This window comes from Callospermophilus lateralis, chromosome 6, assembly GCF_048772815.1.
Source record: "Callospermophilus lateralis isolate mCalLat2 chromosome 6, mCalLat2.hap1, whole genome shotgun sequence".
Lineage (NCBI taxonomy): Eukaryota > Metazoa > Chordata > Mammalia > Rodentia > Sciuridae > Callospermophilus > Callospermophilus lateralis.
The window spans coordinates 130,770,540-130,842,628 of NC_135310.1; the positions used below are offsets into that span (position 1 = coordinate 130,770,540).

Here is a 72,089-nt window from a genome sequence, read left to right on the forward strand (position 1 = left end):
AGCTATTATGTAGACAAACAACAATAAGTGTTGGCAAGGATGTGGAGAAAATGGCACACTCATACATTGCTGGTAGAACTTCAAATTTGCACAGCCAATATGGAAAACAGTATGAAGATTCCTTGGAAAACTGAGAATGGAACCACCATTTGACCCAGCTATCCCTGTCCTTGGTGTGTACCCAAAGGACTTAAAAACAGCATACTACAGGGACACAGCCACATTCCATGTTTATAACAGCACAATTCAAAAAAGCTAAATTGTGCAACCAAAGTAGATGTCCTTCAATAGATGAATGGATTAAAAACAGTGACATATATGTGCAATGGAATATTCCTCAGCAATAAAAGAGAATAACATCATGGCATTTGCTGGTAATGCCAAATAAAGTTAGCCAATCCCAAGAAAACAAATGGCGAATGTTTTCTCTAATATAAGGAGGCTGACTCATAGTAGGGTAGGGAGGGGTAACATGGGAGGAATAGACAAACTCTAGATAGGGCAGAGGGGTGAGAGGGGAAGAGAGAGGGCAGGGGGTTAGCAATGATAGTGGAACGTGATGGACACCATTATCCAAAGTACATGTATGAAGATACGATTTTGTGTGAACATAATTTTATACAAACAAAAATATGAAAAATTGTGGTCTTTATGTGCAAGAAGAATTGTAATGCATTCTGTTTATCATTTAATTTTTAATCAATAAAAGTAAATAAATAAAAATGTATAAAAAAGTGGCAGTGATTAAGCATTCTTATGTTTAATTCCTAGTACTCCCCCCAAAAAACTAAATCATAAAATGGCAACAGTAACAAAAATAATATAAAATTTGTATGAATAGAAATAATCATTGGGTATATCTCTGGAAATATACAATAAAAAATTAATGAACTTTGTAAAAAGGTACAAATATCTGAAGTAGCAACATGCCATACAAATAGTATTTCAAATTAGTGAAGAAATATATTGTTTAGTGGATCAAGTAATGATCCACCAAAATAAAGACAATATTAGATATCTGATTTTCCAGAATAACAAATATATATGAAATAATGAAATATATAGAGAACTTACTTTAAACTTAGAATATCAATAAATAGGGATAAAATTAAGACAAATAATACTTGCATAAATATTCACATAGAGTTGGGATTTGAAAAGTTTCTTGAGGCAGATAACACATAAGTTCTCTTATTACATATACAATAAAATGCATATACTTAATTATAAGAAATATTTATTTAAATAATTTATAAGGTACAGTAACATTTTATGCAAATCTAATGACTATAAATGTGGAATTTATACAAATAATTTGGTAAACCCTTATAATGGAATGTTAATGAGGCAATGGTCTATGGTTAATATTTTCTAACACTGAAAAAATATTTATACTTGTTAGTTAAAGTAACTGGCCTACAAGGGAGACATGGCTCATTTACTCAATTATATAGTTAACTTCTAATAGCAATGATACAAACTTCATTCAAAGCACCCATAGCAATGAACTAAAGAACATATGTACATAAGAGGTCTGAATATAAGTAAGAGATTTTTCCTTTAATACTGTCAGGAAAAACAAACAAACAAAAAAAAAACAGTCTTTTGAGAAATGCCTTCCTTTACGTGTCTCTCTTAAGAGAGAAAAGTTCTGGACACTAATCAACTCCATGATAATTAGAAATTTAGAAATATAGATCCAGATGGTCTTGAGAGAATCCGTATTCTGTGTATTTTTCATTTATTCTAATCTGAGTTTCTCCAGGGAAAATTACTCAAGCCATATTTACTTTCACCTGGGTATAGGGCAGTTATATTCACTCCAAGAGAGAAACCTTATTATGCTAAGGTCATATCACCAGCAATATTCTGTACATGCCAATAAGTGTGAAAGGGAAAGAGAGAGATGACCTAGAGGATGTAAGTAATCCTCTAAATGTCTTGCATCACCATGTGTTCCCACTCTGAGCTGCCTCCAATCACACTAGTGAGCACCAACTTAGCTACTTCCCTGATTGAGTCATTGTGTCTCTCCCTCTGCATGTTCATTAAAAATAACTGTATTCATACAATAAGAACTATCATAAAAAAGCTTGGGGAGAATAAATTTCTTGATCTTTTTGCCAAAAGAAAAAGGGATTTTTCTCTGGACAATTATTTTCCAAATACTACTTCAGTCCTTTGTTCATATATAAGATGTGAAAAGAGGTTTTTAAAATTCTATTTTGGTTTCAACACACACACACACACACACACACACACACACACACACACACACACACACACATTTCTGACCACTCTCCTTTCTAGGTCTTCTTCAGTGACTCCATTGAAGCCTCAAGTCAGACGTGAACTGTGGAGAAAGCAAATTCCTACACATCCCATTTTAGAGTTAGTAGCTAGTTCTCAGGAGATTGGATAGAATAGTTATTCTTCAACCTAATCACCTAATCAGAATAAAAAAAATAGAATAATTCATGGGTAGAAGTGGAAAGCTCTTTTTGTAAAATTACTTATAATCCCAATGTTTTAACAATATTTTGAGTATTGTAATAGTAAAATGTGAGAGGAATAATTAGATTATTCCTACATATTTAAGATTCTTGCAGACTTATAAGTACATACACAAATGTTATTTACCTATATAAAATTAAAATTAAATTGCTATTTTGTGGTAATCATATTACAAAGACTACATGTATCAAACATCATGTATATTATGAATATATTCAATTTATATTTATCAATAGTACTTCAGTATAGCTGTAAAAAATCACTGTAAATAATGTGGGATATGAATTGCACAAACAAAAATGATCTTAATATTATATAATCAAGTTATAAATTCAATTGGTTTTAGCAGCACTTTTGAATTCTATTAATTTAAACAGATATGTTACATACTTGATTCTGCATTTAAGATCTTAAAAAAGAAAACAAACTAAAATTTTATCTATAAAGTTGCTTCTAAACCTAATATCTTATCAAATTATTTAATTTTCAAATATAGAAAATTGGAAATTTCTGGATTTATGCTTATGAATAAACTCATATTTAAGAAAACATTACATTCTGAAAGAGTTCAAATTTAAGATGATTCTAAAGTTTTTAAAAGTATATACTTTGTGTTATTTTCTTAAGAAAATGAGAAAAACTTACACTTCTATTAGATCTGAGCATTTGTTTAAACTACTGAATTAGTTACTTTAGTAACTCAAACTAAAAATATACCGTCTGAGACAAATTAACATTTTATGTTAAGCAGAATTAGGAATATGCAGAATGTGTAACTCTATATAGTATATTATTCAGGCTTTCTGAGTAAATTCTTATTAGCTATGCATGTCTATAATTTAGGTCCAAAATTTAAAGCATTAAGACATTATTCCCTCTACATTCCAGACACAATTTTACTGATTGAATACAAACACATCTGAATAAAACAAAAAAAATGATCCTTTATTATTCATAAAAGTAAATGATTCAAGAAGATGCTATCATGAGACAGAAAATTTGGTAGCACAAATGGTAACATTATAAAAAACAGTAACTGAAGAGGCAGGGAGGATTGTACTATGATCCAATCTCCTTTTATTTATTAAGCAAAGCAATGCAAAGTGAGTTGAACAAGATATGATTTGTCTTCTAATGATTTTAAAAAAGCTGCAAGCACCTTGTCTTTAAAGGAATCGGTTATAGATTTCCCCCTTATTTTTATCAAAAATATCTCATGCTTATCTGTCTCAAGATATGTGTGCACATCTGAGATTTTCTGCTTGTGTGTTTTCATATGTATATATGACCTATTTTTTTTCGTTACTTTTAAAAGGTAGAAGATTTTATGTAAGCACTCCTAAGTATGTTATTAAAGAAAATGTAGCTTTATTTAGTTTCCTTCAATATTGACACCTGAATCTAACCCCATATCTCTCACATCAGTTAATTAAATGTAAGAAACTTCATCATAATTCACCTTGTCTGTGAGACAAAAAAAAAGACACAAAATATATTCTAGTTATTTCCCCTACCAAATTCTTCACTGTTATCCACTATTTTTTTTCAGATTGCAATTTCTATAACTATGAGCAACAATCACCAACAATCCATTCAATGATAGCTTAAAATTAGTCTCAACATTCACCTGTAACTCCCCTCCCACTTAAATAGCCACTTTTATGATTGGGATAATTGGAGTTTTCCAAAAGCTCCTGTGGTAATGCAGGAACATTTAGAGGTGAAATGATTAGATTATTAGAAATGTAGCCTAATCTATTTTTTGAATGAATCACTGAAAAGTTCCACTGTACTGGGTGGTAACTGTAGGTATGTGGGGTATGGCTGGAGGTGGGTCACTGTTGATGTGCCCTTGAGGATTATATCTTGTCCCCCTGGCTCCTCTCTCTCTCTCTGCATCCCAGACCCCATGAAGTAGCAAGTTTCCTCCACCATGCCCTTCTTCCATGATGTTCCACCTCAACTCAAGCCTAGAACCATGGAGTTGGCTGACTGTAGACTGAATTTCTGAAACCGTAAGCTCAAAATAAAGTTTTCCTCCTCTAAGTTGATATTATCAGGTTTGAGTGGTATGTTAGATAGATTTTTGTCATTGCAAACCAAGTGGAAGCTTTTCTTAAATAGATTGTATTTAATACTAAGTTTTGACAATAAGGGGGAAGAGAGAGCTCATGAAAAAAAGAGGAGGTATCAAATGGTTAATGATAACAAAAAATGACACAAAATGCCTTTGCATTCATGAATATCTTTTAATAATTACATCTAGTCTTCTTTGTGTAATTTCATGGTTAAAACCCTTACCTAAATTTTATCTCAAATGTTGTAGGTAAATAGTAACAATGATACTTCTCTAAATTGAATTCTATTTTTCTCTTTTACCTTTGAAGACTGATGGAAGAAAACAATGAAACATCTGAGGGAGGTTTTATTTTGCTTGGATTCTCAGACCAGATCCAGTTGGAAATTATCCTTTTCATGGTAGTTTTGATATCCTATCTTCTGACCCTTGTGGGCAACACAGCCATCATTGTGGTCTCCCACCTGGATTCCAAACTCCACACATCTGTATAGTTTTTCCTCACTAATCTCTCCTTTCTTGAACTTGCCTTCACTACCAGCATCATGCGCCAGCTGTTGTGGAACCTGAGGGGACTAGCCAAGACCATCATATTCACCGGCTGTATCCTACAACTCTATATGTCCCTCTCCTTATGTTCCACTGGGTGCGTTCTCCTTACTATCATGGCATTTGACCGCTATGTGCTGTCTGCAGACCTCTCAACTACACAACTGTCATGCACCCACCATTCTGCAAGGCCTTGGCAGGAACAGCCTGGCTAAGTGGAGTGGGAAATACTCTGATACAAAGCACCATCACCCTGCAGCTTCATTGATGTGGGCACCGTCATCTCCACCACTTCTTGTGTGAAGTGCCTGCCATGATCAAGTTGTCATGTGTTGACATCCATGCAAACCAAGTCCAGCTTTTTGTGGCTACATTAGTTCTCCTCCTCCTTCCAATGGCATTGATATCTGTCTCCTATGGATTTATCGTGCATGCTGTGATAAAAATTAAGTCATCCCAAGCTTGGCACAAGGCTTTAGGGACCTGTGGCTCTCATCTACTAGTTGTGTCCCTTTATTTTGGGACCAGCTCAGTCATATACATCCAACCACAGAGATCCTTTGGCCACAGCCAGGGCATGTTCCTCACACTCTTTTATACTGTTGTGACTCCCACCCTCAACCCCCTCATACACACCTTGAGGAACAAGGATGTGAAAGGAGCCCTGAGGAGACTACTGAGGAGAGAGCAAAATTTCCAATGGAAAAAATAATGGGCAGTGACTTTCTTTTCTGGAAACTTATTAAAGAGACATAATATTGAATGACTGCTCTCTAAAGTTACTGACTGCCTCTCTAGCAGCATTTACATACAGTGTGGCCCACATTGTCTCAAAAAAAAAAAAAAAAACATTGAGATTCAATTTCTGTAGCTCATGGAACCTATGTGTTAAAAATATTTTCACAAACTTCCTTATTAAATGTATTTGAAAGGCTACACATATAGTAAGAATGGAAGATTTTGGAGATTTTCACCGCACATATATACATATATACGTGCATACATAATTAGGGAATTACAATGATATTTATTGTTTGAAAAATTGAAAAATATATATTAGCCTGAAGAAATTATTGTAGTATTTCCTTTGTAGAACAATTCTCTTGTTATATTGTTGCAAGCATTATGTATGTATTATCTCAGTTCTTTCAAGAAAAAAATACATCACCAAACTTCAAAAAGTGGATTTTTTTGGCATACAGCACAAAATCTGTGAATCTACTTAAACTACTACTGAGAAAAAATATTGACTTTTACCAAATAATAATTCAAATAATTTTAAATAATTATAAATAATTACTAAATAATTTAATGACTACTAAACATTCACATAATGGAGTCTCAGCTTGATCTAGGCTCTTGGAAAAATCTTGCGTTCAATTCTATGTAACAGTCTCCTGAATTCCCAGTGTCTTTGTGGGAACCTGTTGTCTCTGGAGCCACACTTCCTTGGTTTGAAGGTTTGTTTTACTCACTTGCCGTTCATGATCCTCTGTTCTTTACCTTACCTGTACATTTCTCAATCACTTCTGACATGGTCAGTGACTATTAAATAAACTTAACTCATGCAAAGTGTCAAAAAGTCATAGGAGTGGTAAATACTGAGTAAATTTAATAATTATTTAAAATATTTTCAAAAATAGATTGATGTGGCCTGGGGTTGTGGCTCAGAGGTAGAGTGCTCTCCTAGCACATGCGAGACCCTGGGTTCAATCCTCAGCACCACGTAAAAATAAATAAATAAAATAAATGTGTTGTGTCTAAGTACAACTAAAAATGAAAATAAATTTAAAAAATATGGTGCTCAGAATCCTCCATAGTCTTTCCACACAACCTCTGTCATTCTCAACATGTGCTTCATTTTGTGTTTGTTTTATATTTTATATTGAATGATACTTAGATTTTTTATTTGTTTGTTTATTTATTTATTTATTTATTTATTCATTTGATTTTTCCTGGAAACTCTAAAGCCAATCAAAATCTCTCTTCACACCTCTTTGTATCAACACCAAATTGCAATCAAGTACCAATTTTGACTTTGGAATCTTTGCTCTAAAGAATATTGTTGAAACTTTGAGTCAGAATGCTTGGGTTCAAAGCCCAGTCCTATGAAACTAATCAACTAGAATAACATTTAAATACATATTATATTACACCAATTCACAGTATCCTCAACAATACAAGAATGGGAACAATAGTTCCTAACTTACTTGACTACTGTGATAAGTAAATCTGATTGGGATACAGTTAAATTCAGAGCTATCTATTATATATTAATAACAACCATCCAATAATTGTTAGTTACTTCTACATCGCTTATACTATTCCAAACTTCATAACTTGATTGACCTTACTGATTTAATGATTTCTCTATGTCTTCAATCACTTCCTTGTATTATTCAGCAGCATTTAACTATGCCCAACTATTCCCTATATTTTTTGTAGCTCCTCTAACTTAGTGTAAAGTTGGAATGTAGATTCTGCATTATATTTAGACTTCCCTTATCATCACAGCCATAGAAAAATTTTCTCCAAACTATTCCTAGTGGTGTCTTAACCCATTTCATCCATAACATTTACATTGCCACTGCCCCAGTTCAAATCTTCTATCCTGCTCCTTAAAAAGATTGAAAATATATAGCTCTGAGAAGAAACAGGTTTACGGTCATGTTTGGTTTGGAGGGCAGATTTGGTTTAATGACTGAAGCCCAGAAAAGTGTGCAAACTGAGAGAGAGAGAGAAAGAAAGAACAAGGGAGGGAGGGAGGGAGGGAGAGAGAGAGAGAGAGAGAGAGAGAGAGAGAGAGAGAGAGGGAGAGAGAGAGAGAGAGAAATAGATAGATTAGGGGAAAAAGCTAGAGGGAAGGGAAAGGATATACAAACCAGTATGGCACCACATACAGCAGGAAGTCTTTCTAAGAAGTACACTGTGCCAGGAAACATCAGGGTCTTTTCTAAGAATTCAGTCCAAGGGCAATGACAAAGCTTTTCAGTAATTTCAACACAGTCAAATCAATCAAGCTTTTCCCCTCATGGTTTGATATTTCAATGATTTATTGATTATGTAAGAAAGCATTCCCATGATGATGTCATGAATGTATAGTGTTTTTCTTTCATTACTGGTTCTATAATCATCTGACAAGAATATTTATTGATGGTGTGATAGTGGTCACATGTCTCCTTTTCCATATGAATGATTAGTTATTACAGTAGCATCTAATTAAAAAATTTATTTATTCTAGTGGCCTGAAAAGCCACATTTGTTTAAAAGTTTAGCCTGTCTTATTCTATTCATAGTTTACAAAAAAAATTATTTTTGTGGACCTTGAATTTTATGAATAGTTGATTCAGGATCTAATGGTATAATTATGTAATTTTTCCTTCTTTAATTCTGTTATTTTGGTGAATTTTCATTATTCTTGTTTTGGATCTGGAATAAATTCAATTTTGGGAAATGAGCATGATTTATTTCATAATGGACTTGATAATATTTCAAACCCATGTTAGGTTATCAGACTATCCTTTAGTTTTGACTGAAACAAGTATTTGGATTTTCCCTTTTATTTTTCAAACTTCTGATATATGTAAAAATTTTTTAGAAGTCAACTTGGAAAAAAACCTAGAGACTTGAACAAGTATGATACATAAGAACTCTCAATGAATTTTAAACAATAAATCGGGTCAATTTTATTAGTCATCAGGGGAGTACAAAATTTAAGTAGCAATGAAATATCCATTACTTACTACCAGATGGATAAAATTAAAAGAACACAAATGCTGAGTGCAGGCATAGATGTGGAGAAATTGGGATTCCCAAACCCTGAGAAGTATAAATGTTTACATCAATTTTCAGGGTTAATGAATGGTATCTACTAAATCTGAATATAATCTATGTCTAAGTAATTCATCAGAAGATAATTAACATTTTTGTTTACCCAGAGATATGTGCAAAAATATTCATAGTGGCATTGCTCATAAAAGATGAACCTGAAAATGCTTAAATACCGATCAATACTACAATGGCTAAATATGAAGTGGCATATTCACCCAATGTAATACAATGCAGGAATAAAAATTATAATTTGCTGTTATCATTACCATAATGATTAAATTTCACAAAGACAATGTTGAATGAATGAAGGCAAAGACAAAAGTAATAATGATGCATTATTTTGTTTATATATCATTCAAAAAGCATAATCAATGTTACATGTGATAAGTAAAAGTATTATATGGAAATGAATTGAGGGTTGTTCTGGAGTGTTGCTTGTTTTATTTCTCCATCAAGATGTGTTCATAATGTAAGAATTTATCAACCTGCATCTTTATGAATTATTTGTTTGTTTGTTTGTTTGTTTTGAAGAGTACCTGGGATTAAATTCAGGGACATCTATCCACTGAGCTACATTCTCCAGCCCTATTTTGTATTTTATATAGAGACAGGGTCTCACTGAGTTGTTTAACATCTCCCTTTTGCTGAGGCTGGTTTTGAACTTGAAATCCTCTTGCCTCATCCTCCAGAGCTGCTGGGATTACAGGTGTGTACCAACATATCTGGCTGAACTATTTATTTGGATATGAAATAAATTTATATAAAGAATCAATAGGCTTTCCAAGAAATCTCCATACTGCTTTCCAAATTGGCCGCACCAATTTGCAGTCCCACCAGCAATGTACAAGTGAACCCTTTTCCCCACATCCTCACCAGCACTAATTGTTGTTTGACTTCCTAATGGCTGCCAATCTTACTGGAGTGAGATGGTATCTAGGGTGGTTTTGATTTGCATCTCTCTGACTGCTAGAGATGGTGAGCATTTTTTCATGTACTTGTTGATTGATTGTATGTCCTCCTCTGAGAAATGTCTGTTCAGGTCCTTGGCCCATTTGTTAATTGGGTTATTTGTTATCTTATTGTCTAATTTTTTTTAGTTCTTTGCATATTCTGGATATTAGGGCTCTGTCTGAAGTGTGAGGAGTAAAGATTTGTTCCCAGGATGTAGGCTCTTGGAAAGCTCGGAATGGAACTACCATTTGACCCAGCTATTCCCCTACTCGGTGTATTTCCTAAAGCCCTAAAAAAAGCACACTACAGGGACACTGCTACATCCATGTTTATAGCAGCACAATTCACAATAGCAAGACTGTGGAACCAACCTAGATGCCCTTCAATAGACGAATGGAAAAAAAATATGTGGAATTTATACACAATGGAGTATTACTCTGCATTAAAAAATGACAAAATCATAGAATTTGCAGGAAAATTGATGGCATTAGAGCAGATTATGCTAAGTGAAGCTAGCCAATCCCTTAAAAACAAATGCCAAATGACTTCTTTGATATAAGGAGAGTAATTAAGAACAGAGTAGGGACGAAGAGCATGAGAAGAAGATTAACATTAAACAGGGATGAGAGGTGGGAGGGAAAGGGAGAGAGAAGGGAAATTGCATGGAAATGGAAGGAGACCCTCAGGGGTATACAAAATTACATATAAGAGGAAGTGAGGGGAAAGGGGGAAAAATATAAGGGGGAGAAATGAATTACAGTAGAGGGGGTAGAGAGAGAAGAGGGGAGGGGAGGGGGGAGGGGGATAGTAGAGGATAGGAGAGGCAGCAGAATACAACAGACACTAGTATGGCAATATGTAAATCAATGGATGTGCAACTGATGTGATTCTGCAGTCTGTATACGGGGTAAAAATGGGAGTTCATATCCCACTTGAATCAAAGTGTAAAATATGATATATCAAGAACTATGTAATGTTTTGAACAACCAACAATAAAAATTAATTTAAAAAAATCAAGGAGAAAAAAACAAAACAAAAAAATTATATGGTTATATTGTGTACATGTACAAATATGTAACAATAAATCCCATCAATATGTACAACTACAATGCACCAATAAAATATGTAGAGGAAAAAAAAAGAATCAATAGGCTTTCATAAAATCCAGATTCATAAAATCCAGATTCTATTGAGGATTTTGAATATTTTTTAGTACTGGGACTCAATGCACAGAAAATGATCAAGTTAGTAAACTGTTGTTTCCTTCAGATTCCATATATGCTGTGAAGTTTGTCCAATTTTCTGCTACTCTTTTAGTACTGGGTACACGCCTTAGCTATATGTGGTTTCCATCCATTGTTACATCACTGCAGTTGTTTTCTTAGACCTGTCATTGGTATCATCTGGCTAGAACATGAGGGTGCATGAGTTTTTACTCATACTCTAAAATATTGGAAAAGGAGTCAGTAGCCTTAGACAAAATGAAGTTCACCTCCTCTATTGAGAAAAAGTATGCTTGAAGAAAAGCATAAAGTATAGGATGAATATGGTGTACTTATAAGCAGCAGGCAGGAAATTAATGGGGTTTCCATCTGGGAATTTTGTTTGGTCTTAGAGTAAGATAACCTGTGCAGGGATGAGTGGGAGGATTTAATAATTTGTCCTAGTTTTCTATGACAGAAGAGAAGAACAACAGGATACACATAGAATGATTTCTGGGTAGACCTAAGAGGCCCTTGGAAGAGAGACTGGGATTTTTAAAGGTGTGATTACACAAAGTCATGTTTATGTTCATCAAACCCAGTGCTTGTAAGAAATGAGGAGAAAAGCCCTGTAAAAATGTTCCATGTCTGAGTTTTCAGGGTAGATATAAAGAAAGGATAAGAGAAATTTTTAAGGTTCCAATGAAATTATCTGCCAATAAGATGTATTTAGTGTGTGTGTGTGTGTGTGTGTGTGTGTGTGTGTAATACTAGATTATTGATAAAAATTTAATATGAATATATTTAAAACAGAGTGAGTAAATATTGGGAGGTTATTAAAGTAAAAGTTAAAATCTTTGTGGTTTTGTCTAGTTTAAACAGTACTGAAAGGTAAGACTCTCTTTCAGAATGATCTCCTGGGACCATTGATTTTGGATACTACAGAGCTTGAGATTAATTGCCATATTGGGAGAACTGTGTCCCTGGGAACTTTTTCGATTCAATGGCCTGTATTCTCTCCCAACCTCTCTTTATTTTCTGGTCTTCAGGGATCTCCAATCTCAAATAACAGTCCCTACAACCATTTCATGGGCCTCAGACATTGATTTATCACTTCAAGGTAAAAATTGTTATTGCTTTGTGACTTAAATTTCCTCTTTTTTAAAAATGTGGTTATTGGCATGAAAAAAATAAAAAAGCTTCTTCTCTTTTAATATATTCACTATTATTTATGCCTTTATTTTATATCTGCCTTTTTCCCATTATTCTTAACTTTTAATAATAAATTGAGATTTTGGATTCAAGTCCATCTGGGTAAAGGGAGATAATATGGAACACATGTAATTTCAGATTTGGCGCAGAGTTAAATACAATTCTTCTATGGGCCTAAAATGAACACAATCTTACAATTAAGGAACTTTCGCATAACCAGAATTAATCTTTCATTTCATTCTTTTGAGATTGTATATGTGTGAGAATGTGTGTTAAAATCTCTATTAAAAGTATCATTTGGCCCAGATGGGTAGAGGCTATAAGCAGGATTAGAATGAGAGTGACATGTCTGAATTTATTTTATTGCATTGAAAGAAGTAAAGTGAGAAAAGTGAAAATTATGCATATATGTATTTTGGGGGTTTGTATGGATATGGATATGTATAAACATCTATGCAATAAATTTTATGTATTTTACATATACATAAAATTATGCATATGTGTATATATCTAGGGACCCCTTCAAATTCTTTTTCTTGTAGTGAGCCCCTTTCCCTATCTCTTGAGTGATCTCCCAAGGACTTGATGTTGTTATTTGATGTCTCTCCCCTACCACAACATTGATTTTATTTTTTCTGATTTTTACTAAACATCATTTTATATGATAAGTGAAATTACTGTAAGGTATTACTTTTGACAATTATTTCACATATTTTATTTCCATGATTAATTTTTACAATAAAACTATCATATGATATGAAATTATTATGGGAAAATTTCAAGGCCTGAAAGATTTTTTCACATCCATGTAGAAAGTGTCTATTTGTCCTAAACAACAGGTATGGTTATGGTCTTTAGGTATATTAACTGAATTTGTGAATATATTTTAAACTTTTGCATTCATAAATATTTAGAGTTTTTTAAAAGCTGCCCTTTAGCCTCTTGAAAGGTAAAAATTCTATATAGGTTTTACGTACATTGAAGAAGCTCTTTCATTCTTTTGATGTGCCCTCGTAATAATAATCCCCACTCCCTCCTTTCAGATTTAACCATGTTTTCATTGAACATTCCCTTCCCTAGTACCACACACCAAAAAAAAAAAAAAAGAGGGTTTTGCTGAATGTGCTGCATGAACCTACATCCTCAATAATCTTATGGAATAAATGAATTGATTAATCCCTAAAGGAAACATGCTTCTGATATTATGTGTCCACATTATTGAACAGTTAGATATAAATAATAATAAGAAGAAGACTTTATTAACCAAATGTTTAACATTTTAAAATAAAAAGAATCTTTATAGTCTCCACAACCTAAGAGTCATTCATATAAAGAAAATCATCAAAAAATAATGCCACCCAACATGGCGGCCGGCGAGGAGGCAGCACTTTCAATGCCTCCACAGTAACGGGAGCAGAGAGGCCCATTAATACACCTACATGCAACCTGCAGAGGGACTTCTAGCAAAATTCCACTGAAAGGAGACCTGCCGGGAATTAGTAAGTATATTGGAGGGATCAGGTTGTCCCAGACGAGTGAATCTCGGCAACGCGGATCCCGCCAGCCAACACCGAACTCCTGCTGCCCAAACATTGCAGCGAACTTACAAATGGCTACAGCCTGCTTGGGCCCCGGCCAGCCTGGCTCAGAGGCGGTTCGGCGCTGCAAACGCCCACCTCCCCCCCCCCTGCTCGGCGCTGTGAACGACGACCCCCACCCCCCCACCCCCGCGCTTGTGTGAACAGCTCCCTTGGGGGCACAGTCCCGCCGGCCGCCAGGGATCTTCCGCTGCTCACACATTGCAGCGAGCATACGAAAGGTCGCTGCCTGGCTGAGCCTTGCCTGCCCGGCCCTGTGAACCGCCTTTGGCAGTTCGGTGCTGCAAACGACCACCCCACCCCCCCCACCCCGGGCGCTCCTGTGAACAGTTCCCGCGGAGACACAGTCCTGCCGGCCGCCATCGAACTGCAGCTGCTCACACATTGCAGCAAGCATATGAAAGGCCGCTGCCTGGATGAGCCCTGCCTGCCCCGCCCTGTGAACCAAACGACCACCCCCCCCCACCCCGTGCTCCTGTGGACAGCTCCTGCCGGCCAGCGCTGCGAAAGGCCCCGCCCGCCCGGTTCCATGAACAGCCCTGCCTGCACGGGGAAATCAGGAGTGGCGCAGGACCCGCAGTGCAGAAATCCCGCCTACCACTACCAAAAGTGCTGACAACTGAGGTCTCTTGCACCAGTTTCCAGGAACGTGGCTACTAGAGGGCAAGCAAATTCGCTGGGGGTTCTCAGCCTCAAGCTCTACAAACTTAGGGTCCAAAGGAATGGCAGACAGGGAGAATGTGCCCAGGCGTTCATGAAAACAGGGCTCACAGGAGCAGCAGACTTGACGTGTAGCCAATATTGTGGTGAGTGTCACTGGTGCACTCAGGATTGGAGACCCGCCCAGTCCGGGAGGAAGAGCTGCTGCACAGTGACTGGCTTCCACCTACTGAGAGGAGAAGCTTGGCCTGGTGGGCACAGCTCCACCTACTGAAAGAATAGTGAATCGAACTCTAAGACTGCATTTATAAAATTTTTGTTGTTATTGTTGTTGTTTTGTTTTTTGTTTTGTTTTGTTTTGTTTTTGTTGTTGTTGTTGTTTTCTTATTTTTTTTAAAATTCATTTTATTTTATTTTATTTTTTAATACTAATTTTCATTTTTATTTTTGCTATTATGATTACTTTTTAATTCTTTTTAATTTTCTGTTTCTATTCTCTCCTTCTTCTTTTCTTCTGTCTTTTCATTTCTTTTCAATTCTCGCATTTCCCCTTCCCTTGAATTCTACCTGCTCACTCTCATTCTCTTTGGTGACTTCTTCCCTTCCCCTATAATACCTTTCCTCCCAAGCATCAAATAAATTTACAGGAGTAAACAGTAACCAAGCAGTCAAACAGAACAAGAAGCAATATGAGCAACATGAAAAAGCAAGGAAGAAAAGGTGTACAAACAATGCAGGACAGTCTAAATATTCAGGAGGATATAGATTCATCAGAAAAATGGTCATATAAAGAACTCAAGGAATACCTTAGACAGATGGAATGGAACCTTAAAGAGGATACGAGACAGCAAATTCAAGCAGTGAAAGAACACATTAAGAATGAACTACAAAAACAGATAAAAGAAGAAGTTAAGCATCTTTATTAGGAGATAGATTATTAAAAAGAATCAAAAAATAACCCTAGAATTGAAGGAAATCATAAACCAAATTAAAAACTCAAACGAGAGCATCACTAATAGAGTGGAGCAAGTAGAAGCCAGAACGTCAGATAATGAAGAAAAAATATATGATCTTGAAAAGGGTCTAGCCAACTCTGATAGGCTGGTTAAAAATCACGAGAGAAACATCCAAGAGATATGTGATAACATTAAAAAAACAAATTTAACAGTCATCGGGGATAGAAGAAGGTACAGAGATTCAAACCAAGGGAATGAGTAACCTGCTACATGAAATAATTACAGAAAACTTTCCAGAAATAAAAAAGGAAACAGATATACAAATTGTAGATGCACACAGGACACCGAGCATACAGAATCAAAGTAGACCAACGACAAGACACATTGTTATGAAGATATCCAATATACAGAACAAAGAGAAAATATTAAAAGCTACAAGAGAAAGAAGGCAGATTACATTCAGGGATAAACCAATAAGTTTAACAATGGATTTTTCATTGCAGACGCTGAAAGCGAGAAGATACTGGAACAACCTATTTCAAACACTGAAAGACAATGGATGCCAACCAAGAATTCTGTATCCAGCAAAATTAAGCTTCAGGTATGACAACGAAATAAAAATCTTTCATGATAAACAAAAGCTAAAAGAATTTGCAGCCAGAAAACCAGCATTGCAAAGCATCTTGAGCAAAACACTACACGAGGAAGAAATGAAAAACAATAACCAAAGCCAACAGTGGGAAGTACCTCAGTAAAGAAAGACGGAGGGGGGAAAGCTAATCATGGAGAAACAAACTAAATTCAAAAAAAAGAGAGACAAATAATCAAACATGGCTGGAAGTACAAACCATACAGCAACAGTAACTCTAAACGTTAATGGTTTAAACTCTCCAATAAAGTGACATAGACTGGTAACATGGATTAAAAAAACAAATCCAACAATATGCTGCCTCCAGGAGACACATCTGACTGGAAAAGACATACACAGGCTGAAGGTGAAAGGTTGGGGAAAAAATATACCACGCACACGGTCCTCTCAAGCAAGCAGGGGTGGCCATCCTCATATCGAATAAAATCGACTTCAAAACTAAGTTAATCCAAAGGGATAAGGAAGGACATTATATTCTGTTAAAAGGAACCATTCACCAACAAGATATAACAATTATCAATATTTATGCACCAACTAATGGTGCTGCAACATTCATAAAACAAATTCTCTTCAAGTTCAAGAAACAAATAGACCACAACACAATAATTATGGGTGACTTCAACACACCTCTCTCACCATTGGACAGATCCTCCAAACAAAAGTTGAATAAAGAAACTATAGATCTCAATATCACAATCAATAACCTAGACTTAACTGACATATATAGAATATATCAACCATCATCAAGTGGATATACTTTTTTTTCAGCAGCACATGGATCCTTCTCAAAAATAGACCATATATTATGCCATAGGGCAAACCTCAGTAAATTTAAAGGGGTGGAGATAATACCATGCAGTTTATCTGATCATAATGGAATGAAACTGGAAATCAATGATATAAGAAGAATGGGAAAATCCTATATCACATGTAAAATGAACAATATGTTACTAAATGATCAAGGGGTTACAGAAGACATAAAGGAGGAAATCAAAAAATTCTTAGAGATAAATGAAAATACAGACACAACTTATCAGAATCTATGGGACACAATGAAAGCAGTTTTAAGAGGGAAATTCATCGCCTGGAGGTCATTCCTCAAAAAAAGAAAAACCAACAAATAAATGAGCTCACACTTCATCTCAAAGCCCTAGAAAAGGAAGAACAAAACAACAGCAAATGCAGCAGAAGGCAAGAAATAATTAAAATCAGAGTGGAAATCAACGAAATTGAAACAAAAGAAACCATTGAAAAAATAAACTAAACTAAAAGTTTGTTCTTCGAAAAAATAAATAAGATTGACAGACCCTTAGCCATGCTAACGAAGAGAAGAAGAAAGAGAACTCAAATTACTAACATACGGGATGAAAAAGGCAATATCACAACAGATGCTACAGAAATAGAGAAGACAATTAGAAATTATTTTGAAAACCTATATTCCAATAAAATAGAAGATAGTGAAGACATCGATAAATTCCTTAAGTCATATGATTTGCCCAGACTGAGTTAGGAGGATACACACAATTTGAACATACCAATATCAATGGATGAAATTGAAGAAGCAATCAAAAGACTACAACCAAGAAAAGCCCAGGACCGGATGGGTATACAGCGGAGTTTTACAAAACCTTTAAAGAAGAATTAATACCAATACTTTTCAAGTTATTTCAGGGAATAGAAAAAGAGGGAGCTCTTCCAAATTCATTCTATGAGGCCAACATCACATTTATTCCGAAACCAGACAAAGACACCTCAAAGAAAGAAAACTACAGACCAATATCCCTGATAAACCTAGAAGCAAAAATCCTCAATAAAATTCTGGCAAATCGAATACAAAGGCACATCAAAAATATTGTGCACCATGATCAAGTAGGATTCATCCCTGGGATGCAAGGATGGTTCAATATACGGAAATCAATAAATGTTATTCACCACATCAATAGACTTAAAGATAAGAACCATATGATCATCTCGATAGACGCAGAAAAAGCATTCAACAAAGTATAGCATCCATTTATGTTCAAAACATAAGAAAAACTAGGGATAACAGGAAATTACCTTGACATTGTAAAAGCTATCTATGCTAAGCCTCAGGCTAGCATCATTCTGAATGGAGAAAAATTGAAGGCATTCCCTCTAAAATCTGGAACAAGACAGGGATGCCCTCTATCACCACTTCTATTCAATATAGTTCTCAAAACACTGGCCAGAGCAATTAGACAGACGAAAGAAATTAAAAGCATAAAAATTGGAAAAGAAGAACTTAATCTATCACTATTTGCGGTTGACATGATTCTATACATAGAAGACCCAAAAGGATCTACAAAAAAACTACTAGAATAAATGAATTCAGCAAAGTGGCAGGATATAAAATCAATACGCATAAATCAAAGGCATTCCTGTACATCAGCGACAAAACTTCCGAAACAGAAATGAGGAAAAAACACTCCTTTCACAATATCCCCCCAAAAAATAGAATACTTGGGAATCAACCTAACAAAAGAGGTGAAAGATTTATACAATGAAAACTACAGAACCCTAAAGAGAGAAGTAGAAGAAGATCTTAGAAGATGGAAAAATATACCCTGTTCATGTATAGACAGAACTAACATCATCAAAATGGCGATATTACCAAAAGTCCTCTATAGGTTTAATGCAATGCCAATCAAAATCCCAAAGGCATTTCTTGTAGAAATAGATAGAGCAATCATGAAATTTATATGGAAAAATAAAAGACCCAGAATAGCAAAGGCAATTCTAAGCAGGAAGTGTGAATCAGGCGGTATAGCGATACCAGATTTCAAACTATATACAGAGCAATAATAACAAAAACAGCATGGTACTGGTACCAAAACAGGCGGGTGGACCAATGGTACAGAATAGAGGACACAGAGACCAATCCACAAAGTTACAACTATCTTATATTTGATAAAGAAGCTAAAAGCATGCAATGGAGGAAGGATAGCATCTTCAACAAATGGTTTTGGGAAAACTGGAAATCCATATGCAACAAAATGAAACTGAACCCCCTCCTCTCACCATGCACAAAAGTTAACTCAAAATGGATCAAGGAGCTTGATATCAAATCAGAGAATCTGCATCTGATAGAAGAAAAAGTTGGCTCCGATCTACATATAGTGGGGTCGGGCTCCAAATTCCTTAATAGAACACTCATAGCACAAGAGTTAATAGCAAGAATCAACAAATGGGACTTACTTAAACAAAAAAAGGTTTTTCACAGCAGGAGAAACAATAAGAGAGGTAAATAGGGAGCCTACACCATGGGAACAAATATTTACTCCTCACATTTCAGATAGAGCCCTAATATCCAAAATATACAAAGAACTCAAAAAATTAGACAATAAGATAACAAATAACCCAATCAACAAATGGGCCAAGGACCTGAACAGATATTTCTCAGAGGAGGACATACAATCAATCAACAAGTACATGAAAAAATGCTCACCATCTCTAGCAGTCAGAGAAATGCAAATCAAAACCACCCTAAGATACCATCTCACTCCAGTAAGATTGGCAGCCATTAGGAAGTCAAACAACAATTAGTGCTGGTGAAGATGTGGGGAAAAGGGTACTCTTGTACATTGCTGGTGGGACTGCAAATTGGTTCAGCCAATTTGGAAAGCAGTATGGAGATTCCTGGGAAAGCTGGGAATGGAACCACCATTTGATCTAGCTATTGCCCTTCTCGGACTATTCCCTGAAGACCTTAAAAGAGCATACTACAGGGATACTGCCACATCGGTGTTCATAGCAGCACAACTCACAATAGCTAAACTGTGGAACCAACCCAGATGCCCTTCAATGGATGAATGGATTAAAAAAAATGTGGCATCTATACACCATGGAGTATTACGCAGCACTAAAAAATGACAAAATCATGGAATTTGCAGGGAAATGGATGTCACTAGAGCAGATTATGCTTAGTGAAGGTAGCCAATCCCTAAAAACAAATACCAAATGTCTTCTTTGATATAATGAGAGCAACTAAGAATAGAGCAGGGAGGAAGAGAAGGAAGAGAAGGAAGAAAAGATTAACATTAAACAGAGACATGAGGTGGGAGGGAAAGGGAGAGAAAAGGGGAATTGCATGGAAATGGAGGGAGACCCTCATTGTTATACTAAATTACATATAAGAGGTTGTGAATGGAATGGGAAAATAAACAAGGTGAGAAATGAATTACAGTAGATGGGGTAGAGAGAGAAGATGGGAGGGGAGGGGAGCGGGGATAGTAGAGGATAGGAAAGTTAGCAGAATACAACAGTTACTAGTATGGCATTATGTAAAAATGTGGATGTGTAACCAATGTGATTCTGCAATCTGTATCTGGGGGTAAAAATGGGAGTTCATAAATCACTTGAAGCTAATGTATGCTAACGTATGAATATAATATGTCAAGAGATTTGTAAGGTTTTGAACAACCAATAAAAAAATTTAAAAAAATGCCTAACTCAAAATTTATGCTTGAAGACTGGAAATTATATATAAAATATATTATATATTATATATAAAATTTTTGGAAATTATATATGTTATATATATAATTTGCTTATATTAAACATTTATTTTACTGAATTTTTCCATTTAATTTGAATGATTCTTCATAAGCTATTAATGAATTTAATGTATTTTTTCCTTTGGCATTTTCTTTCTTTCTCTATTTTTTTCCTTCTGTGGAACATTTTATCTCAACTTCTAATAGTTCTCTCTCAAGGAAAGCCTTTGTTTCCAGAGTAATCTCCAGGTGCCTCTCTGTAGAAAGTATTTAACAACATCTTCTGCAACTTTTGAAGGACACTGCACTGAAATTTATTCTGTAAGCCACTGTAATTTGTCTGAGTGAGGATTTCAAAGAGTTATTTTAGAAAGTTTGATGCTGTCACTAGTGACCAACACATTATACTCTCTTTTTAATTCTTGCAATCTTAATTCTTGTAATGTTTTTTTTTTCTTGTGTGAACAAGGTAATGGACATGACCAATAGCAGTGCCAAAGAAGGATTCGTTCTGGTGGGCTTCTCAGACCAACCCCAGCTGGAAAAGATACTCTTTGTGGCTGTTTAGATATCCTACCTTCTTACCTTGGTAGGAAATACACTAATTATTCTGGTCTCTTCCATAGACCCTAAACTCAAAATTCCCATGTACTTTTTCCTTACTCACCTCTCCCTAGTGTACATCTGTTTTACCACCAGTATTGTCCCTCAGTTTCTGTGGAACCTCAAAGGACCAGCCAAGACCATCACATCCCTGGGTTGTGCCATCCAGCTCTATGTCTCCCTGGCATTGGGATCCACTGAATGTGTTCTCCTGGCTGTGATGGCTTTTGACCGCTATGCTGCAGTGTGCAGACCTCTCCACTATACAGCTGTAATGAACCCACACTTGTGCCAGGTTCTGGCAGGGGTCACATGGCTGAGTGGAGCAGGAAATGCTCTCATCTAGGGCACTGTCACACTCTGGCTAACTCTCTGTGGACACCAGTGGCTTCATCATTTCTTCTGTGAAGTCCCCTCCATGATTAAGCTTGCATGCCTGGATATCCATGCCAATCCATGCCAATGAGATCCAGCTCTTCGTTGCTTCATTGGTCTTGCTCCTTTTGCCCTTGGCACTGATACTGATATCCTACGGACATATAGCCAAGGCAGTTTTAAGCATCAAATCAGTGCAGGCCTGGCAGAAAGCCCTGGGGACATGTGGATCCCACTTGACAGTAGTATCCCTCTTCTATGGGAGCATCACAGCCATCTACATCCAGCCTAACAGTTCCTATACCCACATGTATGGGAAGTTCATCTCCCTCTTCTACACAGTCATCACCCCGACCCTCAATCCTCTTATTTATACCCTGAGGAACAAAGAAGTCAAAGGTGCACTAGGAAGAATATGCCACAGAGACTTACATACATAAAAAATGAAACAATGTACATCACAAGTCTCTTAAGTATCATCTTGTATAATCTAGGACAATTCATAATAGCTAAACTGTGGATCCAAACTAGATGCCCTTCAATAGATGAATGAATTTAAAAAAAATGTGGCAGATGTACACAATGTAATTTTACTCAGCAATAAAGGAGAATAAAATCATGGCATTTTCAGGCAAATGGATGGTGTTGGAGATGATAATGCTAAGTGAAGTTAGCCAACCCCCACACACAAAAAAATGCCAAATGTTTTCTCTGATATAAGGAGGCTGACTAATAAATAGAAATCATCATCATCTCTAATATCTGCACAGAATTCCTTTCAGTAATTATAGCATAACTGCCAACCGTTAAGCTCTTTTTGCATGTTTAGATTATTTCCATTGTTAATTACTATTTATACATTAATTGAACAGTGTTTGGTCAAATAAGGGTATCTAGCAAAACACACATTTTGATCATTAGTGAGCATTACTATTATCCCCTGATGGTAGAAATAATACATTATGAGAGATTATATCCTATAGTTGGCAGATAACCTTAAGTCATGGTAGCATCAGAGTTCTCCATTTGTAAATATTTTTCATCTTTAACTATTATATGAATAGCTATTAACTCTTCCTAAGTTGCCTTTCTGACAACTAGATGTTCAAATCTAAGACAATGCCTTTATAGGTGCCTTGAGTTACTGAAGTATGTTGTAATCATGTTCATTTCCCTTAAGAACAAGTTTTTGGATGATCTCTAAATGATTGAGTCAGGATTAATCTGCATACATGAAATTTTGTAAATTATATAAAAATCCTAAAAATGATTTATAGTTATCATTTTTAGTTTAGTTTTCTTCTTTTGTCTTTGAGTTTTAATATCATTTCTGTTTCTTAAAAAAATTTTGCCATGGAAACTCTTGATTAAAATATCACATATCTTCTTTTTAATATTTTATAGTAAATACCTCTAAAACCAAAGTTTGGTTGTTCTGGAGTGCTTATAAATTTTTATGGTATGCACAGTTCGCAAAAATAATTCTTTGACCTGTATTATGTGCCAATAATTATGGTTGAAGAATTTGAAAAAAATTCTATGAAAGGAAATAATGTATTTCATAGAGTTATTAAGGAATTAAGTGCTATATGGGACAGTCATGTGTGGAGGGCAGAAGTCAGATGGGTGCTCAGAGTCTAGAACAGGTCTGAGAATGTGGATTGAGAATTTTCCAAACTTCTGAGACATAACCTGGTAATTTTAACTTCCAACCTAGACTAAAATATTTTGGAAAACCTGTCTAGTGTTAGACTTAACTTCTAAAAATTTTTAGAAGCCAGGTTCCTTTCAGAATTTGCAATCAGAAAATAGCTCTGAATATAAAGTATGTTCATGCCGAATTATGCCACTATTGTCATGTATGTAAGAAATAAATAAAAATTTAAAAAAAAGAAAATAGCTCTGAGTACAGTGATAACTCCAAAATTACAATGGTAGTTATAAAAAATGCTCCTTACAAGACATGAAAAAGTGCATAGTTTTTTATTTGTTCATTCTTGGGTTGAGTGTGCCTCTTTTTCAAAGAGCAAATAAGTTTGGTCTTCTGGTACCTATCCATGGTTCAAAATCTTTCCTTTACCCATTGTTCTCCGGAGAGCTGCCTTGACTTCCTTGTTTTGTAAACTATAGATGATGGGGTTCAGCATGGATGTCACCATGGTATAGAAGAGGGCTAGCAGTTTATCTGTTCCTGGTGAGTGGCTAGCCTTGGGCCTCAAGTAGGTAACAGATCCTGAGTCATAGAAGAGCGTTACTACAAGTAAGTGGGAAGAACAGGTGGAGAGAGCTTTCCGGCGGCCCTCAGGGGAGGGCATGACCAGAACTTCAGCTAGAATTCTGCCATAGGAAGCAATGATCAATAAAAATGGGCTGGAAATGCAAAGGATTGCCATCACAAAGACCGCAGCCTCATTATGGGATGTATCCCCACAATCAAGTGCAAGGATAGGTTGGAGATCACAGAAGAAGTGGTCTGTCTCACAGGGGCCACAGAAGTCTAAGGATAAAATATAATTGGTTTGGCCCAAGCCTACCATGCATCCCACTTTCCAAGAAACCACTGCCAAATGGGCACATACCCCATGACTCATTCATGTTGCATAGTGGAGTGGGGAACATATGGCCATATAGCGGTCAAAAGCCATGGCTGCCAAAAGGCAGCACTCACTGATAGCAAATAATGTAAAGAAAAACATCTGTGTGGCACAACCCTCCCGAGAGATTCCTCGGGCCTCACTCGCAAGACTCTGCAGCATCTTGGGTGTGACAGAGCAAGTGTAGCCAATCTCTAGGAGAGACAGGTTGGCCAGGAAGAAGTACATGGGGGTATGAAGGACTGGGTTAGTCCAGATGGCAAGGGCATTGCCCATCAGTGATGCGAGGAACATGAGTAGGATGAGGGTAAATAGAAGGAAACACTGTTCAGTGACATCAGAGAATTTGGCAAATGCAAAACGTTTTACAAACAAGCTGTTGTCCTGCCAAGAGGAGCAATTGAGGCTCATGTCCTGTAAAAAAGAACAGCAGAGTAACTGGAAGGATTCTTTAGATGAGGGAAATAGATCATTGTATGATTTTTGAAGAACTCAGAAGGAGAAATTTCTTACCTGTGATTCTAAAGTTCAGAAATTACTACTCATTCTCATACCTTTTTAAACCAAATCCTTTTCTGTGTTCACCACTTCAGTTGATTTCTCCAAAATGTACTTAGCTACCAAGCAAGAAATGGAAAAAATGTTAATTACATTTCAATTCTCCATGCATTCCTTTAAAAATCAGTTGTCAACTGCTACCAAATGAAAGTCCTCGTTTCTCTCCATTCCCATTCCACTGATGTTCTTTATTTACTGGTTTATTCACCAAATTTTAAGTTCAGACTGTATTTTATTTACTCTTGTAGGTATTGGGGTTAGCAATGAACAAAAAACATTTCTCTACAAATAAGGCTTACACTTTATTGAAGGAAAACAGAAGTAAATAATTGCTGCAATGTATAGAGTTAAAACTAGAATATGTTATGGTGACTGACCAAGTTTAAATTGATGATGGGGGGAGGGTCCTTGAGAATGAGAAGCATGAGCTGAGATGTGAAAGAGGAAGGGCAGTCTTGCAAAGACTGTATCACAGCCAGAGACATTTTATCTATGCTGTAATGCTGAGATAATTACAGTTCTGGAATTAATTTATTCATCTTAGTATATTTCATCTTCCATTCTTTATATACCAAAGCATTTTAAAAATATTTTTTAAGAGAGAGAGAGAGAGAGAGAGAGAGAGAGAGAGATTTTTTAATATTTATTTTTTTAGTTCTCGGCGTACACAACATCTTTGTTTGTATGTGGTGCTGAGGATCGAACCCGGGCCGCACGCATGCCAGACCAGCGCGCTACCGCTTGAGCCACATCCCCAGCCCCTACCAAAGCATTTTTGCTAAATGAAAATTATCATTTCCTTCAAGTTAAAGTTTGCATTTCTTAATATGATTAATGAGAATTTAAGAATCAGGTGACTTACATTTAGTAGACATTTTTTTAAATCTCATTCCTTACTCAGGTGGACCTTATGTTACAGTTTCTTCAAACTGCTTTCACCATTTAATACATACCTGGTTGCATACATTTTGTTTTCTTTGTGCTAATTTTTATCTGGGGCCTTGGTGATTGCCTCCCTGATTATTTACCTGGTCACCTGCCTTTCTATGTTTAAATTTCAGAATAGCTTTGTCTCCTCTCTAGAAGCCCTTCCTGACCTCTGCCTTTTTTTGTTCCTATATTAGTCAGTTACATCCTGCCCATCTGCATTCCCATCACCCTATAACTGCTTTGATAGCACATACACCATTCTGTGATGTTGGTTTATTATTTGAGACTAGCCTTAGACAAAGACACTGGTATGGGATTTTATTCATTTATTTGCTTTTGTTTACCATTATATCTACCAGTCTTAACAATCAGCAAGTTCTCATGTGACAAACTCTGACTACCTATATGTATTCTGATCATTTTTGCATATTAGGTTTCCTGAAGTTCATCTGATCTCTCTCAACTATCTAAAATGTGACAGTTATTTTTTTCTGAATCTGATAATTACCAACTTTTGATGAGATATTCCTTGCTCTTTTGTGGGTGTACTAAAGTTTGGATTGTTCATTTTGAAATGTCACTAACTAAAAATCTAAGCACTATTTTCCCTGAACAGGGAAGAGGATAAGAAGATATCAATTTGATTGCCCTATAGCCTATCTTCTCATTGGCATAACCCAAGATCATGTTTAAGCTGCATTTTTAATATCACATCATTATTTATACCACATTTAAACCAGTATATTCAAATGTAGGCTTTTAGAGGTACTAAATTATTTTCAGCAAACAAAAAGCATACTTGTATTTACAAAAATATGTAAAAAGTGTACATTTTCATTTATACAAATATATATTTATACCTATGGGCAGAAACACATACACAAAAATACTGAGTGCTATGTGGTTAAGAATATTCTGGAGAGGGCTGGAGATGTGATTCAGTGGTAAAATGCTTGTCTGCAATGCATAAAGCCCTGGATTTTTGACTACCAGGACTGATGGGGAGAAAAAAAATAGAAGAAAAATACTATGGAATTATTATATAGGGGTTCAAATCTTAGACTATCCATCTAATGCTGGATTAAAGTTAACATTTACTTAAACTCTGTTCTCAATTTGCTCATTTACAAAACAAGATGATAATATATTTTCCATGAAGTTGTTGGAAGAATTGAGTTAATTCCCAGGAGCACTTAAAAAAGTGATTAAATGCTCAAGCATTACCACACAACATATGCACATATGTACACATATGTACATGCTCTGTCTCAGTACACTTACCTTGTATCTTCTCCCTTTGGAGAATTTTACATTACAATCTAAAATCTTTTCTTCTATTCATCAACTTCATATTTTTCTCATGATTTTTCTATTCATCTACCATCATGGAGAGAGGAAAAGCAAATAATATATACAAACAAACAATTGCCGCTGGAATTTTATGCCCTGGACAAAAGAAGTGTGCATCATTGGTCATTTTTTAAATTTTTTATATTAATTGTCCAAAAATCTTTGCAAATTTTCCAAAACTTAAGTATGGAGAACAAGTAAACTGATAAAAATCTCTATTACATATGAAGCTGCAACTTATGAAGCTGTTAATTATATGAACTCACAATGAACATGGCTAATATACAATTTCTCAACATTGAGTAGTCTATTAGGATGCATTAACACTTATCTGAAAGCAATTATAAACACTTTCCTTCCACTATGATTGATTTAAACATCTATATTTCTCATGTATTAACACAAATCACTTAAGACTGAGCCAAATAAAATTAAGATAATGGTTAACTTTAAAAAAAAAAACACAAAGATTTTTTCAACTATCTTAACTCTTCAATAATAGGTTATAGGTTATGCAGTTACATAGAGAGCTCTGTGGAGATGTTGCCATCTTGTTTCATAAGTTAAATTTGCAGGTATGGATGTTACACATTGTGTAGTCCTGCCTTTGGGAGGAACTGCAGTTTTCTTGAGGATACTAATGGAGAGAACAAGTGGTATGGTTCAGCTATAAAAAAATTGTGATGATTTCTTAATCTCATGAAGATTTCCTTCCATGAATGTCTTTGTCCTATTTAGACTGTTACAGCAAATGCAAATCCTTGTTTTGGAGGTAAGGGTTAGACATACTGGGGAAAGGGAGAAAACGACTGGTGGACGGGACACAGTTTTATATAATAATATCACTTTTTGAAAGAGAATGTTTCATTTTCATTATTACCCATATATGGAGATTAATATGTTACAAAAGCTGTCAAAGGTCTTCAGAAAGCAGCTTTGTCAAGCAACCAGAAAAACTCAGCATTCAAATCACCTTTGCCTCTCATCTTACACATTCTCTTAACTTAAAGTTTCTGATTATTTCCTCATAAAGATAGGATGATTCAGCCCTTCTTATCTTTTTTGTTATGCTGTATTGACTAAAAATTACAAAATTATAGAGGCAAACCATGAAAAAACAGTAAACAGTGGCCATTAAAAATGCAAAACATTCTGCCCTTTGAAGCTTCATGTTAAAGTATTCATGGGTTATTCTATAGTCTATATTATTATCGATCTTAAAAATAGTCTATATTAAGAGTTAGAATAAAGTCATTTAAATAGGTACTGTGATATAATGTGAACAAACAGCAATTCCATACATGATAGTAAATTATGTTTTATCTCTACTGCTATACAATGTTATTACGTAGCTGTTAAAAACTGGTGAGGTTGTGAAGGTTTGAATCATAAAATATATTTTTTCATGGTAGTTGGATATATGCAAGAGATGAGGAAGAAGATACTTTTAATTGTTCAAAAAATAGATCAATGATTGACTTCACATGCTACTTTACACAGCTCTAAGATTCAAGATAGATATACTCTTTATAGTTATTATTTGGAAATAATAAGGGAAAGCATATTCATTTTGGACTGTTGTCACATAATTATAAATATTAATTGACTGTCCCAGTTTATTATTTCATCTTTTTTATCATGAAATTTTTCTTTACTTCCTATCAGCCAAAGGAAAGTATATGCTATATAGTTATATAATGCATCTGAAACACTTAGTACAGTGCTTCGCACTAGGAAACAGTCCATAAATGTTAACCTTCGTTATTCTGCAGTTGTTGTTTCTAAAATGGTTTAATAGTGCATAAAATTTGTAACAATTGTTCATGAAAAGATTATTAGGTGCATTGTCTATTTCCACAGTTACCCCAGACTCACTTCATCAAGGTCTTAACAAAAACCAGTAGAATTGTTTTAGCATCTTATTGAATTGCCATGTACAGGATAATCTGGGTATTTCCATCCCCCAACAATAAGATAAATATTATTTTCTTTGAAGTAATTAGTTGTTTAAACCCACTCACAGCTATTTTCTGAAAGAGGAATATGCCTCTAAATAAAGTGTTACACTTCTCAGAGAAGAAGACAGTAACTAATTAAAATAATGATGAGAAATAGAAATGCTTTAAGTATCAGCTATCCATTTTCACACTTGAATGTACTGTTTTCAAAAGTCCTCTATTCTTAACACATAAGCAATGATACATACCATGAGTCATAAAATTTAATGGGAGAAGTAGCTGATTATTGTTTCTGATGAGTATGCCCTGATTTTCTCTGTATTTCATCCTGAAATTCAGAGGATTTAAATCTTCCTTATCCTCATCTTTCAGATGGTGTATTTAGAAGCCTTTTTTTTTTAGAATAGGGACTGTGTCTTATCTCAGGAAGATTGCATGTCTCCTGAGTACCTTGTCCCTCCTAGCAATGTCCCCAGTTACCTACCCACCTCACATTTACAAACTGGAGAAAGAGAAGCATACAGAGCCATACTGGTCATATGATAGTACTTTTGAACCTTCCTTTTTCCTGAAAAACAATGCCTTATAAATATATAATACTTCAATTCTCTTCTGCATTCTGAATCCTTATCTTTACAATCTTCCCAAGAGACATAGTTTCTTTTCACTGGAGAATGTCTGGAAGCAGTTTGATTCTGCCTCTAGAGAGTCATCATGGACAGGTCTGTCTCTATTTGGAGGCAAATGCTGACATCCGGGAAGCAAAAGAAATAAACCTAAGAGGCAGACAAATTAATGGTTCAATATAATTAATAATATGTTAATGGTAACTGTCATTGCAAGCTATGTTTACAGTATGATATAAACTTAATTGAAATATGTAATTTCAACCAATTCTTTGACCATTCTAAACTATTAATGTAAATTGATTATTTTTATTTTTATCTGAATTAAGCATGCTATTAAACGTCATTATGAAAATCATAATTTTCATTTCATAGTATGTTGAAGAAGTCAATATTCTGACTATAATTAATAATCAGATTATATTATATCAATAAATTACATAATCATCTAGTAACATAACTTTTACAATGTGTCTACTTGTTTCTATTAAAAGTAAGTACAATAAGATTGAGTGTTAGAAGTATGTTTTAGGATGGTAAAACAACCCGACAAGGAACTGAATGATAGTTATTATAAAGAAAAGTGAGAAAAATACTGAATATGTCTTAATTGATATAAAGGCAAATGCAAAACACTAGGGAAGAACAAAATGTCATTTGAATAGGAAATTTTCTTATTATAACTGCTTTAAATGTCCTCTTTGAAATTTCACAGAACAAATTTATTGTTCCAGTCTTACATAGTCTAACTTGTACTTTTTTGCACTTAATACTCCTGAATTAGAATCTGACTGCTTAAGTATGATTAAATATAGTTTTTATGTTCTAATTACTTATACATGAGAGTTGAATGTATTTGACATATTATACATATATGAAATATAATTTTTCATTCTTTTAGTTGTTTGTACATGATGTAGAATTACATTGGTTGTGTAATTATATATGTACAGAGGATAATAATGTCCAATTCATTCTACTATCTTTCCTATTCCCATTCCCCTCCCTTCCCTTCATTCCCCTTTTTCTAATCCAAAATACTTCTATTCTTCTCTAACCCCTTCCCTTATTTTGAAATTAGCATCCATATATGAGAGAAAACATTTGGCCTTTGGTTTTTTTGGGGGGAGTGGTTTAATTGGCTTATTTCACATTGCATGATATTCTCCAGTTCCATCCATTTACAGGCAAATACCATGATTTCTTTCTTTCTTATGTCTGAATAATATTCCATTGTGTATATATATACCACATAAAATATAGCTCTTAACAGTTTTCATTCTATGAAGCAGATGAAGAGTCATGGAATATTTATTAGATTTATGAGGATTGGACAAAATAATTATCTTCTCTCACATTCTCCTTCTTACTGATGGAATAATAAATTTACATGTTGAGGCAAATACATTTAGTTAAATAATATATTTCTCAGATTTTCTTGTACTTGTAACTAATTCTGGCTAATAAAATGTGAATTGAAGTAGGCTGGATCCAGAATGTTTTCCAGGGAAGGGAAAGGCTTTATTGTTCCCCTTCTTCATCCATCCACCTGCCTTGGAAAACAATATGATTGACTGAAGCTTCACTCAACAGCTGCAGAATAAGAACAACTGCCAGAGTTAAGTGTTGTTGGGACAGAAAGGAAGAAAATGGAGTCCTGGCAAATTTGACTTGGGGTTTGAGATGTAAACTTTGTTTTTAAGAGTATTTTTAATTGTTCATTATGTTTCCCAAAATGAACCTTGTAGATTCAGGATTAACTTCTCAAGCAGGTGATTGAATTAGAAAAGTAATTGTGCATACTATTTATCTTTCACTCAAGAAGTTCTCTCTCCCCCTTTGTTAGTACCAAAGAGCGAATATACTTGTTAATAATTTCTAAAATAAGGACATTGATTTGAATAATATTGAATGCTACCCACAGGAATGCTAAGGCAAGTGGTCAATAGCACGTTAAATTAATAAGAGGAATTTTTGTTAATGGAGAACAGAGAGAAAGTGGAAAGATGAGTGAAGAAAATAAAGGTAAATTTTCAGAGCTTCCAAATATGGTTGTGTACTTGGTACACTGCAGATAATTGCCCAATTAATAACTGATACATGACTAACAGGAATTCTATCATTGTCCTTTTTTCCCCTAAAATACTTTAGTTCCTTTATTGATACATACAACTAAATGTTTTATGTAGCAGTAAAGTTCATTAACATCTATTCAATTTGATAAGATATTCAAATATTTCTGATAATAGAATAATTTTTAAAGTGTGATAATGAAAATAATAATAATTATTTTAAAAAGTAATGAATATTACTAACCAACTAGTATGTGTTTATTTTGAGACATTGATAGTTTTGGCCTACTTAATTGGATCAAGGTGATTATCATCTGGGTAATCATTTGTGGATCAATATTCAAATACAGGCAGTTGTGTTTAAAAAGCATGGAGTGCTATTCATTCACTAGGGCTAAATTTAAAATCCTTTAGAAATTCTGTCATTCAATTAAATTCAATTAAATTCTGTCTTCCAATCTGAAGTGGGAATTTTGCTGTTCTCTAACCCCATGCTTTTTTCAGAACATATCATTCAGAAGTAAGGAACACGTGGCACACATGCTAACATTCATCTTAGGCTTACAGCAGAGATAGTAAATCAATCATAGAATTTATTTCATTGAATTTGTACTTTTCCTCAGCATCCTCCAAAATTGGCACATAATACAAAAATATTTCAGAGTCTCTTTCTTGGAATGCAGAGGATGCGATGGATTGTTTTTGTGGTGTTGTAATGCGCTGATGGTATTTCTTAATGTATATTTTGACCTCAGCTTCTTGGATTTACCTGGTTATTGCTGGTATTAAATTATCAATGGTAAATTGGAAAGGAGATTTTGGAAAATTTAAGGCTATAAGGATGTGAAATTTTGGAAACACTTTTTTTTCATAGGTTCATTTGACTAAGGCAGTCCTTTGCAAAATTTACCACAACAGATACTAAACCACTCTTAGGCTTGAGATCAATTTTGGTCAGATTTGGTATAATCTTACCGATAGTTTATTTATTCAGCATACTGATAATTATACTGTTACGGCCCCAAAGACCCCTGCCATAATCATAACAGCTTCTTGCTTTTTCCGAAAGATTTTTACAATGAACATCAGCCATCAGCAGGATTTCTACAGAAAGATTAGTTGAATCTTCCTTATTTTATTTATTTATTTTTTTTTTTTGTAAATGCCAGGTTTATAATCAAATGGTGTGGTAGATTAACTCTGTCTCAAGAAAACTTGCTATGCAAAAGATACTGTCTATGTTTTATTGATAAAAACATGTGAAAGACTGTCCAACCTGAGAATATGGAACAAGAAGAAACTGTCATGTAACCTACCTACTGAATATGAATCTGAAAGAATTTCTAAACCTGGGGTCCAGAGATTTTTATGCATTGGGTCCTCTGAAATGTTGCAGGTTAAATGAACCTGCTTCCTGAAAATTCCTCAAATGTCTGGCCTCATCTCTCCTACATTACTATCTTTGGTCTTTCTTGTAATTATGTACATCGTTTCTTTGCAGGAACATCATAGATCTCATTTAACATCTCACATTGAATCACTAGAAATATCAAGGTGTTCAAAGAAACTTCAGCAACTTTGTAGTTGAACTTTTATTGTTGTTTAAGTCATAGATAATTCTTAGTTTTGAAATATTATTGGATTTGTAGACTGAATGCTTGTTTTTGGCTAAAATTTGTATTTCAAAGACTTGTTTCCCAGGTTGTTTGTTGATTTGTGGAGATGAAGCCTTTGGGCTTTAAATTTAAATGAGACCAGGATAGTCTTGTCTCCATGATGACATTAATGTGATTATAAGAAGATAAAGAGAATGACATTATCAGGATGGCAGGATAGAATGTTCTAGCTTTCATACCCCAGTAAAAATACTGATTTTGGCAAGAATTCCTTGGAGGGAGGCCTAGAGTCTCACTGAGCATCCTTTTGAAGTAAATAAGCTAAGAGCAGACACAGTGAAGAGAGTAAAAGAGTAGTTTTATTTTATCTGCATCTCCCTTCCTCCAAGGTGTCACAGCTCATGCCAAGAGAGGCTACAAGAGAGGCTACCTTGACTTGAGTTTTTCTTTCTTTCTTTCTTTTAAAAAAATATGGTATAAAGTAAAAAAAAATAATAATAGTGCCCGATTTCCCTAGCCCTAAGGATTCTGCCCAGGGTCTTATTTCTGTTTTGTGCTACCAGACCATAGGAAGAACTGACCTGGCTGAATCAGTCTATGGACAGTAGGATTAGGAAGGGGAGGAAGCACAGAGCAACTGGCCTGTTTTCAACAGCCTGCTACACTTCCTGCTGTCGATTCATAAACTTCAATGACAGATCCACCCACAAAACCCAAAGGAAAATTCACCAGCACCCTGAACCCCTCTCTAGATAGTGCCCAATGCATCTCTGATCAATTAAACTAAGTTCCAAAGAATCAGCATTTGGTTTCATTGATATTCTCTGTTGTTTGTTTACACCAAATTCATTGGCACCTGGATGTTGGATTTTCTATCCTCCAGAACTGTGAGAAAAAGTTCCTGTTGTTTATAAGCTACCCAATCTATGGCATTTTGTTACCACAGCCAGACTGTACTAACACAATAATCTTGTTTAAATATTCTATATTTTTACAGACTTTTTATATTCTCTCTCAGTTCCTGACAGAAAAAGGAGTGTAGAAATCCCCACATATAAACATTATTTCTTCTTTTTTTGTAATTTTTGATTTAGTAAATACAGAAGCACTATTATTATTAGAGGCACACATGATTAAGATACTTATGTCCTTTCTATGACTTCCTTCATCTCATCATGAAATGTTTCTTTGCCCCATGCAATATTCCTTTTCCTGGTCTATTTCAGTGATATTAATGTTAATATTACAGATTTTATGATTTATATTTTCATGTTTATGTTTTTCATAATTTAACTTTTAAAATTTCTTCATTTGCAATTAAAGTAGATTTCTCAAAGTTAGGTCTTGCTTTGTTAAGAAGTCTGGCAATTTTTAATTGAGTGTTTAATCATTTATAGTCAATAGATTTATCATTATGGTTTGTTTTAAATTTACTATTTTTCTATTTGATTTTTTTTTCATTTTTTAAAATTTTAATTTGTTATATATGACAGCAGATGCATTACAATTCATATTAATCATAAAGAGCCAATTTTTCATATCTCCGGTTGTACACAAAATATTTTCTCACCACTAGTTTCTTCATACATGTACTTATGGTAATGATGTCCATCTCATTCCACCATCTTTTCTACCCTCATATCCCTCCCTTTGCTTCCCTCTCCTTTCCCCCCATCTAGAGTTCATCTAATCCTCCGATGCCCCCATCCCCACATTATGAATCAGCAGCCTTAAATCAGAGAAAATATTCAGCATTTGGTGTTTTGGAGGTTGGCTAACTTCATTTAGCATTATATTCTGTAACTCCATCCATTTATCTGAAAATGCCATAATTTTATTTTCTTTTAATGCTGAATAGTATTCCATTGTGTATGTATACCACATTTTTTTATCCATTCATCTACTGAAGGACATCTAGTTTGGTTGCACAATTTAGCTATTGTGAATTGTGCTGCTATAAACATTGATGTGGCTGTGTCCCTGTAGTATGCTGTTTTAAATCCTTTGGGTATAGACTGAGGAGAGGAATAGCTGGGTCAAATAGTGGTTCCATTCCCAGTTTTCTAAGAATTATCCATACTGCTTTCCATAATGGCTGCACCAATTTGCAGTCCCACCAGCAGTTTATGAGTGTACCTTTTTCCCCACATACTCACCAACACTTATTTGTATTCTTAATAGCTGCTAATTTGACTGGAGTGAGATGAAACCTTAGAGAAATTTGGATTTGCATTTCTTTAATTGCTAGAGATGTTGAAGATTTTTTCATATATATGTTGATTGAACGTATATCTTCTCCTGAGAAGTATCTATTCAGTTCCTTGGCCCATTTATTCAGTTATTTGTTTTTTTTGTGTGTGTGTGTGTGTAAAGATTTTTGAATTCTTTATATATCCTTGAGATTAGTGCTCTGACATACATTTGGAAAAATTTGCTCCCAAATTGTAGGCCCTCTATTCACCTTGCTGATTGTTTCTTTTGTTAAAAAGAAGATTTTTAGTTTGAGTCCATCCCATTTATTGATTCTTGATATTAATTTTTGTGTTATAAAAGTCTTATTAAGAAAATTGGGGACTAATCGCACATGATGGAGAATTGTTCAACTTTTCACTCTAAAATGCAGTGCTTCTGATTTTATTCCTAGGTCCTTGATCTATGTTGAGTTGAGTTTTGTGCATGGTGAGCAATAGGGGTTTAATTTTATTTTGCTGCATATGGATTTCCAGCACCATTTCTTGAAGAGGCTATCTTTTCTCTAATGTATGTTTTTGATGCCTTTGTCTAATATAAGATAACTGTAATTATGTGGGGTTAGCCTCTGTTCCCTCTATTCTGTACCATTGGTCTACAAGTCTATTTTGGTGCCAATATCATGCTGTTTTTGTTACTATTGCTCTATATTATAGTTTAAGGTCTGGTATAGTGATACCACCTGCTTCACTCTTCTATCTAAGGATTGTTTTAGCTATTCTGGGTCTCTTGTTTTTCCAAATAAATTTTATGACTGCTTTTTCTATTTCTGTGAGGAATGACATTAAAAATTTGATTGGCATTGTATTAAATCTATATAGTGCTTTTGATAGTATGGTCATTTAGAATATTAATTCTGCCTATCCAAGAACAAGGGAGATCTTTTCATCTTCTAAGGTCTTCTTTAATTTCTTTCTTTAGTGTTCTGTATTTTTTGTTCTATAGATCTTTTACCTCTTTCATTAAGTTGATTCCCAAGCATTTTTTTGAGGCTCTTGTATATGGGGTAGTTTTCCTCATTTCCCTTTCAGAGGATTTGTCACTGATATACAAAAATGCCTTTGATTTATGGGTGTTGATTTTTGTATTCTGCTGCTTTGCTAAATTCATTTACTAGTTCCAGAAGTTTTCTAGTGAAATTTTTTTTCAAGGTACAGAAACAAATCATTGACAAATAATGCTAATTTGAGTTCTTATTTTCCTATTCTTATCCATTTAATTTCTTTTGCATGTCTAATTGCTCTGGTCAGTGTTTCAAGAACTACGTTAAATAGAAGTAGTAAAAAGGGCATCCCTATCTTGCTCCAGGTTTTAGAGGGAATGCCTTCAATTTTTCTTCATTTTGAATGATGTTGGCCTGGGGCTTAGGATAGATAGCTTTTATAATATTGACTTATGTTTCTGTTATCCCTAGTTTTTCTAGTGTTTTTGACATAAAGGGATGCTGTATTTGTCAAATGCTTTTTCTGTGTCTATTGAGATGATCATGTGAATCTTATTTGTAAGTCTATTGATGTGATGAATTACATTTATTGGTTTCCATATGTTGAACCAACCTTGCATCCCTGGGATGAACCCCACTTGATCATGGTGTACTATCTTTTTGACTTGCTTTTGTATTCGATTTGCCAGAATTTTATTGAGAATTTTGTTATCTATGTTCATTAGAGATATTGGCCTGAAGTTTTATTTCTTTGAAGTGTCTTTGCCTAGTTTTGGAATTAGGGTGATATTGGCCTCATAGAAAAAAAAGGAAACACTTCCAAACTCATTCTATTTTCTGAAATAAATTGAAGAGTATTGGTATTAGTTCTTCTGTAAAGGTCTTGTAGAATTCAGCTGTGTATCCATCTGGTCCTTGGCTTTCCTTGGTTGGTAGAATTCTAATGGTGTCTTCCGTTTCATCACTTGAAATTGATGTACTTAAATTGTGTGTACCATCCTGATTCAATTTGGACAAATTCTATGACTCTAGAAATTTGTCAATGCCTTCAATATTTTCTATTTTATTGGAGTACACGTTTTCAAAATAATTTCTAATTATCTTCTGTATTTCTGTAGTGTGATGATATTTCCTTTTTCATCACATATGTTAGTAATTAGAGTTTTCTTTCTCTTCTTTGTTAGCAAAGCTAAGGGTCTGTCAATTTTACTTATTTTTTCAAAGAATCATCTTTTGGTTCTATTGATTTTTTTCAAATGTTTCTTTTGCTTCAATTTCATTTCCAATTTTAAAATTTTTTAAAGAGAGAGAGAATTTTTAATATTTATATTTCAGTTTTCGGTGGACACACATCTTTATTTTATTTTTATGTGGTGCTAAGGATCCAACCCAGCACCCTGCACATGCCAGGTGATCACGTTACCACTTGAGCTACATCCCCAGTCCCTCATTTCTAATTTTAATTATTTCCTGTCTTCTGCTTTTGGTGTAGATTTGTTTTTCTTTTTCTAGGACTTTGAGATGTAATGTTAAGTCATTTATTTGTTGACTTTTTCTTCTTTGAAAGAAATGAACTCCATGCAATGAACTTTCCTCTTAGTGCTGCCTTCATAGTGTCCCAGAGATTTCTATATGTTTTATCTGTGTTCTAATTCACCTCTAAGAAATTTTTAATCTCTTACTTGATGTCTTTTGCAACCCATTGTTCATTCAGTAGCATATTATTTAGTCTCCAGGTGTTGGAAAAGCTTTTATTTTCTTTTTAATTTTATCATTGATTTCTAGTTTCATTCGACTATGATCTGTTAGAATGCAGGTTAGTATCTCTATTTTTTTATATTTGCTAAAAGTTGCTTTGTGGCATAATATATGGTCTATTTTAGAGAAGGATCTATGTGCTTCTGAGAAAAAAATGTATTTGCTCATTGAAGGATGAAATGCTCTATATATGACAGTTAAGTTTAAGTTTGTTAGACCAGGATGCAAAGAAACGACCACTGACTCCAATTAAAATCAAATTAAAGCAAGCTTATTATTTTGACCAGCTTGGCTGCCTCTCCCGACAGAAACTGCAGGAACAAGACAACAGCACAGCTTTCTTGCAGCCCAGCTTTATAGCCCAGAAAGTTACACAAAAGGGGGTTTACAGATAACAAAACTCTGAGGAGCATAACACAAAGGCTAGTTTATTTTCTGCTGGACCCAACATTAGAATTTATAAAGGTCATTAGAACCACAGAGAGGGTCATTATCTGGTCAGGGAAGGCCAAGATTTATGAGGCATCACTAAAGTTTCAGATAGGGCTGCTATCTGGTCAGAGAGAGTCAGGCATGGGTGAGTTCAAGGCATGGGCAGGCATTCCAAGAAGGTTCAGAATTTGCAGTAATTTATAGTAAAGCCGAAATTAGCTTTTCATGTCTTTGTGATGAGATGGCTCCCGATTTTAAGAGGGATTCAGGCTGGGTCTATCAGTTATTTATTATATTATTGAGTTCTATAGTTTCTTTGTTCAGTTATTGTTTGGAAGATCTACCAGTGGTGAAAGAGGTCTTTTAAAGTCACCCAGAATTATTGTGTTTTGGTTTATTTGATTCTTGAACTTGAGAAGAGTTTGATGAATGTAAATGCCCTATTTTAGGAGGCATATATGTTTTTATTGTCATGTCTTTTTGATTAAGTAGTATAAATATCCTTCTTTATACCTTTTGGCTTGAAGTCTTCTTTATTTGATATGAGGATGGAAACCCCTATTTGCTTCCGCAGTCCATGGGAGTGGTATGAATTTTCCAAACCTTTCACCTTCAGTCTGTGGATGTCTTTTCCTATGAGATGAGTTTATTGGAGGCAACATATTGTTGGGTCTTTTTTAAAAATCCAATCTGCCAGTGTATTTTTTTTTTTGATTGGTGAGTTTAGGCTATAAACATTTAGGATTAGTATTGAGACATGATTTGCATTCCCAGCCATTTTTTTTATTTTTAGTATTTAACTAGATTTGGTTTCTCCTTTGATTAGATTTTCCTTTAGTGTAATACCTCCCTTTGCTGATTTTCATTGTTATTTTTCAAATCCTTTTCATGAAATATTTTGCTGAGGATGTTCTGTGGTGCAGGCTTTCTATTGTAAATTCTTTTAGTTTTTGTTTATCATGGAAGGTTTTTGTTTTGTCATCAAGTCTAAAGCTTAATTTTTCTAGATATAAGATTCTTGACTGGCATTGATTTTCTTTCAGAGCTTGGTATATGTTGCTTCAGGATCTCCTGGCTTTGAGGATCTGGGCTGAAAAAATATGCTGAGATACAAATTGGCCTCCCCCTATATGTGATTTGATTTCTCTCTCATGGCCTTTAAGATTCAATCCTTATTCTGTATCCTAGGCATATTCAGTATAATGTGGCTTGATGTGGTTCTGTTGTAATTTTGTATATTTGGTATCCTGTAAGCCTCATATAATTGATTTTCCAATCGTTTTTCATTTGGGGGAAATTTTCTGATATTATCTCATTGAAGAGATTGTGCATTCCTTTGGTTTGAAACTCTGTGCCTTCCTCTATCCAATAACTCTTATATTTGGTCTTTTGATGCTATCTCATAATTCTTGGATGTTCTGCTTATGGTTCCTCACCATCTTCACTGTGTGGTCAACTTTATTTTTCAGATTGTATACATTCTTGTCATTATCTGATGTTTTGTCTTCCAAGTGATCTAGTCTGTTGGTAATGCTTTCCTATTGAGTTTTTTATTTGGCTTATTGTTTCCATCATTTTAAGGATTTCTAATTTTTTTCAGAATCTCTCTATTTTTTGAAATAATCTTTTACTACCTCTATTTGTTCCCTTATCTCTTTGTTGTTGTGATCAAAGGTTGCCTTGATTTGCTTCTTTGTTTATTGGTAATCAAAATTTTTGTATTTGCTCATTTAAGTCATTTTTAAATTAACAGATTATTTTAAGTATAAACATTCTGAACTCTTTCTCTGAAATTTCATCAACTGTGCTGTCCATTGGTTCTGTTACTGTAGTATCCTGGTTTGTTTGGGGCACTTTTCTCCCTTGTTTTCTCATGTTGTCTGTATGATTTCCTTTCTTGCAGTGTGCATCTGAGGTATTACAGTTTCTACACTATAATCTTGTAGTATCTTTGCAGATTATCTGTATCTCACCTTGGTGTTGGCCTTCCAGATCCTGCCAGTGTCCCAGGATGGATGCTACTCAAACTATAGGAGGTATCAGTGATAGCAGGAGATAACTTGAGATAGCAGTGTAGGTGCCCCCAGATGGATACAATGTCTTTCAGAGATGGGGCTGAAAGAGTTGACAGTATACTGGCTTTGGGATGCCTGCTGCAAGATGCAACTTCTAGGCCCTATCTGTTGTCCCATGGTAAAGGACACTGCATGGTGAAAGCTATGGGAATGGCTGCAGAGTCTCAAGATGGGAATGGATTAGAACTGGGCTCTCAGGTGGTTGTGGGGTGTGGGCAGACCTAAGCTTACCCTAGGCCCTAGCTCCTGCACAGGTCAGTGAGGAAGGTCTGGGCTGAACCTAAGCTCCTCCAGTGGGTGTCTGCTGGTTATGGGATTGACTGGGGCCTACCTTGGGCCCGAGCTTCTGTACAGGTCAGCGAGATGGATAAGGGCTGATCCTGACCTCTATTTGATTTTAATTTGTTGTTTCTTCATCTTACCTCCTCACAAGCCCCTGCCGATCATCATTTTCATGTCTACTTCTATGAGTTCAACATTTTTAGAGTTCATATATAAGTGAGATCTTGTGGTACTTTTCTTTCTGTGCCTGGCTTGTTTTACTTTATATATTGTCATTCAAGTTCTTCCTTGTTGTCTTAATTTTTTTTTATTTTTTAAGGCCAAGTAGTATTCTATTGAATGTGTGTGTGTGTGTGTGTGTGTGTGTGTAAATTCATTTATTTGTTGTTAGAGACAGATTTGTTGAGTTTAAGGTCATATCTTGGATGTTTTAAATAAAACTATAATGAACAAGAAAGTGCAGATATCTTTTCTGCATAATGATTGCATTTCCTTTGGATATGTATACCCAGTAGTGGGACTCCTGGATCATACAATAGTTCTATTTTTAATGTTTAAGGAACATCCATGCTCTTTTCCACAGTAGCTGCACCATTCTATACCCTCAAACGTAATAAACATAAAGCTTTTGATTTCTCAAATATCTTCAGTAGTTCTTACAATTTTTTAAATTAACATCCTTTCTATCATATGGCAGGTAATAACTCATGGTAGTTCTGAACTACATTTCCTTTGTGATTAATCATGGTGAGCACCCTTTCCTATATCTGGTGGACATTTGTCTGCCTTCTTTGGAGAAATGTCTATTCAAGTTCTTTGTCTACTTATTAATTGAATTATTTTTTGCTATTAGGTTGCAAAAGATTTGTATATATGTTAGATATTAATGCTTTATCATTTAGATAGCTTGAAAGTATTTTCTCTAATTCCACAGACTGCCTGCCAGTGTTGTATTTGGACAAACACATAATGAAATCAATCTACCATTATAGTATTTTACAGCTTTATTTATAAATGTCAAAATATGAAAGGAACCAATATGTCTCTCTGGAGATAAATGGATATATATACATACTGTGGTATACCTAGACAATAGAATATTATTCAGTGCTTTAAAAAATGGGCTATCACGTAATGGAAAGTGATGAAGCAAAATTTACCACAGATTATAAAGATAAAAAAAGTCAATATTAAGATTTTATGTGTTGCATGATTTCAACTATATGACATTCAAAAAATGCAAAATTGTTGAAACAGTAAAAAGTTCAGTGTTTGCCAAAATTTGATGGAAATAAAGACCAGAATGAATAAGTGAAGCAAAAGAGGATTTTTAGGAGAATTAAAATACTCTATTTTTTGTATATTGTTGAATTCAACTTGGTAATATTTTACCAAGGAACTGTGTATTGATGTCCATGACAAATTATGCTACTAAGTTTTTATTTCTTGTTAATGTTTTTGCGTTGGCTATGGTATTAAGGTAAATTTTGTTTTGTAGAATGAGTTTGAAGTAGTCCCTCTGCTTCCATCTTTTGAAAGATATTGCAGAGAATTAGAATAATTTCTTCTTTAAGTGTTCTATGTAATGCACCCATGACTCCAATTGAGCCATTAGCTTTCTTTTATGAATAACTATCATTGCTTCAATTTCTATAATAGATTTAAGCCTATTCAGATAGGCTGTTTCTTCTTGTAAAAGTTTTGACAAATTGTGTCTTTCATCTAAGTTATCATATTTGTGGACATAGAATAGATTGTAACACTATTTATTATTCCATTGTCCATGAAACCTATAGTAATGTACCCTCTTTCATGTGTGATATCTAAGTTGGTTGGGCTAGAGTTTTATCTATTTCATTATCTTTTTAAAGAACAAGATATGGGTTTCCTTGATTTAATTTTCTAGTCTAATTTTTCTCAGGTAAATGGCATACACCTGGATCATATTTTAAATTTTCAAGGAACCTTCATACTGATTTTTATATTGCCATACAATTTACATTCTCATCAACAGTTTTTGAGTTCCCTTTCCTTAGATGCTCACCAGAATTTATTGTTATTTATATTATGGAGGACTGACATTCCAACTGAAGTGAGATGAGATCTCAGTGTAGTTTTGATGTGCAATTCCTTAATGAGTAGAGATGCTGAGTATTTTTTATGTAATTGTTAAACATTTGTATGTCTAACATACATGTATGTGCTCTTTTGAGAATTGTTTGTTTAGCTTATTTGCTCATTTATTTATTGCAACATTTTGTTGTTGTTTTTCAGTTTCTTGAGTTGTTTATGTATTCTAGATGTTAATCCTCTGTTTAAACAGTAGCTAGCAAAGATTTTCTCCCATTATGCTTATTCTTTTTTCATGATGCTAGTTGTTTCCTTTTCTGTGTAGAATCTTTCTAGTTTGATACTTTCCTGTTTTCATCAGTTTTTTTTTTTTACTGCTGAGACTAAAGGATCTGACCAGAACAACTATAGAGGAGAAAAAGTTTATTCAAGGGCTCACAGTTTCAGAGGTCTTAGTCCATAGAAGGCTGGCTCCATTTCTTGGGGCTTAGGTGAAGCAGAAAGAGTATCATGGAAGAAGAGTGTGGCAGAGAATTGTTAAATATTTGTATGTGCTCATGTCACAGTGATCATGAAGCAAAGAGAGACTTCAGTTCCTATAAAGCTCCTTGTCTTTACTATTGTCAAAATGAAATTTTTGGACATTTTGTGCCCAATAAGATAAGAATTATAACTTTTATGTTTTTGTCTTTTAAAATATATCAAAAATTAAAAATTGAGTTACAAAGCAAAAATACAATTACACTTGCTTTTTATTTATACCAGAGATATATATTTCTTCATATGGCTTTGAGTAATCATTTAATGTCAACTTAAAGGATTTCTCTTGGCATTTCTAATAAAATTGGCCTAAAGAAACAAACTCCTTCAGCTTAAATTAATCTGGGAATGTTGTAATCTCTCTCTCATTTTTGAGGGACAATATTGTAAGATATAGAATTTTTGAGGAACATTATTTTTCTTTTAACATCTTAAATATGTCATGCTTTCATCTCCAACCTCCATGGTTTATGGTGAATAACTAAATGTCAATCTTATGGAGGAGTGAATATATGTAGATTTCTTTTGCTGCTTTTAAAGTTCTCTGTCTTTGATCTTGACAGAGTAATTTTTATGCATCTCACTGTGAGTCTCTTTGGGTTAATCATATTTGAAATTACTGAGCTTCTTCTGTCATTTCACATGTTTCATCAAATTCATTAAAGTTTTGGTCATTATTTTTTCAAATATTCACCCTTTCTCTCCTCTTCTGGAATCCCATAATGTACATGTTAGTTTTCTTGAAGGTGTCTCACAGAGTTTATTCTTCCCTGATCACTTTGTTATTTTTTTCTTTTTGTTTCTCAGGCCAACACCAATTGGCCTACTTTTAATTTTACTGATTATTTCTTCTCCCTCTCAAATTTGCTATCTTTCTAGTGAAATTTTCATTTCAGATTGTGGACTTTTCACCTCCAATTTCTGTTTGATTCCCTTTTTATAATTTCTCTTTGCTGGTATTTTTATTTCATTCACACATTGTTGGTCTATTTTCTTTAGTTTGGGGGAACATTTTTAAGTTGCTTTAGTCTTTATCTAAAAATTGCTATTCCTGGGTTTCTTTAAGGATAGTTTATATCTATTTATTCCTTCAAATGATCCATACTTTTCTATTTGTTTGTAAATCTTGAAGATTTTTGTTGTTGAAAATTAAGTAATCTACTAATTTAATGTGTTAGTTATAGAAATCAGATCCTTTCCCTTTCAGTATTTACTGAGCTATATTTCTGAAGGTTGTAGCTTTGTTTCTGTTTATTTACTTTCCCTACTTTTTTTTGCAGTTCTGGGAATAAAACCCAGTGTCTTGAGCATGCTCTATTACAGAGATTCATCCCCTATTACAAAGCTACACCCCCACAAAAGTATTTTTGAGAGGGATTATTTTGTGCCACGTATGATAACTGAAATTGCTGTTCCTTTAGATTTGGCAGGCACTTTCTTGCATGTCAGAAGCAAAAACAATAGCTCAAAAATAAAACAAAAACAGAAAAGAAAACACACATAAACACACAACAAGAACAACAACAACAAACAACACTCCCAGTCTTTACAGATTAACTTTTTTCAGTAATATTCCTCAAAACCTAGCAAGGATTTCACTGAGCCTAGGGAATCAGCCTAAAGAGAAAGCTACGGGTCTTCTTTATTTTCTTGATGCATATTTTGTCCTAAGCATATATATGGTTTTCTAAATACCCCATTTATATAGGTGCATTTTGAGTATTCTAATTTCTCAAAAAATATTTGACAGAATTTGCTCCTGGGCCTTAAGTAATCTATCATTAATTTCAACTCATAGACTTTTGCTGTAGGAGTATGAAGAGTTAGCCTTGGCAGAGTTTTTAGTGCCAACTACTTTTCTAGCCTGTGTTCTATGTTAACTGAAACAAAAATAAGCTCATTTTAAAACAGATGTACTAGTTTGTAAGTAAGGACTGCTGTTCTTTCTCTTTACAAGGGACAAAATCTCATACTGTGAATTCAGGCTGCTGCCATGATAAGGCCACCACCATGGAGGAAGTGGCTGGAGCAAGGACAATAAGGGCATCACAAAAACATTCTTACTATTTTCAATCTGACTTTTTATTTGTTCAGCAGTTACTACAAATATATGATGTTTTCTGGAGTTTTGAAAACATTGGTTTTGAGAGTTTCTACTTGTATTTGATGTTTCAGTAGAGGAACAAACATTTAGTGCTGCTTATTCCACCATTTTGCTGACTTCATTAATTATATTATTATTATTATTATTATTATTATTATTATTATTATTATTATTATTATTTGGTACTGGGGATTGAACCCAGGGGCACTTAACCACTGAGCCACATCCACAGACCTTTTCTATAATTTATTTAGAGACAGCATTTTGCTAAGTTTTTCAGGGCCTCTCTAAGTTGCTGAGGCTTGCTTTGAATCCTCCTGCCTCTGCCTCTGGAGTTGCTGGGATTACAGGCATGCACCATTGAGTCTGGCTTCGTTAGATTTTTTTTAATTTATATTTTTATTTATTTTACCTTCTGATATATTTCTTTTCTTTTTTTACCATTTTTTTAAATAAATGTGGGATTACAGGCATAAGCTATTGGACCTGGCTGATATATATATATATATATATATATATATATATATATATATATTTTTTTTTTTTTTCTTTCCTTTTGTAACTATTGCCAACTTTTAAGATTCTTTATTTCCTTTTAGTGCTGTAAGCATTATATAGCTTTTATCTACTTACTGAGTTAATCTAAAATTAGTTCTGCAACTATAAGAAGGTATTAGAAAATTTAGCGTGTTTCTGCTTATTTTTCCTTAATTCTAATGCTCTTTTGTACATTTTTAATAATTTGTATTTTTTTCTATTTTGGCTAACATTTGCTAAAAATTAGTCTGTTCAATAAAGAATTCTTAGCTTAATTTCAGCTGTGTATAATAAAGTATTTATTTTGAATTTACCATACCCTATATTTTTGTGTTCTGATATTTATGTATATTGTCTGCTTTCAGTTTGTTTTTCAGCATGACATGTAATGAACTGAGTCTCATTTCAGGATCTTCTCAAAGGTGTAGACAAAAGTAAATTTCTGTGTGGCCCAGACATTTTACGATTACTTTCCATGAAATTCATGTTATTTGAATATTTATAGTTGGTGATTTATAAGTGATGTTAACATACAGTTATCCTTTCTATTCCCAAATTCATGTTTCTATGACAGGGTCTCTCAGAACTTGTAAAGTGCTATCCAACAAAATATTATTTAGCTAAATAATTTGAGAAAATTCTGGAAGAAATTTAGTGTGAGCAGACATTGTCTTTGTACTGTGAATTTCTAAGAAGTACCAATGTACGTATTTTGTGAATTTCTAAGAAGTCTTATGCTGAATCCCTTCAAACATTTTAGATTGAAGATAAAAATGTTCAGAAGTAGTTCCTTCCATAAAATTTCCATAGGAGACCTTTGTCTTGGTCACTTTTGTGCTTGATACTAATTGCTCTATTACGAATATAGAGTTCTCCTGGTCCCAATCTGGGTCTGATGTCATTTCTTGCTACAGTAACAAATTCTAATGTTTTCTGGCTGTGGAAATAAGCACTCACACCCCAAACTTGGTAGTGAATTTGAGATTCATTTTCAGAATTTCATGTTTATGGAAAAGTCATTTGTAAATATCACTTTCTTATCTTATAAACTAATTAGAAAAGTGAATGGTCAGAATTTTTAGAGGTGAGAAAATAATAATATATCCTTTCCCTTCCCCACCTAATGTATACAGATGTTCTGTCTAGAGAAAACAGTAATTATTTTCTTCAGTTGCTCATTTCAGCCTTCCTCTAACTACCCCAGTCAATAACTTACTGTCCTTTATGCCTATGTTTAAGAATTTTTATTTCTGATAATGGGTTAAGTTGCCTTGTACTATTTTATAATAGGGTTAGATTTGAAGTAAATTATAATTTTCTAATCTCTCAATTTCAAAGAATGTACATTTAGGAATAAGAAAATGCAGAAATTGAAAAATCAAAGAAAGGGTAGCTTTCTTATATTTCTGGAAATTTTCTTCTGACTCTAGTTTTCTTAAATAATTCCAAATAAAATATTTTGCTGGGGTACCGAAGATGGGATTCTTTATGATACAGCCATAATTTTGGATACATACATGTTAATGAGGCAAATTATTTATGTTTGTGTATATGTATATGACAATAATATTGCTATACATTTAGTATGTTTTCAAAACATGGTGGACTAGTTAAGAGAAGAAAAATAGGGAGAAAATAGTTTAATAGAATAAGTAAAGGCATCAGTTTATTCAAAATCCATTTATTCAATCCATATTTTTTTAAAAAAATAAGGCTTCTGCTGATAAGAATAAGACATTTGAAATAAATGTCTTTTCCCTTGAAAGTTCCTTTCCATTTAAGAATTTTGGCATGCTCAATTACATTGGTCCTCATGTAAATTAACACACAATTGCAAACCATACAATTGAGATTTCAGAAGAAAAACATTTTGTATAGTAGATTTGGGAACTTCTTGAAGACAAGAGTCTGGATATAAATATTGACAAGTGCCTAGAAATTGACAAGAATAAAAGAAATTGACTAGTCAGTAAAAGAAATAGAGTTAGGATGAGAAATTAGAATTTTTGTGTGTGTGCAGAACAGTAGAGATTGGTTTGGCTAGAATAAATTACAAATGTTGGGAGATAATTCTGAAAACAGAAAGAAGATAGAAAATTGGGCAGAGCCTTCAATTAGATGATGAGGTTTGTGAATTTGGTATTTTAAGAAACAAAAATTTTATTTTTATAAAAATATTTGTCTGGTTCTGATGACCATGTACAGGCAGGTAATGAAGACGAAAAGCCAAAAGATAAGAGGTCACCTAGTATATTTTGCCAACTGTGATGAGATCAATTAAAAGTCTTTCATAAATATTAAAAAAGTAAGGAATCAAAGGGACTCATCATTATGCTAATATATAGTATGATGTTAGAAGAGGGAAAATAGAATTTGAACTCCAAACACAACTTCATTGAAATCTATAGAAAATGAAATTATCAAAAAGTTTTACTTTAATTAATAGGAAATTAAAATATCCAATTCTAAAAATGTTTTTGACAATGCATCAAAATTTATTTGCAACTTACAAGAGTGTTACTCTCTGGAGACTCTCACTATACTTTAGACTGTCTACTTTCATATTATTAGAAATATATTTAAAGAAAGCAGTTTAATGCATAGATGACATATATTAGCTAATTAAAAGTGATAATTAGGTATTTCATCCTTAGCAAAATTTTGACAAATGTGTGTGTCAGGGTACAATATTTAAATAACCATATAAAAGTTTCCCAAAATATCTTTATTTGCAACTTTTATTATTGACAACTGATAAAATATCTACAAAGATGATTGTTGATTTTACCACATCTCTTATTTATCTTTTATTTATAATCTTATAAGATGCTGTTCAGGAAGAAAAGTATGGATTTCTAAGAAAAAAAATAGAACAATTTACAAGAACTGAGCAACCAATAATTATTAATTACTTCTTGTATGGTCTACTTTATATCCTCATATATTTTAATGGTTCTCTTTATTCCTCGGCCAGTGCAGACTATATGAATGGTTTGGCTACATGATAGAATCCTAAGGGAGTTTAAATTAAAGACACAGACTCCAATTACCTTTAAACCAGCTCCAGGACAGCTCCTCAAATTTCCAGCCTCAAGCTACCCAAGGAAGTAGTGAGATTTAATGAAGAGGCTAGTGAGGGAGGACAAGCACGCCAAAGAGAGGGCTTTTATTGGGGAACAAAAAATTCTGGGAAAAATCTCATCCAATGAAGGTTAAGGGGGGCAATGTTCCAAGGTCAGGTGAGATGATTGGATCTTCAAGGGCTGTGGTCAGGCAAGCCTCCACATGGACAAACCCTCCAACCCAAAAAGGGTGGGGAAAGCTCTAACACATAAAAATGTGTCTGAGTGCCTCTCACCAAGCCGGGAGGTAACTCAATCATGTGCAAGGATAGCTTCCCACAGTTCTTGGTAAGTTCTGCATACTTTTATGTTTCTCTTGGAAATGTACTTGCTTGTCTCTTTCTCCCATTTATCTCTCTCTCCATCCCCCTCTTTGTTCCATGCTCCATACATTACATACTCCTCCTCCATTTTTTAGGGTTCTCAGTTATAATTCTGATTCTAGATGCATTCCACTAACATCTCTATTTTTATATTTGTCTCTCTTCTTGTCATAAGTATAGTGATATGAAGATGCCTAATGAGAGTTTAGGAGGTTATTTCATACTGGTGGGTTTTTCTGATCAACCACAACTTGAGAAGATCCCCTTTGTGCTCATGCTAATCTCTTACCATCTGACACTGGTAGGCAATACAGCAATCATACTGGGTTCCTGTCTGGACTCCATGTTCCACACACTCATGTATTATTTCCTGTCTGGACCCCATGCTCCACACACTCATGTATTATTTTCTCTCCTTCGTTGACCCCTGCTTTAAAACAAGCATTGTTCCCCAGCTGCTGTGGAACCTCTGCAGTCCAGCCAAAACAATTACACTTATAGGCTGTGCCATTCAACTCTATGTGTCTCTGGCACTGAGATCCACTGAATGTGTTCTCCTAGCGGTCATGGCATTTGATCATTATGCTGCTGTTTGCCAATCACTCCTTTATGCCACAGTTATGCACCCATGACTTTGCCAGTTCAGTTGCAGGAATAGCATGTTTGAGTGGAGTGAGCACCACACTCATTCAGGGCACCATAACCCTTCAGTTGCCCCATTGTGGGAACCATAGGATTTACCACTTCAACAGTGAAGTTCCTGCCATTATCAAGTTGACCTGTATAGACATTCATACTATTGAGGTCCATCACTTCATGACTTCTTTGGTACTGCTTTTCCTCCTCCTGGCATTCATCTTGGTCTCATTATGGGTACATAGTCCAAGCAGTGATGAGGATCAGGTCAGCTCAAGCCTGCCATAAAGCCCTTAGGACTTGTGGAACTCATCTCTTGGTAGTATAGTATCCCTCTTCTATGGCACCATCACAGCTGTCTATATCCATCCCAACAGCTCCTATGCACACAGTCAAGAAAAGTTCATCAGGCTTTTGTAGACTGATTTAGAGTAACTCCCACTCTAAATCCCCTCATTTATACTTTGAGAAACAAAGATATAAAGGGAGCTTTGAAGAGGCTGGTGAGAAGACAGATAAAAGCACAGTAGAATGAGAGATTCTCTTGAAGTACAGAAGCAAATTTGACCTAAGGTATAGATGCTGATGGGAAGACATTAGAAGACTTTAATCAAAGAGAGCCTAACACAAGTGCTACAAATTTAGACTCATAAGACCCTTTGGAGAACCTAAAAGAAATGAATATTGCTTCCTTTTATTTTTCTACTTATCATAATCAAAGATATCCTATTTAAATTGACATCTTTGTTATCTACCAGCCAATCAGTTTGCTCAATGAAGTCCAAATAATGCTTTCTGCTTCCAGAATTTTTGCAGTTAATTTTCTTCCTTCTCTCTTTCTCTTTTTTTATAAATCCTGGATCCCCTCTATTAGACAAAACATATCTATTGATTGATATCATTTGTATAAAAATAAATGATGTGCTACTAATTAGCCAGATGACTTTTAGTCATTCTTTGGGAATTTATTCCTGAAAACTCAGTAAGATATTGTGATCTGGATCTTATCCTTGGATCAAGAGAAATGTCTTCTGTAAATGCACCTAGTATGCACTGTGCAGGAGGACCCAGGAGGATCCTCCACTTACCCACCTCCCTCCCTATCTTGGCTATTGTCCTATGTGTCCTGGTGGAATTTTTTTTTTTTTACTTTTACACTCCATATTTGATTATTTACCAGATTAGTTTTTCATTGAACTTTGATTTTTCATAGCTTATTTACCTATGTTGGTGATGGATTTTGAGTTTTGATTTGTTTGATTTGATAATTAGGTGATTTCTATTGGGTAGACAGATTTGGGGAATTCAGTTCCTGCCAGGTGAAAAGTGACAAGGACTTTGAATCTAATTTATTTGGAGAGTGTGTGTATGTGCATGGTTGTGCATGTTTATTTGAGGATTCTACTATTTCTAGTAATTATATTTTCTTTTAGAAAAGATGCAGGGTTGAGAGGTTTTAAAACTTTTGTTGGAATTGTCTCTGTGCATTTTCTGTTTGCTCCAATATGAATATAAGTATTTCTAAAGATAACTCTCTCTTCCTTTGTGCTATCATTTGGTCTTTTTAAATGTATATCCATTATAGGACCAAGAATATCAGTATAAAAGAAATTTGTATATTAAAGATGATCTTTAATATGCCATCCTACAGAGTTTTGACTTTAAAATGTGTACTTAAAATATCCGTTAATGTAAAACTGGATTCCTAGATTCTCACACTCATTGTCTTTGATTTGCTTGCCAAAGCCTCTAAATCAAATAATTCAAAATCAGTGTTCTTAACGACTCACTAAATAGACTAAACTAAGGAGAGGAAAAAACATTTCAAACAAAACAAATTGTCAGGAAAATGAGTTTACAACAGCAATGTCATTCAAAATTTAATATTTCCCAAACCTTAAGCATGATATTTCTTTATTGAAAAACTAATGGAAACTAATGTCAAATCACTGTTATTTTTTAATAAAGATTTTTAAACTAACCAAAAGTGCCACCTCATATTTATATTTAATTTTTTATCATAGTGCCATTCAAATAACAAATTAATAATGAATTAATAATATAAATGGTCTACTTGGTTATTAAAGTCAGTCAAACAAATTCTTGAGATATATTCTCCTAATTGTATTTGCATTGTATTGTATTTAAGATACAAATATTTTAATATATGTCTGAGATAGTACTCTTCTGTACTTGTACAGTGCTTCTGTCTGATACAAGGTGCTCAAATGTTCTTACTCAGTCATTATTCGAAATAAATCCAACTGATGATACTATATCAAAAGTTGTAGAAACTCATAATAGCCAAACATTTTTAAAAACAAAATTAATGTACTTCTTTATTTGATATAGCTATTTATTTTTATAAATGTCCCTCTTAGAACTGCTTTTTGTATCTCCTGTAGATTTTGATATGTTGTGTTTCTGTTTTTGTCTCAAACATTTTTTTTTTCAATTTTCCTTTTATTATCTTCATTGACTTATTGGTTGTTTGGGAGTGATAGATATTTGTGAATTTTCCAAAGTTTCTCCTACAATTTATTTCTAGTTTTATACCATCAAGACCAGAAAAAGAATAATGTGTATTTTGTAGCTGTTGGCAGGAGTATTCTAAGTATATCTGTTAGGTCCATTTTATCTATAGTATGATTTAAGTCCAATGTTTTCTTATTGATTTTCTTTCTGGATAATCTATTCATTTCTGAATATGGGATACTGATGTTTCTACTCTTATTGTATTGCAGTCTGTCTTTTCATTCACATCTGCTAATATTTGCTTTATATATGTAGGAGCTCTGATGTTGAATGTATGTGTATTTCAAATTCTTGTTTTCTTGATGAATTGACTTATTTAACATTAAATAATATTTTTCTTTGTCCCTTTATTTACAGTTTCTGAATTGAAATCTATTTTATATTATTTAAATATAGCTATGCCTTCTCTTTTTTGGTTTTCATTTTTCAAGAACTATCTTTTTCTAGTCATTTACATTCAATCTATAAGTATTCTTATAGGTAAAGTGAGCCTTTTACAGGAAGCATATAGCTGGGTCTATCTTATTTTGTTTGTATCCATTCAATCAGTTTATGTTTTTATTGAATAATTTAATATATTTATATTCAAGGTAATTATTAGTAGGTAAGGTCTTACTACTGCTCTTGGATATGGAAAGTGACAAACCCCAAAATAAAGTGACCTAGGGAGAATGAATGAGGGAGAATACAATACTTTGATTTTTTCCCAATACAATGTTTCCTAGTGAAAAAGCAGGCCCTGGGGGAGGATCAAGCCTAAAATAACTGCTTCTAGGAAGAGGCCAAAACATTGATCCCACCCTAAACAAATTATTTCTCAGTAACTGACTAATGACCCTGCACCCTCCACCTGGCCTAGTAAAGATAGCTAAAATTGTAAAATTATTAATTAAGTCACCTCTCAGTGTAGCCTATATAAGCCTAATCTCCCCCTTTGGTGTATGGCTTATTTTCCACCAGGAAAATGGGAGAGACCTCACTCTGTTCCCGAATAAAAGCTGTGCTGAGCTAATCTAGAAAGTTCATGTGCTTTTGTGCTAACAACTGCCATTTTATTAATTGTTTCCCAGTTGTTTTATAGATCCTGTCTTCTTTTTTTCCCTCTATTACTTTTTCTCATTAAAAAGAAATGGTAAGTTTTGATTTTTTGCTTTTTGGATGTGTGTGTGTGTGTGTGTGTGTGTGTGTGTGTGTGTGTGTGTGTACTTTCGGTTTTTCCTTTGTGGTTACAACAAAGCTCACAAACCACATCCTATAGTTATAGCATATTTTTTTAAACTGGTAACAAGTTAACTTTGATTACAAAAAGCAAAACCATATTTTATCCACTGCATATGCCACATTTTGAATTTTGATGTTGCAATTTACATCCTTGTATATTTAATATAATTTAACAGATTATTGCATTGCTTTTGAAATAGTTTTGTCTTTGAAACTTGACAGTAAAGTTATAGATTTATGTATCAACATTACATTATTATCATATTTTGAATTACTTTTATCAGTGAGTTTTTTTTATTCTCAGATTTTTTTTATTATTCACTAGTATCATTTTCTTTCAACCTCAAAAACTTCCTTAGCATATTTTGTAATGTAAGTATGTTTTTTTGTTTCTGTTTTTATTTATTTTGAAAAGTATCTTTTCTCTTTCATTTCTAAAGAACATTATATGATTTCCTTAGCTGTGGATACTGTTATGCTCAAATTCAGGATGCCCATAAGACCACCAGAGACCAAGATCCATGTAAACAGCAAAGAGGTGTTTATTGCGAGCTAGCTCGGTCCTCCATGCACACACACAGTAACTGGTGATGCTGAGAGGCCCTGAGCCCAGGGTTTGCAGCCGTTTTATACATTCTTTGGGGAAGGCAGGGACTTCACATACATCATAGCATCTCTTAGCAAATCATCACACACCATGGGAAAATCATAAAACAACTCTAAAACATGATTAGCACACTCACTGGCAGGAACAAGTTGGGTAGAGGTGATTGGTTACTACAAGAGGGGGTTCATTTGAACTTATTGGTTTAAAGCAAGAGGGGTGTTTTACTGAACTACATGGTTTCCCAACACCATAAACTACTGGGAGGGTCATCTGGCATCCCAGGTATTTCCCTGTCTCATGCTGATTGGTGGCTGCTATGGGGTTGCTATGGGTCCCCACCTAGCCTGAGTGAGTCTGGGACACCTGGCTAAGCAGATCTCTCCAGTTATTTGTAGATAAACAAATTAGCAGGGTGGGAATGTGCCTAGGAGTGCTCTGTGGGTCTTTCCAAGGACAAAGGTCATGTCCCTTCCTTGGACAGGCTTTGCTCTAAGATAGAGGCTGTTTTTTCATACTATTCTTATTCTTTATTGGCAGGTTGTTCCCCTTTAACATTTTGAATATACATTCATAATCCTACTCTCTCCTAGCCTATAAGATTTCTAGAGAGAAATATGTTGTTAGCCATATTGAAAATCTCTTATTTTTTATTTCTTTCTTTTCTACAGCTGTGTTTAGAATCCTCTTTGTCTTTGACTTTGAGAGTTTGCTTATAATATGTGTTGAGGTAGTTGTCAGATCAGGTGGGGCAGGCAGTGGCCAAAGGAGGCAGATTTAAAAGGGCCACTCAACAGGCTTTATTGAGATATCAGTCCGGGTGGAACTCAATCAGACCCACAGAGGGGACAGGAGAAGGGTCTGAGAAGAAACCACATGGAAGCTTGACAGGAGTGGACTTTTATGAGGCTTAGAGCAGAAAGGGAAGGGCTTGGGACAGGAAAAGGTGTTTCTAGGGTCCCTTGCCACCTTGGAGTTGGTCAGGGGAGTTGGATGAACTTCAGGATTGGCCAGAGGGGTCCTGCTGATTGAAAGGCATTAGTCAGGAGATCTGGCTGATTGACAGGCAGTTCCGCTGGCATCTGATTGATGTTCTTTTCAGGTGCGGGCTGCTTTGTTCTAAGTTGCCACTAAGTTGCCACCACAGACCTAACATTCCAGCCTTTTTGGTGATATAGGGCGGCAAATTTCGTCTGGCTACTTCCAGGTTGTTTAGGGGCATCATAGGAGGGAGTGGTTTGGGTGTAGGTTTGGTGGGAAGGCGACTGTAGGGGTGTAGGAGCATCTGGTTGTAGGTCACTCTGGCAATTTCACTCACGTGCTTTTGAGCGAACCTGAGGAGGCAGGGAGCAATCATTAATAGAAGCCCTATTACTAAAATAGGAGTGAGAATGGGAGTCAGCCACGCAATGAGGGTTGAATTTTGCCAGCCTGGCCAGGGGTCATTTGATGGTTGTTGTTTAAGTCTTTCACTCAAAGGACAGAGGGTGTCAACATTCTCTTTGACCAATCCAGTTTCATTGATATAAAAGCAGCATTCTTCTTTCAGGAACAGAAAGGTTCCTCCTTTATTTGCTGTGAGGAGATCTAGAGCTCAATGGTTCTGCAATGAGACTTGGGCAAGAGATGTTATTTGCCTTTGTAGGGAAAAGAGAGAAGTGGCTGATGCCTCTACTGCTTCTTGAAGTTGTTTTTCAAGCTTTTGAGTAGTGGTTACTGCATAACCAAGTCCTCCTGCCCCGAGTCCAGAGGCCGCGAGGCAGGAGGCCAGGGAGAGTCCATCTACTACTGGTAGAAAGACAGCCCTTCTTGTCCTGGAAAGGGAGGTAGAAACAAGCCATGTTAACTCAGCCTCACTGTACAGAGTTAATTAGGGGACCAAGGTGGAAGGAACAGAAAAAGCAAACTGCATGTTGAGACTTAGATTTTTTGTTAGGGTACCATTGCACCAGAAAAAGAACTCAGGTGGAGCAAAGGTTAAGGAAGAAATTCAAACAATCTGGTCACAGGGTGCAGAACCTGAGGAAGTGTAGCAGCAAGAGAAATTCCCTAATGAGTTATGAAAAAGAGGTACTTGCTCAAAGGCTTGAGAGGTGGGTCCTTGGGGTCTAGTTGAGGTATTGAGAAGAAAATCAATGGAAATTGCAGTTAATGGAGTAGGATCCAAACCTGCACAGAGGAAACAGTCTGAAATGTTATTCACTTTGGACAAATTGAGAAGCTGAAGGCCCTGATGTATTTGGGCCATCCATGAGAAAGGGTCAGCTTTAGGATAGGCAATTGCATCCAGCTGGTGTTGGAGTTCCTTCTCTTGCTCCTGGATGGTTATGTGAATTTGAGGGAGCACTTGTATATAAGTTCTCCATATTCTGATAGAGGCTGAGGGGTGTTTGGCAAAACCCCATGAATAAAATTTACCATCAATACCAGAGGCCCATCTTGGGTTCCATGGGTCCCAAATAGTTAATTTAGTGTATGCTTGATTCTCATAGCAAGGCTTATCTAATAATTGTCTCTTGCATGAATTATAAGGGCACCCGCCATAGGTGTCAGGCCAGCACTTACAAGATTCCTCAGTTTGGTCTGATGTGAAGCATAACATTGCTGAACATAAGTGGGATGAGGTGGCCCAGTTGAATCCAGTAACAATAAGGGTGATGGCCCGATTACAGCCAGTGAAAGGGCAATCGCCTTGACCCATAAACTGAGAGTGGGTGGTGTCATCCTGTTGCCATGTCGCTTGGATGTAGAAGAGTCATCTGTGGGTTGGGATAGAAGCTTGAGAGAAATTAATGATTAGTAAAAGAAGGAGAGGGTTGGCGAGAAATCTTGAGTTTGGTGGACCCTAGAATGGAAATATGAGTGTATGGGGGTCAGTGGGGGATGGGGAGCCTCCAAATGATGTTGAGGCCTTTGGAAACTAGTTGAACAACCTGAGAAGAGAGGATTGGACCATTGTCTGACTGGATGAAGACAGGAAGTCCAAATCTGGAAATGATCTGCTCAATGAGAATGGAGGCAATGGTGTCAGCAGTTTCCCTGGATGTAGGGAAGGCTTCTATCCAACTGTAAGAGAGTGCTATCCCCAAATCACAAACAGTTAAATCTTATGCCAAGGCCTGACCAAAGAAGTAGGGACTGTCCCTGAAGCCTTGGGATAGGCCTGTTCATGCCAGCAGTTGAGACCTAAAGGATGTAGGGTCTTCCCATATGAAGGCAAAGAAATCTGGATGGAGGGGAACTGTAAAGAAGGCAGCTTTAAGATGCAGGACAGTAAAGTGAATGGTCAAAGAAAGATATGAGTAAGAAAACTGTGAGGGTTGGGAACCACTGTGTGGATGGGAATAACTGCCTCATTAATTAGGCAGAGTTCCTGGACTAAGTGATAGGCTCCTGAGGGTTTGCGTACCAGAAATATGGGATTGTTGCAGGGAGAGTCTTAGGGATCCAATGGAAATTTAGTTTGGGGTTTCAGCTGGATATGGACTGGCTTGTGGTGGGAAACTCTGACTGGCATGGAGATGTCCCAGATCTGGGGATTGACTAGGTCAGGGAGCAATGGCACAGTAGGTACTGGTGGGTTATTAGAGAGGGTAAGAATTAAAGAAAGAAGGAGATGGGTGGTAGTATTCTTGGGGTGTAGTTGGAGGGTGGGTCCTAGTAATTGGAGAACATCTCTGCCTAGAAGAGGAACTGGACAAGATGGAATGACCAGAAGGATGGGTGAATGGGTGTCCCTCCAGGGCACAGGCCAGCTTTACAGTTTGGTTTGGGGAGGAGGGTTTGTCATCAATCCCTATAACTGAGACCTGGGAAGGAAACAGAGGCCTAGAGTGGGCAGGCAAGACAGAATATGTAGCCCCCATGTCCACAAGGAAGCTTTTGGACTTACCCGCTGCCTGGAGCATTACCTTGGGCTCTGCAAGAGTGATGGGGGTCTTTGAGTCTGGGCTTCTTCAGTCTTCTGTGAACCCCAAAAGTTCAGGAGAAGTGACAGCCTGACTGGTCATACCCCTGTGTAGAGGCACCGAGGAAGGGCCAGCCATGGGGCAGTCAATCTTCCAATGTCCTATCTGCTTACAGGTGGGGAATGGCCTGGAAGGAGGCTGTGGGTTTGGGCATTGGCGAACCCAGTGTCCTTCGCATCCACATTTGAGACAAGCCTCTGGTGGAGAGGAATGCTGGTTTCCCTCTGAAACTTTTGCTGGAGACGTGGGCCTCAGGGCTGCTGCCAAGGCCTGGATTTGGGGTGTTACCTTTTTCTACAATGGAGCCTGCTTTAAAGACCTTTTTCACCAGATCTCAGATAGGGGTCTGAGGGCCCTCCTTAGCTCATTTGAGCTTTTTCTAACATCATGAGCCAATTGAGTAATGAAATGGGTTGCTAACACTGTAGCCCTGGTGGGAGACTCAAGATCCAGCTTAGTATATTTGATGAGAGCCTCTGTAAGGCGGGTTGAGAAATAAGGCTGGATTTTAATCAGGATTCTGGGTAATTTTCCTCAGTTTATTGAAGTTAACTACCTTATTAGAAACTGCTTGCATGCCTGCTATAAGATATTGGACCATGCAAGCACAGTGACGGCGACCTTGTTGGCCATCTTGATAGTCCCAGTTAGGTTCGGTTAGGGGAACAGCTGCTTCACCTCTGGGGAGAGTCATATCTGTTAAGTGAATTTGATCAGCATGATCTTGAACAGCCTGCTGAATGTGGGCTCGCTCATCTGGGGTCAGAGTAGAGGACAGAACAATATAGATGTCATGCCAGGTAAGATCATTGGTCTGGGAGAGATATCGGAATTCCTTAATATAAGCAGAAGAGTCAGCAGAGAAGGACCCAAGATGTTTTTCAATCTGGGAAAGATCTTGAAGCGAAAAATGGGATGTGCACTTAAACTATCCCTTCAGCACCAGCTACTTCCCTGAGAGGACAAAGAAACTGTGGGTTATCTGATAAGAGGGATCAGTGGACTGGGTGTGGGCACTGAAGGGAGAGGGGTGAATGGGTGGAGGTGATCATGGCTGTAGGAGAGGAGGAAGAGGAGCCAGGTGGAGGGGAGGGAGAAGGGTGGTATCAATGGAAGAGGTGGGTGGAGAAATCAAGGTAGCAGGAGAGGAAGAAGAGAGTGGGGGAGGTGGAGAGGGAAGTGTCTTATCAGTAGAAGAGGTGAGCAGAGTGGGGGAGGAGGCTCGGAGGGATCCGCAGATCCCATCCACTGCAGCAAGGTGGGATCCATTCTGCCTACCTGTTGGAACCAGGGCAGCAGAGGGAGGCATGCATCGGGAGCCAGTGAGGTATGGAGGAAGGGCGCACGCGTCTGGTGGCCAGGCAGGGCTGTAGGTAACAGCTGCAGAGCTGGCAGCAGGGAGGGGGAGGGGATGAGGTACCTCTGGGAGGGAGAGCAGACAGGAGAGGAGCAAAGAACAGAGAGAAAGTCACAGAGAGATGGTCGGGAGCAGAGAGCAGAGGGCAGGATGGGAGTGATTCTCAAAAAGCCTGAAAGTTGTTTCCCACTTCTCTGTCTGGCGACAGAAATTGTACAATTCAGTGAGGGTTTAAAATCAACAGTTCCTTCTGGGGGCCATTGTGACCCATTGTCTCAGTGCAGTAAAATACAAGGCAGTTCTTGAATGAACCCTAACTTGGCAAAATTTGAATTATCTGCATTTCCCATGACCTTCCGACACCCTCGTGGGTGAGTGGTTGCAGAAGAAGGCATCCCAAATTCTGTCTGCACTCACCTATGGACAGATATGGGCCAGGGAGGAGGTGGAGGCATCCCTACAGCCTCCACGGACCCCAGCAGTTAGCCAACCTGGTGGGGGGGGGCGCTCTCAGGAGGACTGGGACATCTCCACAGTCCCTGGAGCCCTGAACAGAATGGGCAGGGCCTATGGCATGCATGTGACTTACAGATAGACCCCTTGGACAGACAAAAAGGGTATGGAAGGTCAGGGGAAAGGAGGAACTTACCTCACTCCTTTAGGCCAGGTTGAAGGGAGAGGGAAAGAGCTGCTTAGAAATTTCCTGGTTCGTTTTAAGGGGGGAAGGGATGGGCTTCAATCCCCTGAGGGAGAAGCCCAAAGATCCCTTCCCAGGTATTGGCACCAAGATGTCAGATCAGGCGGGGCAGGCAGTGGCCAAAGGAGGCAGATTTAAAAGGGCCACTCAACAGGCTTTATTGAGATATCAGTCCAGGGTGGAACTCCATCAGACCCTCAAAGGGGACAGAAGAAGGGTCTGAGAAAAAACCGCATGGAAGCTCGACAGGAGTGGACTTTTATGGGGCTTAGAGCAGGAAGGGAAGGGCTTGGGACAGGAAAAGGTGTTTCTAGGGTCCCTTGCCCCCTTGGAGTTGGTCAGGGGAGTTGGCTGAACTCCAGGATTGGCCAGTGGGTCCTGCTGATTGACAGGCATTAGTCAGGAGATCTGGCTGATTGACAGGCATTTCCACTGCCATCTGATTGATGTTCTGCTTTATTCTAAGTTGCCACAACAGACCTAACAGTAGTCTTATTTAGACTGATTCTAACTGGAGACATTTGAACTTCCTATGCTTAGATACTTACATCTTTCTCCAAGTTTGGGAAGTTGTCTACTATTGTTTGTTTAAATAAACTTTCTGCCCCATATGTGTCTTTTCTTCTTTCTGAATTTCTATGACTCCAAAATGTTCTTGGACACTTTCCCATGAATTTCATAAACTTTCTTCATTCACTTTCATTCTTTATTTTCTCCTCCATCTTGGAGTACATGGAGTCTTTCTTCTCCTGTTGATATTTCCATTCCATTTTTAGTTTAGTTTGTTGTATTGTTCAGTGTAAAGTCAAGCAGCAGCGACCAAAAGGAGGAAGATTTATAAAGGCTGCTGGAGGGACCCTCAGACTAACAGGGTGGGTCTGAGGAGAGGGCATTGGGGCTCCACTGGAATGGAATTTTTATTGGGCTTACGGCAGAAAGGGAGGGCTTGGGATAGGAAAAATTGTTTTTAGAATCCCTTGTCTTATTGAGGTTGGTGGGGGGAGCTGGCTAAGATCCAGGATTGGTCAGGAAACCCAGATGATTGATAGGGGGTTCTGTCAGCACCTGATTGATGTTTCTCTCACTGTCACAAGTTGCTTAGAGCTTTGTTCCTTAGCCAGCTCCATCAACCTGACCTTCAGCTCCAGGATTTCTGTGTGATTTTTAAAAATTATTTAAAACTGTTCTAAATTTCTTGCACTAGAAATTATTTTCTAATTTTGTTGATTTGTTTCTTTGTATTTTCTTGAAATTTGCTAAGCTTTTTAAAAATGATTATTTTTAATTCTTTGTAGATAGTTCATGCATTTCTTTTCCTTTAAGATTAGTCTCTGGTCCTTTATTTTATCTACTTGCTGATGTTATACTTGACTGATTGCATCAATGTCTGCATGTTGGAATAAGTAGGTACTTCTTTCAGACTTTATAGATTATATTAGTCTGAAAAAGATCTTCAATAAAAAGCCTGTCCAAAGATTCTGGGCAGGCAATCTGGCTTGGTTCTGAAGCATAGGGCTTTTGACCCTTTCAGTGGTGCAGACTAGAAATTAAATCTGACTTGAAGGTTTGAAGCCTGGGGCTACAAAGCCCCACCTAACCTTAGGGTGGATCTAAAGGCTCACTCTGTGGACATAGAGATGGAGTCTTCTGTGGGAAGCCATTCTCACAAGTGTTTGGGTACTTCCCTGACTGGGTGTGAGGTGTTCAGGCCAAGCTGTGTCAGAACCTATCCCCACACTTTAAGTGGGAGAGCCCATCCTTGTGGGGGTATGACTGACCATTGACCCTGAGAACAATCACTGACCCTGACCTTGGAATGTTGTCCCCCTTAACCTTCATTGTATGGAATTTTCCCCTGAATTTCTTGTTCCCCAATAAAAGGCCACTCTCTGGCGTGCCCTTCCTCTCTCCTGCTAGTTTCTTGTTTAAACCTCGCCAACCCACCAGGTGGCTCCAGGCAGGAGCTGGGGAGGGCCATCTCAGACCTTTTCAAAAAAAAGGTAAATTGAGCTTATGTGTATTTATTTTGCTCTCACTAGTTAACTTCTATGCTTAGGACCTCTAGTATGAAGCTACTGTGCTGGTCACACAGCAGAGTCTTCTCATTTCTGAGTTTTTCTTCACAGTCTAATGTTAGATTTCTAGATAAAGTCTTTTGCTTAATTTCCTCTCTTTTACCCAATCACAGCATGTATCTCTTTGCAGTATGTTGTCTGAATTGGGCAAAGGGTGATGTGGGTAATGTAAAATTGCCCTTCTACCTTAATATGGTCAACTATTGTTTAACTATATAAGAAATTGCCACGATGTTTTAAAATTGACTATAACATTTTCACTTCATTATACATAATATTTCCAGTTGTTCCACATTCTTGCCAATATTTAATAATGTAACAATTTTTTTTTAATTTAATCATGCTAATTGATATGAAGTGGTATCTCATGCTTTAATTTGTATTTCTTTGATTTCTTATGATACTGCTTTCACTTTAAATGCACTTAATATTTTGTGAGCATTTTACATTTACAGAAAAGTCATGGTGATATTACAGAGACATATATCTTTTCCCTAGTTTATTCTAATGTTAGCATCTAACATTGGCATTTTACAGTAGTCACAACTAAAACTTATATAGCAGACTAAGTTAGATTATTATTACTAAACTACAGATGGATGTCTATATGTGGATCAGGTTATCTACATATTAGGGCCATTTTACTTCTTCCTTTCCTATAGGTCTGTAGGTCTTTACCCATAAACATATAGATCTGTCAGTTATAAATATTTTATATTATTTTTCTGTTGTATTTCACTGCCTACAATGTCCAAAATAAGTTTAAACAAAAATGGTGAAATCAGGTCTTTTTGCCTTGTTGCTAATTTTATGAAGAAAGCATTGAGTATTTCATCATTGATAATGATTTTAGGAGCAGATTTTCTATTAATGTACTTAACCATGTTGAGGAAATTTATTTCTAGTTTGTTGAGATTTTTTCATGAAAAAATGTTAAATTTTGATAAATCACAGGATTTATGTTTTTTATTATGTTAATTAGATGAACTGTGTCATTTAGGCACAGATGTTAAACCAAACTTGCTTTCTAATAATAAAACCACATATGATTGATGTATTATATTTTTATTTGTTTTTGGATTTGATTTATTAACATCCTGTATAGATTTGAGTCTATGATCATCAGAGGTATTGGTCTGTAGTTCTATTTACTTTTTCTTATGTTGTCTTTGTTTTTTCTTTAATCAGAGTAATGCTGACCTCATGAGATTAGGCCTATGAGATCTGACCTCATCTTAGTGACAGAAGTAATAGTGAGTTCCTCACTCTTTCAACACACCAATATGTTTTATCTTTAGTGCATTAGCAGTGTAGGACTTCCTCACCTGGAATCAACTTCTTCCCATTTGTGAATTCACACCTTAAATTTGGGTTTATTATGAATACTGCTAATATGAACATTTTAACCCATGTATTTTAGTGCAAATAACTTGGAGTAGAATTACTGAGTGATTATATATATATATATATATATATATATATATATATATATATATATATATATTCTTTAGTTAGTGCTCTGCCTTACAGTTTCTAATGTTGATGGTAACCAACTTAGATACCATGTAAAAGAAATCTATGTGCTCACACGCTCATCAACACTTGGAATTACCAGTCTGTTTAATTTAGGTACTTTGGTTAATAGTAAAAAATTCGGGGTCTAATAATTATTTATATAACACTAATGTGGTTGAATGTCTTTTTGTGTATTGACTGTCAGTTTTAATGTGATTTTTTTTTGTAAGTACGTCTTCAAGAACTTAACATCTACTTTCAGTTAGGATTTTATGTTTTTTCCCCTTGATTTTTAGGGTGTTATTTATCCCATTCTGTATCAGCCTTTGATATTATAAATATTGTAAACATATTTTTACACCATATGGTTTGCTTTTTCATTTTCTTAATGTCTTGTGATTAGCAGAAATTTCTGATGTTAATAAAGTCCACATTACATGTCAGTTCCTTCTACATGTTATTTATGCATTATCAGAAAACAACTTTGTCAACCCCAATATCATGATGATATTTTCTAATGTTTTTGTTTGTTTGTTTTGCTATCTACATGTATATCCATAATCATATGATAATTTTTTTGTACCAGGAGTTGAACCCAAGAGTGCTTTACCATGGAGCCACATACCCCCCCTTTTTTTATATATTATTTAGAGTTGCTTAGGGCCTTGGTAAATTGCTGAGGCTGGCTTTGAACTCCTGATCTTGTGCCTCAGCCTCCTGAGTTGCTGAGATTACAGGTGTGTGCCAGGTGATAATTTCTGAGAGATAAGTGTCAATATTGATTTTATATGTTTAAGCAATTTACAAAGTATTATTTATTTTATTAAAATACTACATTTTCCACAGTTTTTTTTCGACATTGTGATTTTAAAAAAATAGACCCATGTTGTTCTTTTTATTTTGTTTCATTATTTTCTATGATTAGCAGATTATACCCAAATAGAATGTCTTATTGTTACCTTGAACTATGTAATTATCTTATTTACAAAATAAAAGGTAAACACTATGACCATTTCAATATATTTAGTAAAAGTCTTTGGAAAAATGCCATTTCAACCTAATTGTCTCATTATTTTGTGAATAGTTAAAATTTGTGCTATACATACATGTTAGGATACTATTAAACCCTGTTAAAAGATGAAATTCTACAATTGTGACATGAGCCTCTGGGATGTAAAGTTAAACAAGAAAGACCAGTTCTTTATAATCTCATTCTATGTGAAATCTAAAAAAGTTGAATTAATGCAAGTGGAGAGTAGAATAATATTTATCAGTGGCTGGGTAATGGGTGTGGTACATAGTACAGTGGGAAAGATTTTGTTTGTCTAAAGATACAAAAATTCAAAATGCTTATTGCACATAGTGGTTATGATAGTTAAGAATATACTGTACACTTGAAAATTGCTTAGAGAGTATGTTTTAAATTTTCTCAATATACACATATGATAAATGTGTGGTAATATATATGTCAATTAGCTTAATTTTATTATTCCACAATGAACACATATATCAAACATCACATTTATACCATAAATATATACATTTTTTATCAACTAAAGATAAATATATGTTAAAGAGTAAAAAAAAATGTTTAAATTAAAATACATGTAGCATACTAACAATAGAGGGAACTTCCTTAATCTGATAAAGGGAACCACTTATATCTAATAACAGAAAAATCTTGAAAACAAAAATTTTAATGGAAAATTCCTAGAGTTATAATTATCATATATTACCAAGAAATGGCACCAAAAGTTCATGGTCTGTGCATGCACTTGTGATATTTAAAATTTCACTCCATGCTTCTGATACACAGGAAAATCACAGTGGATGCCGAATCAGAATAGTCACTGTCTAGTAGCACTCGTTTTTCTGTATTGGTTTAATATCAGTTCTCCAAATTGATTGAACTCTCCATTTGTTTTTAGTTCTGTCTATCCAATAACTCAGCTACCAGTTTAATATTAATATTAAGTAACTCCTTTCACTTGAACATCAACTTTTATTTTAAGAAAAATGAAATACAGAATATATAAGTGTATTTTAAAAGTTTAAATATGATTACCAAATCTATTATCTATTTCATTAAATACAAAACACCACATTTGTAGAAATTCTTGTGAAAAGACAGATAATAAAATTTTTCCTTGGAAATGATTGGGACTAGGATTTTTGTACTATTGGAAACCTGAGTTTTCAATCCCTTTATATCTTCCCTAAATTATAGATACACAAGTAGTATGCAAATATATTGTTAGAAAAAACAATAGCATTTTTATTTTCATAATATTAAAATTTGTGAGGGTTGAATTGAGAAAGAAGAGCTGATTATGTACATATTACTTGAAAAATGATATAAATTTCATCATGTCTTCAAGCTGCTCATATTCTATATTTTGTGAGAGGAATGAGCTACATATCCACTGCCCAGAAATATCTGGAAAGGGTGTGTATATCACATTCATAAAATGATCTATTGCATTACAATCTTTGAGAGTGGATGCTCTTTTCCACTTTTTCTATTATAACCTCACCAAGATGAACATTCAGTCTGTTTTGCCCCACTATTTCCTATGTGTACACAAGAACCTGTAAATGAAGATAATAAAGTGATACAAATGTAATGAAATACATTGCTAGTAGGAATGTTCTTTTAGATATTTGGACCATTTTCAGAGTGCATACAGGAGACTCTTAATTGTGTCAAGTCCAAACACCTTTATCAAAATACAGACCATTCATCCACCAACAAATACATGGAGTTCTTAAATGAGGTATTAAGAATATCTGCCCCATGTACAGGAAAAAACTCAGAAGTTATTGGATTTCTTGCCATTAAGTTTGGAGAAAAAATTTTATTATTCCATATCAATTTGGTCTGCTGAGAATAGCTATGATAATGCTGATCAAAATGCTTGAACACCAAGAATAAAATACACACTCATTTGGCAGCAAAATGTCTCTCAGATCAGTAGGTCATTGCTGAAATATGTACGTGTACATGTGTTCTCCGTGTTTTAACCATAAAGAAAAACTTCTGTAAACTGAGGTATAGTGTTATAGACATATACTACAAAAGCTGCCAGATATATGAAAAAAAAAAAGAGTTGGAAGCATTGTACAGAGTTATTGTGTGTTTGCCCTTCTTTTTTCCAGAACAATCTAGATGACCACAGCATCCACTTTACTCACAGAGAATGTCATCTTAAAGTTGATTAAAATGAAATTAGATATAAAAATTTGTGCTTCCAATAATCTAAAAATATACAAAGAGAAAATGAAATTTCAGCTTGATTATCGGTATATTACATTGTGGCCTAATTTAGTCATTTCAAGCAATCATCTTCATGATTTTTTAAAAAGTCTCAGGATTACTACCTTCTCCAGTAGTCTTAATGTGTTGCGGGATAAGAAGTCATATGCTTATTAATTGAAAAATTTACCATAAAACACAACATATACTTACCAGAATATGGCATCTAACATTTGTGAATATTCATTATTTTTTATAGCCCTAATATCTGAGAGAAAATATTCATTCAGATATCATCAACCACCATTTGGAGTGGTGGTATGAATGATAGCAATTAACAGTAGGTATTGTGGAAGTGTGTAGTGCGAATTATGAGAAGACTATATTCTCCTAAGCCATGTTCCACCCTTGCTCTTGTTCTCTCCCAAGTAGCTTGTTTATTGCTCTCTTAACATCCTTATTTCTCAAGGTGTAGATAAGGGGATTGAGCATTGGAGTTATGAGTCCATAGAAGAGTGCAAGAAGCTTGCCCTTCAATTTGGCTGAGTTACTCTTGGGTGCCATATATGCATAACCACTAATGGCAGAGCCATAGAACATGATGACCACCAGAAGATGAGACCCACATGTGTTGAAGGCCTTCTTTTGACCTTCAGAAGACTGAATCCTTACTACTGCTCTGAAAATGTTGATGTAAGAGAAAAGAATTAATCCAACAGGAATAACCTTTATGATGATCACAGCTGCATACATCTCCACTTCATTGATCCATGTATCCACACATGATAATTGAAGCATGGCAGGTACCTCACAGAAGAAACTCTCTACTTGATATTGGCCACAGCGAGGTAATAAGAAAGTCAACACTGTTTGCACCAAGGAGTTGCTGAAACCTGTTATCCAAGCCACTGTTGCTAGTTGTTGGCATAGCCGAGAATGCATGATAACTGTGTAGTGGAGAGGCTGGCAGATAGCTACATATCGATCAAAGGCCATTACTGAGAGAAGTAAACATTCACTAGATCCTAGACCTAGGAAGATGAAAAGTTGAGCTATACATCCCACGTAGCTGATGCTTCTTATGTGACTGTGTATATTTATCAGCATCTGGGGGACTGTGGAAGTTGTATAGCAGAGGTCCAAAAAGGAGAGATTAGCCAGAAAGAAATACATGGGGGTGTGGAGTCTGGGGTCAAAGCGGGACAAGAAAATGATAACTGAATTTCCAAGAAGGGTCAATATATAGAAGATAGAGATGATCACAAAAAGAAATACTTCTAGTTTGGGCCATTCAGAGAAACCTACTAGAACAAAGCCACTGAGATGATGGAAAGTGTTGTTGAATCTTCTCATTGCTATGGCACTACTTGCTGGAAACATCAAGGGTAGAATTTTGAGATCCTGTTTATTATGTGCTTAGAACTTAAAGTTCGCTTGTGAATCTGCATGCAACAGAAAAACTGGAAAGGGGATGTTGAGACAAATAAAATCATTAATGTATTTCCTTTCATTATCTCAGTAAGAAAAATAGCATCCACAGTTAAGTATATCTATATTTTAGCAACTGCATTTAATCCATGATTTTTCATATTTAAAGAGGTTTTACAAAAATACACATAGTATAGATGTATTACAAGATATTTGTTATAAAAGATATTGGAAAGATTGAAGAAAGTTGAAAATTCATGGGAGCTTCATTAAGTCTATTCAATATGTTTTCTAATGTTTTTCCTTTTAATTCAATTTATTTTCTTCTGACTTTTGAATGGTTTTGTGTTATGGAAGATGAAAATTACTGTCCATCAAAGGCACTATCAATGAAAGCAAATTATCCTCCCTTATTACTGTAGTTATCCTTTCTGCTTACTGTAATTAAATTTATATGGGTAAAACTTCAAGGATGCGAGGCAATATACTCATGAAATTAATTTGATGATATTTAGCCAAGAGATAATTAAATTAGTAGGAGTAAACATGTCTAAGTCTAATAGCACAAAATGTTTCACTTACTTTGCTTAGGTAAAAAAAGCACATCTATATTTAAAAGAAATAATATATTTATATCAAATAACAAAAACTACAAATGCAATGGTGATTTCCATAGGTTGTATCAGTATTACATGCTTAGCCATACTTCCAAGTAGAAAAATTCTAAAACTAGGCTCTTTTGAAATTAAGCTTAATTGCCATATAATTTTCTGTTTTCTGTGAAGTATGCTTACATAATAGATTTTCCATAGGAAAGTGGAAAAGTTCTGAATAATGTATTTAAAACTTCTCTGATGTTTGTCTTGGATGTGACAACTACCAAATATATGATCATGTGCACACACACACATCTATACATGTACTATCTGTACGTTTAATTTTGCTTACATATAAATCAATTCAAGTAAGAATGTTTTATTCAAACTTCAATTATGTAAAATGCATGACATAAAATTAAATATTACTGTTCAACAGTAATAATCATTATTATTCATAAAATGACTTTTAGTGAAGGGCTTTTATAAGTACTATATATGTATCATTTCCTTTTAACACAATTGTCATTTGTTTTTATGATAAAATCATATTCATAAAGTGATTCTTAATGAAGGGCTTTTATAAATACTATATATGTATCATTTCCTTTTAATACAATTGTCACTTGTTTTATGATAAAATCATATGTAATTCTTTTCATTCTTATGGCAGAAGTTTGGACATTTCTAAAGAAATCCAATCTATTTTATTATTATTTTATTTTTAATTGGCATAGAATTGTATGTTACATATAAAAAGTGATATATATATATAAAATTCTGCACTATACTACATTTAATAGAATGACTGAATTTAATAACATATGTATGATCTCAAATAATTGTCATTTTTGTGATGAGAATACTACATCAACTTTGTTGGCATTTTTCAAGATTTAAATATATCTTTATTTGACACTGTCAGAGGCCATTTTCACTACTAATTTCATATTATACAATAGATCTCTTTGATTTATTGCTCCTACCTAACTGAAATTTTGTATCTTTGAACATCATCTCTCCGATCCCTTCCCTCAACTGCTCCAGCTCTTGGTAATTTCTATTTTGTTCTGTAGTTCTATGAGGTCAACTCTTTCAGATGGAACATATGAGAACATGTATTTGTCTTTAAGTGCCTTGTTCATTTCATATAATCCTCATAAATTCATTAGTCATATCCATTTTATAGACAAGAATGCTGAATTTCAGAAAGGTTAAATAACTTGCCTTGCAATGGTGTAGGTAGTAAGTGGCAGAGCAAGCCTACTCTTGTTCTGCCTCAATTAAAATCCTGTGCTTATAACTACTATTGTATGTAGCCACCAGGATAAATGGACAAACCTGCACTGTGTGCATATTTAAACAAGCATTTAGTAACATTTTATTTAAACCTTGGATATTATATGGCAAAGAGATGGATAAAATGGATCATCTCCATTTTATCTGCATGCCTGAATTTAAGGTCACTCTTTATTTTAAGAAGATGAGAAAGTACATTAAGCAAAGTAGAATATTATCTTGGACAGAACAGTAAGCTGGCTTACTACACATCACAATGAAATCATAAAGTCAAAAGATAAGTAAAACTGTTAGGAATAATTAGACAATTTAACATAATTTAGAAATAATTACTATTCTGAGATTCAATTATTAAAAAACCTTAGTTCATAAAATGAACAGTTACCAAAGGCACAATATCAAAAATAATTATATAAATAGTCTTTTATAACAATGTTTAAAACATCAGCAAAAATTGTAAGTGTAAAGAAATGCAATTTTAATATTATAATTTATCTTGAAATTTTTCTTAAATAAGTTATTTTCATATATAATCAGATGCATATAATTACTCACCTTCTAGGATATGCACAATTGATATATTAATGAAAGTGAGAATAATTAATATTATTTCAGAATAAAGAACACTGAAAACATTTTGTTTTATCTATTGATTTTTCTGTCACTAAAATTAATTTTAAATATGTATTACTTTTTCATGATCCTCATAATATCTTATTACATAAAATAGGCATAATATAAAATGTAAATTATATTTCTATTATCATTGAAATATGTATATACAAAGCATAAGAAAATACACAACAAAAATATTAATTAGAATTATCTCTAGGTTTGAAATTATTAATGATTTTCATTATACAATTGTATTCTGTTTTTATAAATCTTATACAGTGAATATTTTTATAATGAGTGAATACACGATAGATGTTATTAAACAAGGAAAATGCAAAGTACAATATCAGATAAACTTTATGGCAATGGAACTTTTATAACACGAACTCAATACCAGAACTCCAATTTTTATTTTCATACAGTGTAACTGATATTGTGCTTTTTATCTTCCTTCTCAGA

The 72,089-nt window shown here is 35.1% G+C and overlaps 2 protein-coding genes and 3 pseudogenes across 2 annotated transcripts; 3 read left to right on the plus strand and 2 right to left on the minus strand.

Annotated features, from left to right (window-relative positions):
• The first annotated feature begins 4,905 nt into the window (after positions 1 to 4,905).
• On the plus strand, positions 4,906 to 5,852 carry LOC143402127 (olfactory receptor 2G3-like; annotated as a pseudogene).
• A 15,333-nt stretch (positions 5,853 to 21,185) lies between these two features.
• On the plus strand, positions 21,186 to 22,131 carry LOC143402128 (olfactory receptor 2G3-like; annotated as a pseudogene).
• Positions 22,132 to 23,742: 1,611 nt separating this feature from the next.
• LOC143402129 (olfactory receptor 10A2-like) lies at positions 23,743 to 24,696 on the minus strand. Its single transcript, XM_076859579.1, has 2 exons — positions 24,374 to 24,696; positions 23,743 to 23,941 (listed from the first exon to the last, which is right to left on the minus strand). The coding sequence occupies exons 1-2, from the start codon at positions 24,694 to 24,696 to the stop codon at positions 23,743 to 23,745; spliced, it is 522 nt and encodes a 173-aa protein (XP_076715694.1).
• A 25,325-nt stretch (positions 24,697 to 50,021) lies between these two features.
• Positions 50,022 to 50,997, plus strand: LOC143402130 (olfactory receptor 2G3-like; annotated as a pseudogene).
• Positions 50,998 to 68,082: 17,085 nt separating this feature from the next.
• On the minus strand, positions 68,083 to 69,045 carry LOC143402131 (olfactory receptor 2B8-like). Its single transcript, XM_076859581.1, has one exon. It carries the CDS (start codon positions 69,043 to 69,045, stop codon positions 68,083 to 68,085), a length of 963 nt encoding a protein of 320 aa, XP_076715696.1.
• Between the last annotated feature and the right edge of the window lie 3,044 nt (positions 69,046 to 72,089).

Coding starts and splice junctions, on each gene's coding strand:
- LOC143402129 (XM_076859579.1), bottom strand. CDS start 24,696: ATGAGCCTCAATTGCTCCTCTTGGCAGGACAACAGCTTGTTTGTAAAA. Junction 23,942..24,373: donor ACACAGATGTTTTTCTTTAC/ATTATTTGCTAT, acceptor ACTTGTAGTAAC/GCTCTTCTATGACTCAGGAT.
- LOC143402131 (XM_076859581.1), bottom strand. CDS start 69,045: ATGAGAAGATTCAACAACACTTTCCATCATCTCAGTGGCTTTGTTCTA.